This window comes from Corylus avellana, chromosome 11 (genome assembly GCF_965113065.1).
Source record: "Corylus avellana chromosome 11, dhCorAvel1.hap1.2, whole genome shotgun sequence".
NCBI lineage: Eukaryota > Viridiplantae > Streptophyta > Magnoliopsida > Fagales > Betulaceae > Corylus > Corylus avellana.
Genome location: NC_142500.1, coordinates 4,133,868 through 4,204,134, shown reverse-complemented (window position 1 = coordinate 4,204,134; position 70,267 = coordinate 4,133,868). Strand labels below are relative to the sequence as shown.

General features: G+C 36.0%; 8 protein-coding genes across 8 annotated transcripts in view; 2 read left to right on the top strand and 6 right to left on the bottom strand.

Moving 5' to 3' along the window:
- Positions 1-932: 932 nt before the first annotated feature.
- On the bottom strand, positions 933-5,929 carry LOC132166173 (RING/FYVE/PHD zinc finger superfamily protein). The gene is made up of 7 exons (XM_059576950.1): positions 5,847-5,929; positions 5,288-5,517; positions 4,325-4,410; positions 4,060-4,206; positions 3,291-3,414; positions 1,490-1,776; positions 933-1,253 (listed from the first exon to the last, which is right to left on the bottom strand). Exons 2-7 carry the CDS (start codon positions 5,475-5,477, stop codon positions 1,161-1,163), a joined length of 927 nt encoding a protein of 308 aa, XP_059432933.1. The 5' UTR covers positions 5,478-5,517; positions 5,847-5,929; the 3' UTR covers positions 933-1,160.
- Positions 5,930-15,563: 9,634 nt separating this feature from the next.
- On the bottom strand, positions 15,564-17,360 carry LOC132166140 (EG45-like domain containing protein). Its single transcript, XM_059576912.2, has 3 exons — positions 17,090-17,360; positions 16,662-16,968; positions 15,564-15,765 (listed from the first exon to the last, which is right to left on the bottom strand). The coding sequence occupies exons 1-3, from the start codon at positions 17,268-17,270 to the stop codon at positions 15,759-15,761; spliced, it is 495 nt and encodes a 164-aa protein (XP_059432895.1). The 5' UTR covers positions 17,271-17,360; the 3' UTR covers positions 15,564-15,758.
- A 6,490-nt stretch (positions 17,361-23,850) lies between these two features.
- LOC132165754 (26S proteasome regulatory subunit 8 homolog A) lies at positions 23,851-29,230 on the bottom strand. Its single transcript, XM_059576431.2, has 9 exons — positions 28,905-29,230; positions 27,796-27,893; positions 27,009-27,233; positions 26,820-26,882; positions 26,538-26,701; positions 25,940-26,096; positions 25,756-25,854; positions 24,887-24,997; positions 23,851-24,133 (listed from the first exon to the last, which is right to left on the bottom strand). The coding sequence occupies exons 1-9, from the start codon at positions 29,104-29,106 to the stop codon at positions 23,993-23,995; spliced, it is 1,260 nt and encodes a 419-aa protein (XP_059432414.1). The 5' UTR covers positions 29,107-29,230; the 3' UTR covers positions 23,851-23,992.
- Positions 29,231-33,509: 4,279 nt separating this feature from the next.
- On the top strand, positions 33,510-40,681 carry LOC132165376 (uncharacterized). The gene is made up of 7 exons (XM_059575909.2): positions 33,510-34,082; positions 34,612-34,747; positions 35,430-35,511; positions 39,184-39,359; positions 39,451-39,588; positions 39,673-39,812; positions 40,093-40,681. Exons 1-7 carry the CDS (start codon positions 33,965-33,967, stop codon positions 40,353-40,355), a joined length of 1,053 nt encoding a protein of 350 aa, XP_059431892.1. The 5' UTR covers positions 33,510-33,964; the 3' UTR covers positions 40,356-40,681.
- A 1,874-nt stretch (positions 40,682-42,555) lies between these two features.
- On the top strand, positions 42,556-46,229 carry LOC132165378 (putative histone H2A variant 3). The gene is made up of 2 exons (XM_059575911.2): positions 42,556-42,796; positions 45,592-46,229. The coding sequence occupies exons 1-2, from the start codon at positions 42,683-42,685 to the stop codon at positions 45,886-45,888; spliced, it is 411 nt and encodes a 136-aa protein (XP_059431894.1). The 5' UTR covers positions 42,556-42,682; the 3' UTR covers positions 45,889-46,229.
- Positions 46,230-46,905: 676 nt separating this feature from the next.
- Positions 46,906-49,645, bottom strand: LOC132165375 (3-ketoacyl-CoA synthase 11). Its single transcript, XM_059575908.2, has 2 exons — positions 49,292-49,645; positions 46,906-48,670 (listed from the first exon to the last, which is right to left on the bottom strand). The coding sequence occupies exon 2, from the start codon at positions 48,663-48,665 to the stop codon at positions 47,130-47,132; it is 1,536 nt and encodes a 511-aa protein (XP_059431891.2). The 5' UTR covers positions 48,666-48,670; positions 49,292-49,645; the 3' UTR covers positions 46,906-47,129.
- Positions 49,646-53,955: 4,310 nt separating this feature from the next.
- On the bottom strand, positions 53,956-58,572 carry HBP5 (SOUL heme-binding family protein). The gene is made up of 8 exons (XM_059576648.2): positions 58,085-58,572; positions 56,471-56,608; positions 56,314-56,382; positions 56,143-56,214; positions 55,738-55,820; positions 55,525-55,656; positions 55,174-55,387; positions 53,956-54,214 (listed from the first exon to the last, which is right to left on the bottom strand). The coding sequence occupies exons 1-8, from the start codon at positions 58,490-58,492 to the stop codon at positions 54,170-54,172; spliced, it is 1,161 nt and encodes a 386-aa protein (XP_059432631.2). The 5' UTR covers positions 58,493-58,572; the 3' UTR covers positions 53,956-54,169.
- Positions 58,573-69,641: 11,069 nt separating this feature from the next.
- The window catches only part of LOC132166317 (pentatricopeptide repeat-containing protein At1g31430-like), a 2,278-nt gene continuing 1,652 nt past the window's right edge, over positions 69,642-70,267 (bottom strand). The window contains 2 exon segments of the mRNA XM_059577115.2: positions 69,642-70,040; positions 70,043-70,267. The exon segment at positions 70,043-70,267 is cut by the window's right edge and continues 1,652 nt beyond it. Of these exon segments, the coding sequence (XP_059433098.2) occupies positions 69,934-70,040; positions 70,043-70,267 (332 nt within the window). The 3' untranslated portion in view covers positions 69,642-69,933.

Genomic DNA, 70,267 nt, shown 5'->3' with positions numbered 1-70,267 from the left:
CTTAAGTAAGGCATCAATGAAAATACATGCCGTACTAGTGATAGAATCTTCTAAGGTGTTCCAACTGCTTTCCTTCCAATGTCTCTTAAGCGATAAGCTCCTAGCTGTCGGTATTCCACCACTTGATAAGGTTTCTTTGGATGTTGGGTCCTTCAACATAGTCACATAGCACTCCCGAGCAGTTGTCTGATCTCCTGGAACCTTCCATACAACATTTTCCATCAGAAACTTCATTTCAATATGAGAATGGTTCGGCCAGGGATGGCATTGTATGACTGACAAAAAATTTACTACTAGGAAATCAACTATCACCATGACTGTGTTGGGCAAGTCTCCAACTGCAATTGACCCAACTAGGTATACCATCTCTTCAGCAAAGCTCACCAATGGCGACACCTTTTCCCTCTAGAGCTTCATCTGCTAACACTTAGGCAAGAATGTATGCAGAGCTTCCACTGTCTATTAGAATCCTCCTAGTTTTATAGTTGACCACAATCATAGTTAACACTAAGGCGTCATCAATGTAACGCCTTCAAAATTAATTAACTAGTAATCAACCTGGTACATTTCCCTGAACCTATTTACCAAGTAAATAAGACACCTAACAGAGGGCTAATTAGTGAAAGAAAACATCTCTTACATTCACAAGATAACCATACCAAATGAATCATATTACAACAAAAAATACTATCAATGTAGAATTCAAATGCATCAGTTACAAGAATACTACCCTAATTTAGACAACGAACTACTATGAGGACCTGAAGAGGTGTATACTCCAAAAACAGCTCGTTTAGACTTGTTTTTCAGTTTTTAGTTAAACAAACTAGAACGGTCCTTCCAGACTGTAAATGGAGATATTGTGTGGCATATTGCTCAATTCAAAGGTTTAACAATGGCTGACCAACAATGTACATTAAAAGGCATGAAAATTTAGAATAACTGCACAGATGATTATATTAGGGCATTTTCAAATCATTTTTCAGTCAGCTTTGCAAGATCAAGTACGCACCTTGGTGAGCACTTACAACATAAGACCCATTCTCTTTACACTCCACTGTATTAAACAAAGTTGCGGAGCAAATACACATTGTAGCTCTCATATGCTGATTAATTTAAAAACACTTGAAAAAGACATAAATTCACTTCAGCGTCCATTACTATAAAAGCTTAAGCATTTTCAGTCGTGCTTCGTGTTCTGGATCCAGTTTTGGCGGAGTATAACAACCACGAAGATCCTCCACTATGTACTCCTGCAAAATGTTTAAGCTTAATTCTTTTTTTACACTAGAAATGATTTAATAGCTAAAGTTGACAGTAGAAATGATCCAATATCTAAAACATTAAGCCCATTTGTAAGTTCTTAGTCAACTAGTCATGGGTGGGGCAGATGCCAAGAAAGCCAAGTTCTCGGCCAACTAATGAATCTATAGTACAAAGACCTTACTGTGCAAGGCACTTGTGCAGAAAAACTGCGTTCAGAGCTTACCTTAGTGAGCTCCCTCTTGGTAAGGATGTGGTAGTGTCTTTGCCAGATCCTCTGAATGGCCATGGTGGCAGCAAGGAAGCCATAAGCTATTCCAAGAATGGCAAAGATGACGACAAAAACTACAACCAAGGCAAAACATGCCTCCATAGATGCAGGAAAACAATCCAAGATGCCCCATCCATAACAGCAATTGTGGCAGCCAGCCATCCGCGGGTCATTACCATTGAGGGAGGAGCAATGAAGTATAAGCCCGAAAAATCCAAGCAGCACAAAGAAGGCCAGTACCCCTGGTAGTATGTATATATAGAGTCAGAACTTTGAAAACGACGTATCACTGACCAATACCAAGCATTCGGTAGTTCCATAGAAGACAAAATGGGTGATGGAATGAAATCAAGTGAACTTTCTCCATTGATCCTTTATCCTTTTTAAATAAGCACAATAAAAGAAGTATGCGTGTGTTGTGTGTTAGAATTAGAGAGTATCAAAAACATATGAGACCTAAAGCAGATCTATTTCATATTGACAACTTTAAGATATTAGTTATAAGAAAGTAGAACAAATTTCAATTCCAGCTAAGTACGGACTATAGCGAGACCTGCAGAGAAGATACTGCCCACTAACATAGCTAACATTTATGGTCTTTACAAAATGGAGAATGTTCTAACATGTTATTAAGAAGGGACAATTATTCACATGTAACGAGTGAAATTTCTTGTATAGTCAACGCAAAGAACCAAACGATAGTTGTATAAATGCCTTTGAGCACATATTATTTGGAGAACTAAGGCTCTTTCAAGAGTGGTGTTTTTTTGGGCGGACGGTAGCACTAGAAAATATTTTAACTTGGATAACCTGAGGAAAAGGCATGTCATTATGGTGGATTGGTGTTGTATGTATAAGAGAACTGGGGAGACCATAGATCATCTTCGTGTCCACTATGAAGTGGCTAGCGAGTTGTAGGGTTTGATCTTCCAATTCTTTGGCGTAGAGTGGGTCACGCCTAGAAGGGTGGTGGAGTTGTTGTCTAACTGGAAAGGTCAGTAGGTAAGACATTGCATTTTAGAAGTTTGAAGGATAGCTCCTCTGCGTTTAATGTGGTACATTTGGAGAGAGCGGAAGACGAAGAACATTGAAGATTGTGAGAGACTGGTGTTAAAGTTAAAAGCTGACATGTTCAAATTTCTTTATGCTTGGATGGCAACATACAACAGTCCTCGTTTTTTTTAGTTTTACTGAATTTCTGAGCTTCTGTTCTTTTTCTCCCTAATTGGGGTCTCTTCTGCACTTTCTACTGAGATTGATTTACTTATCAAATAAATAAATAAATGTCTTTGAGCACACATCAGTAAACAATACTTTCTTGCAATGATATCAAGCCATAATATATATATATATAACACCGATTTGGTGGTTGCAACTCCATAGGAGAAAATAAGACAAACTGCAATAAGCACAAACATAGCGTTTGTGTTTGGCTTTAGATATAACTACTAACCATGTTTATGAGAATAAAAATTACAAGCAGGATTTTCAATCTCAGCTTGTAATTTTTATTCTCATAAACATGGTTAGTAGTTATATCTAAAGCCAAACACATATATATATATATAACACCGATTTGGTGGTTGCAACTCCATAGGAGAAAATAAGACAAACTGCAATAAGCACAAACATAGCGTTTGTGTTTGGCTTTAGATATAACTACTAACCATGTTTATGAGAATAAAAATTACAAGCAGGATTTTCAATCTCAGCAGGTAAATTAAATAAATATATAACTGCTGAAGCCATCATTTACCTATACAGTAATAAAAAGGTATTGGATGTTTTGATAGAATCCGATCCCAACTGTCACTGAAGGAGTTCCTGAAGGCCCCATCTTTATCCATTACGTATGCAAAGCCACCTATTACAGCAATTACCTGCAAACATGAAAATTTTAAGAGGGAAACTTTTGAGGGTCTTTCTTTGAATGCTTTGAGCCAAACAAATCATCAGCTTTACATAAAAGAAAAAAGAAACTCAATTCCAGATCTCAAAAGCATGTTATATTAAAATCAATACCCTACAGAAGTACTTAGTGAAAGCCAAGAAAATCTATTTAGGACTTCAATTTGTTTTTGACTAATTTCCATGCGTGGTCAATGCTAATTAAAACAGGCCACAATTTATTTGACAATGTACCAGCAATAACTGAACAAGTTGGATACTAAATAAGAGAAGAAATGGAAAAGAAGAGAAGAAAATTTTAAGAAAATAATTTGAGCCGTTTATAAAATATAAGATAGTTGCCAGTAAGCAAATAGCACCAATATGCACTATGTTGCATGCAACAAATAGAAAATCAATTGGCTATTTTGATTTCCACTGAGATCATGCAAAATAAACATCCTCACAGCTTTTAATATTATTCCTTTTCTTTTACACAATTAAAAAACATAATAGTGAAACCAATTAATTAATAAATGAGGACGAGTCCTTTTATAATACAGATGAAATGCTTGATTGGTAAAGAATGGCATCTTTCTGAACCCATTCACTAAAACGTGTGCAAAAAGAATACTCACAGTTTGTACAGCTAAGAATACAAGGAAGACATCCCTTGCCACAAAAAGTCTGAATTTTATCTTACGCCAAGAGTTGTCCTCAAAAACTGTAAGTCGAAGGTGAAACTGAGCTTTGCAAGTGGTGCAATGTGAGAAAGCAAATCCTTCCTGTAAAAAAAAAAAAGGGGGAAAAGTCACTGTAAGACCAATTATTAAAAGACTCCCCGCTTGAAGTAATTGGATTGTAAGTTTTCATATTCATAAGAGCCAAAACAACAGTTTTTACCCTAACTGAACGCCAATGATCAAGACATGAACGATGAACAAACTGCTGAGTGCCTTTGCACATGCATGGAGATATTAATTCATCCTCTACAAAATTGAAAAGCCATTAGACCAAGGGAATGAGATGTACGCCAAAGCAACAAGTACATATTCTGGAGTCTATCTATATATATATTATGTACTATATAAAATGTTTGCCAAGAATATTAATCCAGGACAGACCAACAAAAAGAAGGGAAAAACAAAATTTGTGCTACTTCAATATTCTGAAACTTCAACCAGAATTAGGAATGAGGGATGCCAAAACTCTCTTTTTTTATTGGTAAGTTACACACACACCCAGTTGGACTTGAACCATGACTTCACCCTCCCCTTTGTAGGAGGAAGTACCATTTGAGCTAAAGCAGGGATGCCAAAACTGATTAAAAGCCAAGTGTAAAGGGAGGGCCCTTTTTTTTTTTAATTCTTCTGTCAGTAAAACTGAACTCTAACTGAGCTAATTGTACTTTTTCAATTTCTTCTGATCAATAAATTCATTAGAAATCGTGCCACGAACACTTGCTGTAAAGCTGAGTGTGATTCTTCCTATATTTTCTCAGCTAATTTCTTCAACTTGTACTGAGCTATAGTACCTTTTGATTCATACTTTGAAATTGCAACATCAACTCATGCTCAAAGATCACAACAACAACTCATCCCTCAATGTCAAAACAAAGAATCCCTCAAAATATGCATATCTGTTGTTTTGTGCGCAGTGTGCGTGACAATTTTCGGGATAAAATGGCACTACAAGATAACCATCAATGCGATATCTGCATTTTAGATGTTGCGCACAAGCAATTATAATCAAACTTTGAATAAACCAAGGAGCATAATCAAAGTTTATCCCTGATTCGAATAGAGCTCTAATTTAAATCAAAATTCATTAGAAACAAAATCAAAGTGCTTCACAAAGAATGTTCACCTGGCTCGCCCTCGCTCTCGCTCTCGAGGCAAATGCGACAACACGGAATCGTACCGGCCTCGATATCTTCATCCTTGATCTCACTAGAGCTCCCTGGTGGCGAATCGGCCTGGTTCTCTAGCAGAGGATCGGAGTCACTAGGGTTCCCTCCAGCTGTTCCTGTTGGCTCTAGCTGCACTTCCCCTTTCATCGATGGTAACGTTACGCGACGAATAGAGCCTCCAAAACCCCTAAAATTGAGCTCAATTACCAACACGGGAAGATCATAACACCCTAAATTTGACCAATTGGCAAGCTATAAAAAGCAACTGAGATTCAACCAAAAACCCTATCCCTCCGTTTGATTGATAAGAAAAGGAAGAAACAATCAAAGCACCAAAAGACTTCCTCAAACTTCAAATTTCTCACACAAATTAGAATTGCAATTCCTTTCTCTTTCTCAGGTCTCTCAGCAACCAAATAAAGTCCGGTGAATCTCTCAATAGATTGATTATTTGGTAATTTCCATTAAATTATTTGATGATTAGAATTAAGTGAGGGAAATTTGGGGATTAAATACCTGAATTTGCAAAGAAACTCAAACAAAAAGTCAAAGAACTTTTCGAAGGCACCACACCGATTGGAATGATTGTTAGCGAGGAAGTCCAGACAGCGGAAAATGAATGGGTCTTATTATTCTGCGCGCGGGTGCGTACAGCGCACCTGCATCATCCAGATTACACGCGCAGTGGGACCCGGATCTAAATTTTTGGATAACCCTTTGTTGATTGGGCTGATCTTTGGGCCTACGATTTTGGACCTTTTTGAGTCTTTTGGGCTGGTCTCTCATTTTATACTGGATAAGTAGTGCAGACCCATCTTCTCGCTAGCGTAGATTGGGCCACTATGAATGGCGTAGAGTGCTCTTTCTGTCTCTCGGTATTACGCTGGGCTGGCATTTTGCTTATTAATCGGTTATGGGTCAAGGCTGAAATAAAGAAAGAAGATTAGATGAGGATATCGAGATTGGAGTGTTCAAACTCCAAGCAATGATTGAATTACTAGACAGCTTCGATGTTCATAGATCATTTGTGCATTGTGCTTGTTTTTTGTTTTGATACACTTTCAAATATTCTCATGATGACAAAGTTGGCCGTATGAAATTATTTGGGCATGGAAAAAATATGTGTTTATATTTAATAGGAGAAAGTCTATGTAACCCCCTCAAACTACTACTCAATTGACAATGTTCCCCCCAAACTTTCAATTGTGACAATATTCCTCCTAAATTACCAAAAATTGTCAATGTTCCCTCAATGACGAAATTACCCTCAGTAAAATAAAAAATAAAAACTAAAACTTCTAGAAAGAACCTAAAACTAACCAAAAAAATCCCTCAATGGCCATTTTTTTTTTTTAATCAATTTTATAAGAAAAAAATTAAAAAATTTCAATTTCTTTTTTTTTTAAATTGAAAATTTTAGTTTTTATTTTTTATTTTTTATTTTTTTTATTTTATTTTTTATTTTTGTTTTATAATTTTATTTAAATAAAAAATTTACGTTTTAAAATAAATTTTTTCGTTTAATAAAATGAAATTTTTTGTTTTTTAAAACTAAATAAAAAAATAGTTTTTTTTTTAAATAAAAATTTCCGTTTAAAAAAAAATTAAAAATTTTTATTTAAAAAAATTGTTTTTTTTTTAAATATTATTTTTAAATTAAAATTTTTCGTTTTTTTTAAAAAATCAATTTTTTTTTTTTTGAATTTATAGGGTTTATTCCTTTCCATGAGGCCTTTTAAGAATAAACCAATAATAAAACCGTAAGGGCTTGGGCCAAAGTGAACTATATTATACCACTTGGAGCAGGGGTGTTATATATAGTATTAGAGCCATAGCCCAACATGAGATGGGGGGAGCGTGCACAAGCCCATGAGAGTCGCCAGCGAGGACGCTAGGTATTAAGAGGGGGTGATTGTGACGTCCCACATTGCCTGGGCATGGAAAAGATGATGTGTTTATATAGAATATACTCTCTCTAAATGGTATGAAGCCTTTTGCAGGTAAATCCAATAATAAAACCGTGCGAATTTTTTTCAAAGTGGACAATATCATACCACTTAGAGCAGGGGTATTACACCTTTTGTGAGTGAAGCAACGGCTAAACATGACGGTAGGACATACATACAACAAAAGAAAATATTAAGGCTCTGCTAAAAGGCTTTGTTGAAAGAGAGGGAGGCGTATGATCTCAAGGTCATTTATGTTTTTTTTTCTTTTTTGGCACTCATTTTGTTTCATGCTAACATGGAATTTAAAAAATAAGAAAAAATAATAATATTTAGTTCTTAGGTTTTTTTTTTTTTTTTTTTTTTTTTTTTTTTTTTTAATTTGGATTTAATCTTTGAGCTTCTAATTTCAAGAATAAAGTCCGTTAAGTTTTGCCCATATTTTAAATGTCATTCGATCACTTTATTATCAAAGTTAACAGTTTATCATCTATCATGTATGTTTCATTTAACATGTTAGTGTCAAAGTCAGCAACGCAATGTTAAATGTGGTTTTAAAAGCTATCTATGAGTATGAAAAAATTGTGTAAAAAAATAGGAGTAAGTGTAGCCACCTCCATTTTTTTGGTTTTTCTTTTTTTTTTCTTCCTCCTGATCTTACTCTCCATTAAGCACGCTTAATTGCGGAATTCTAAAAGCTACCTATAAGTATGAAAAAATTGTGTAAAAAAGTAGGAGTTGTTAGTGATGACAGTGCTGCTCCCATGACAAATCACAATCAAAACATTTATGATCCAACAGCTCAGCCAAATACCATCAATCACGCAATTAGTGATTGCACAGCTACCAGAGAAACAGAAAAAGGAAAGAAGACATATAGCAGCAACTCCCATAGCTGCCAGAGAAACAGAGAAAGGAAAGGAGACACCTAGCAACAATCAATCACAACAGAAACAAAGAATCTACTTTACAAGGAAGTTTACATCTTTGACAGGAATTATTTTGTGTAATCTGTGTAATGAGTAATCTCACAATATCAACACTCATGTTAATGTACATACCATATACTCGCACATTCCTTAGACAAATTCACTGTATATAATGCCCATGTCATTACAGCTTTATGCATTGAATAAAATACCAAAAACATTATACACATTTTCATGGTATCAGAGCCTTTCTAGGCCTTCGCCCTCTCTTATCCTGGTTTCCCAAAGAAAAATAAAATCTCTCATTTGATTCAAATGGCTTCCTCTAGCACTCCAACTTCTCTGTTTCAACTGCCTAATTTGGCTCAATCAAATTTTGTCAAACCTGACAATGCCACAACATATCTTTCTTCGCTTTCCACGGTGGTTCCTATCTTGAAAAGCCATGAGCTGCTGGGTATTGTAGATGGTTCAGAGCCATGCCCACCAACCTCGCTCACTGATGAGCAGGGAAAAGAAAATCCCAATCCAGCCTATGTCATTTAGAACAGAAAGGATCAATTTCTACTTGGTTGGATCAACATGTCTCTCTCTAAAGCGGAGCTTTCTACTGTTTATGGATTGCACACTTCCAGGCAAGTCTGGATGGCATTAACCAACAGGTTTGCCTCCCAATCTAGATCCCACATTTCCTAGTTCAAGCGCCAAATTCAAGGACTCCAACAAGGATCCAAATCCTGCACCAAATAACTTAGAAGTGCAATCCTATGATGATCAACTTGCTGCAGTCGGTAAGCCCATTGATGATGAGGATCTTGTTTCCTTCATCATGAGTGGTCTCAATCCCTCACTCAACTCCTTTGTCACTGCCTATACAGTAGCAACACGAGATCATTCACTGATTTTCAAGATGACCTCTTTGAGTCATGAAATGTTGTTGAACCAACAACACATTGCTACTGTTGTGGATACTAGTAGTGCCTTTGCGTTCCACATGCAGCAACACAAATCTGGACCCTCCAGATATCCAAATAGGGCCGGCAATTTGGACACGACCCGCGAATCCGACACGAACACGACACGAAGTTAGCAGGTAATGGGTTTGGGCTTATCGGGTTCGGGTCTTAATCGGGTCTACCCGATTAAGACCCGGATAAATTCGTGTCTGGCGGGTCGACCCGCCAGACACGTTTAAGTTAACGGGTCTAGCGGGTCGGCGGGTCTCGGGTGACCCGCCAGACCCGTTAACTTATTTAATTTTTTTTTTTTTTTTTAAAAAAAAAAAGAAGAAGAAAGGTAAAAAGTAAAAACCCCAACCCAAGGCCCAAGCTGCCAAGCATAAGCCCAACCCGGTTAGAAACTTAGAACTATGAAGTAAGAAGTGAGAACTAAGAATCAGTGATTCAGTGAATAAAAAACTAACAAGTAACAAGTGAAAGTGAAACCCTAAACAGCTAAACACTTCTTCTCCAGTTCTCCCTCTCAGACACTCACGCAGCCGCTCAATCGCTCACCCTCAAGGTCACGACTCACGGCCTCACGAGCCCACTACAGTACTACCTCACCAATCGCCAGCCGCCAGCCGCCACCCCCCCCACCGGCGACGCCTCTCTCTCCCCTCTCCCACTCCCTCTCGGCTCCCCTGCATCACCAGCTCAGAATGCCTAAGGGTCCATGCTTCTTAGTTCTCTATATTTTGCCATTTTGGTCCTTCCTGGTTCTTGCACATTTTTTCCATTTAATTTTCAATTCTATTTAATTCCTTTAAGATCTAAATCATCTAATGCTCAACAAAAGAGAAGAATGTTGAATCGTTGATTGCCCAAATGGCTTTTCAGCCTTTACTACATATTTTTCCATGTCGGTTCGGGTTAGATTACCTGTTTGACGCATGTGTCGGGTCGTGTTTACCCGATTTTACCCGGTAATGTTAAACGGGTCGTGTCGGGTTACCCGGGTATTTTTCGTGTTATAATCGTGTCAGACCCGTTAACCCGATTATTTAAACGGGTCGTGTTCGTGTCTTGGATAATCGGGTCGCTGGTCTTAGCGGGTCTTAATCGGGTCTACCCGATTACCCGAATTGCCACCCCTATATCCAAACCATTTCAACAGAAGATTCAAGCTTACTCAATTTCAGAAATATCGGCCTGGCTTCTCATTTCAGAGGAACACTGCAGGTGGTCCTAATGGTCCCAAGGATTCTGTCCTTCACCTCTGGTAAGCCATCAAATGCCAGGGCCCCTTGTCAAAATCGGTGGCAAGACCAATCATAATGCCCTCGATTGTTTCCATAAGATGGATTACTCCTATCAGGGAAGATATCCTCTTACCCAACTTCCTGCCATGGTGGCTCACACCAACACAACTACTAATGAACAAGAATGATTGGCTGACAGTGGAGCTAATGCCCATGTGACCAATGACCTAAACAACTTGACTCTTCAGCAACCTTTCCAAGGCCGAGATTTAATTGCTGTCGGTAATGGAGTAGGACTTGCAATTGAGAATACTGGCTCTTCCATCTTCCAACCCTCTTAACCTTGTTTTAAGTCTAACTTTCACTTTAATGATATATTGCATTGTCCTAAGGTTTCTACAAATCTCCTATCTATACAGAAATTCTGCCATGATAATCACTGCTACTTTAAACTAACCGCCACTCATTTCTTGTGAAGGACATCAAGACCCGGGCCATCCTTCTGGCAGGCAGGAGTGAGAATGGATTATATCCAATGTGGTTTCAAAGAGCTTCCCGTGCCATAAATAAATGCAGTTTCACTGCTGGTTTAGGATTAAGAACCACTACTTCCACTTGGCATTTTAGATTAGGGCACTCCTCTCATGTAACCGTATCACTTGTACTAAAAAATTATCATTTACTTGTTGCAAATGATCATTCAAATAAAAAGTTCTTTTGTGATTCTTGTCAATTGGGTAAAAGTAAAAGACTACCCTTCAATGCCTCTATCAGAATCAGTTCTCAACCATTAGAACTAATCCACACTGACCTTTGAACATCTCCTATCCCCCACTGTCAGTGGGTGTAAGTATTATGTCATCTTTGTCGATGACTTTTCATGCTACACCTGGTTTTATCGTCTCCATGCTAAGTCAGAAGCATATGCCACCTTTGTCAAGTTTAAGGTATTTGTTGAAAATCAACTCCCCTTTCACATAAAGAAATTACAATCTGATGGGGGAGGGGAATTCACTTCATTCTAATTCCAATCTTTCATTTCTCAGCACGGTATCCTTCACAGAAAATCTTGCCCACACACACTCAACAGAATGGTGTGGCGGAGAGAAAACTTAGACATATTCTTGAAACAGGACTCACCATGCTTGCCCACTCGAATATAGGTCCAAACCATGTGTTTTCATAGGTTATAGCCATGCAGGTTACTAATGCATAGAGCCTTATTCTGGCAGAGTGTTCCTATCCCGACATGTGGTCTTTGATGAAAGCTCTTTCCCAACAAAAGATGATGCCATCTCAAGTCTGCCTTCCAGAATCAATGCCTCGGCTGATGTCCCATTTCTCATTCCAGTAAGTCTACCTATTCCCCTTCTTGTTGATAATACTACTGCTGCACATGAATCACTTTCTACTGCTGCACTTGAAATCACTTTCTACTGCTGCACATGAATCATTGCTTATTGCTACCTCATTTGAAACTGAACCTAACTCACCCATACCAACAAGGTTTCCTCTTTCATCTATTGTTGCTACTCCTCCTACACCTGCCTCACCCCATTTCTCTGAATCTTCACCTACAACCTCTTCACCTGGTACTTCCACCATCCATTCCACGGTTTTGCCCCCAACTATTGCAATTTCAGCACCTATATCTCCCACCTTTACTGCCCCACTTCAGAAACCTTACAAAGCATACAACCTCCTATTGCATCTCATCCCATGTCCACACGATCCCGCACTGGATCTCTACACCCCAAACAATTCCCTGAGTTTCACTTATATTACACTTTCAAACACCCTCCCTCCTCACTACCCACTTCCCTCATTGTGCAAGAACCATCCAGCTACACTAAGGCAACAACTGACCTTCGGTAACAAGATGCTATGGCTCAAGAAGTTTCAACTCTCATCACCAATAGAACTTGGACTTTATGTCCCAGACCAGCATGCCATAATATTATTCATAATAAGTGGATTTACAAAATCAAAAGGAAAGCAGATGGCTCTATTGATAGATTCAAGGCAAGGTTAATAGCTAAGGGCTTTGAGCAATAATGCGGTATTGATTATACTGATACATTCTGCCCTGTCATAAAACACTTTACCATTAGAATTGTCATTGCATTGGCAATACATTACCACTGGCGACTTAAGCAATTGGATGTATCCAATGCTTTTCTTCATGAGTCATTAATAGAACTGGTCTATATGGAGCAACCTCAGGGTTTTTGTGATACAGCATATCCAAACTATGTATGCAAGCTACATAAAGCCATTTATGGCCTTAAACAAGCTCCTCAAGCTTGGTTTCAATGCCTCTCAACTTCCTTGCTGGAATTAGGCTTTATTGCCTCCTTGGTGGACACCTCCCTCTTTATTTACCAACATGAGGGTGTTAACATATTCCTTCTTATTTATGTCGACGACATTATCATGACAGGTTCGCATCTTTCAGTCATCAATTCACTCATCCACAAACTGCAGCAGCAATTTCCACTCAAAGACCTCAGGTACCTTAGTTACTTTTTGGGCATACAAGCATATCGATCCTCTGCTAGCCTTCATCTCAGCCAAACAAAGTACATCACTAATCTCCTTCATCAAGTGCGCATGTTAGGAGCCAAGCCAGCCACATCTCCATGTCCTTCAAGTACTAAACTATCCAACCTTGATGGGGATCCTCTCCCTGATCCAAGAGAATATAAAAGTGTGGTGGGTGCTCTGTTGTATTATATCTTGACAAGGCCTAAGATTTCATTCTCAGTGAATCAATTGTGTCAACACATGCATGCTCCTACTACTACCCACTGGACAACAGCCAAACAAGTTCTTCGATATCTTAAAGGCACACTTGATCACGTTTTAACCTACCATGTTGGTCATGTGGCATTCTTACATCTCCAAGCCTTTTGTGACTCAAATTGGGCAAGCCGCCCTGATGATCGTCGATCCACATTAGTTTTTGGCATCTACTTTGGAAACTACTTGGTTTTGTGGAGTGCCAAGAAGTAAGTCGTGGTCTCAAGATCATCCACTGAATCCGAATATCGAGCCATGGCCATTACCACAACAAAACTTTTATGGTCGAGAATGTTGATCAAAGAATTGGGTGTTGTCCTCAAATGTGCTCCAGTACTCTGGTGTGACAACATCCGTGCTCTAGCACTCGCATCCAACCCTGCTTTTCATGCAAGAACTAATCACATTGAAGTTGACTACCATCTTGTGAAAGAAAAAGTGCTTAATGGTGACATCGTGATTAAGTTCATCTCCACCAACGACTAGATTGCAGACATATTTACCAAAGGATTATCCACAACTCAGTTTCACCTACTCAAGTCCAAGCTAATGGTCAAGCCCTCTCCCATTAGCTTGCGGGAGGGTGTTAGTGATGACAGTGCTACTCCCATGACAAATCACAATCAAAACATTTATGATCCAACAGCTCAGCCAAATACCATCAATCACGCAATTAGTGATTGCACAACTGCCAAAGAAATAGAAAAAGGAAAGAAGACATATAGCAGCAATTCCTATAGCTGCCAGAGAAACAAAGAAAGGAAAGGAGACACCTAGCAGCAATCAATCACAGCAGAAACAGAGAATCTGCTCTACAAGGAAGTTTACATCTTTGACATGAATTATTTTGTGTAATGAGTAATCCCACAATATCAACACTCATATTAATGTACATACCATATACTCGCACATTCCTTAGACAAATTCATTGTATGCATTACAGCTTTATGCATTGAATAACATACCAAAAGCATTATATACATTTTTAGGAGTAAGTGTAGCCACCTTCATTTTTTTGGTTTTTTTTTTTTTTTTTCCTGATATTACTCTCCATTAAGCATGCTTAACTGCGGAATTCTAAAAGCCACCTATGAGTATGAAAAAATTGTGTAAAAAAATAGGAGTAAGTGTAGCCATCTCCATTTTTTTTTTGTTTTTCTTTTCCCTCTTAATTTTACTCTCCAGTAAGCACGCTTAAATGCGAAATTTTAATAGGTTCATAACCATCAGGGTTTTAAACCACATTATTGTCAAGAATGATGTGAGTATACATATAAGCACATCTTCATCCTTATACCCAGTAATGTGGGACGCCACAGGCCATGAACTCCTCCCAGTCCTGTTAAGAGGCAAATTCTAGAAATGTATTTTTATCCCTAAAAAAACTTGTGAATGCAATGAAATTTGTTAAGATGTCAAACCCTACCTAATACCTAATACCTAATGACTAACCAGCTATAAGTTTTTTCAAATGGTTGACTACAAGTGCATGTCTTGCTACTTTTCTTTCTTCCATTTGTTTGCCATTGGAAAAGTAATGTAAATGCTAGAAGATGACTACCTTTCTTTAAGTCTTTGAAACATTTCTCCTTGGTTCTGTTGGATATAATCAAGACTAACTGTTCATTCTTTGATTCTGTTAGCACTTTTAGATAATAAAAAAATAATAATAAAAGGTAGACGGATACTATCAGATCAACAACTATGGCATGTTTGAGTGTGCGTTTGATGACCTCAAAAGTACGTTTAACACCTCAAAAACTCGTTTGAAAAAAAAAAAAATCCCGTTTAGTAAAAAAAATTTAGAGTGCTTTTGAATGTCAAAAAACCTAAAAATGGCCAAAAACAAACTTTTGGCAAAAGTTTTTAAATGAAACTTTTACCAAAAAAAAAATTTTTTGACTTAAAAATTATATTTCTCAAATACAATTCCAAACATACTCTTAATAGAATGAAGGTCAAATAAAAAGTATAGCGTGTAACATTACTCTGTATTAGTATATTTGTCATTAAAATAAAAAATAAAAAACAAAAACAAAATTTTAACATACCCATTATTCTAAACTTTAACAAACATGACCATTATTATTTTTTAAAAAAAAAAAAGAAAAAAAAATTAAGGAAACCACCTCATTCCTATAAAATTTAATAATAATTTTAAAAGTTAAGAGAACATCAGCATGAGTGATTGCGCCGTCTGCGTAAAGGTTTGGCAAGATCCAAGGAGCAGCTAGCTAGTTGATACACAGAAGTTTCCAACACCAAAGAGCACGCAAGAAACTTCCGCGACAACGAAAGATTCTCCTTTGATTTATTTTTTAAAAACTGACGTACAAGGATGGAAAATTGACAAAGGAGATATTTATATACGCGTTATTGAAATAAATAAATAAAAATTCCTTATAAATAATAAGCCACCAATCAATCAGTCACTGACCAATCAAAATTACACAAGTCACATGCATGTACATGTAGATATATTTCTTCTTCCTCATTCTTTGTCTGCCTTGTTCTTCTAGTTGAGGCAGGATTCAAGCCAATGCCACTTCCCAACTCATACCCTACAACGGAATACATAATATCTTTCAAAATGAATTCAAAATAAATAAATAAATAAAGCCCTCCTCTCTGATAATACTAGTAAAAATAAAGCTCAAACATTATATTAAAAAAAAAAATAGAAAACTTCACTTTAAACCAAATAACTATTACGCATTTTGAAAATATCTCTCAAATTTTAAAAACTCTCAATTTAATCCCTAAAATTTCAATTTGATTTAATTAACCCTCCTCTATCAGATTCTGCCTTTAACTTTTAACAGAAATTACTTAAAAGACCAAATTGCCCTTTGATTTTCGAATTGAGGGTAAATTTAAAATTTATAAAAAAGTTAGTGGTATAAACTTTTACCATTTAAAATTTGATAAAGAGGTACATTACATCAAATCAAATTAAGAGTTTTTAAAATTTAAGAGAGTTATTTCAAAATGCGTGATAGTTCAAGAATTTTACGAAAAATTTAAAAAAATAAAAAATAAAAAAAATCACAAACGAGATTCTTTATATATTAATATTGCCTTAGAACTAAACACAAGAATACAAAAATCTATCTAGTCAACTTGGAGGTTATATATATAAAGAACATAAAAAATTCACAAATTCCTATAATAATTAGAGAATAGATAGAAACTGTCTTTCAATTATTTTGAATCTTATTTCAATGATACTCTAAAAAATGGTAACTCATTAATTAGCAGGATCCTGTTTGAACTTCCAATTAATTATAGTGGAGAAGTATTTTTGTCCCCTCAAAAAGTGAAAAGATAAAAATATCATCTACTATGTTCATTTGAACCGGAGGATCAGGTGGCATTAGAATAAACTTGATAAAATTCAATGCATGTGAGGCGTAGATTAGCGAGCAAGGTGAAGATGAAGATTGAAGAAGAAACTTACAGTAGGAATTCTATATTGATGAATTGATCCGCAATGGCTGGATTTGCTATGGTCTCGTAAGCAGTCTTGGACAAAACCATGGTGGTGTCATTAGCCGTCGGCAAAGAAGGCGCTGAGCCGACATAATCAATAATCTTAATCTGGATTGTCTGGTCTCTTATACAAGCGCCCTGTTTTGAAGCGCTGATGCACCTCACCAAGTACTGTCTCCCACACGACGCGCCATTGTCCCATATCCCGTCGCCGGCCACCCCGAACAAATTGCTCGACGGGAACGGAGATGGGTCGCTTCCGTAACATGCCGTGGCTATACACATATATATATAAAAAAAAAAAATTGATGATCAGAAAGAATTGTTATAGCCTTATAGGTGAAATAATTGAGCTAGCTAGCTGCGCAACATTTCGTAGCTGTTGAGGGTACTTACGTAAATACGGGGGAGAATACTGGGCCGCCGTGCCGACATCACCGAGGGAAGTATGAAACAAGTGTGAAACCAAGGTGAGGGATAATAATTGAAGTAGCAGCAGCCAAGTCCCGGACATTTTTGCGAAGTGCGAGAACTTGAAGGAAAAAAATAGGCTCTCCCTCCCCCCTTGTATTCCCATTCTTTCCGTTTCCCTCTAATTAAATAATGGTGTATTCAAAGAAATGCTACGGAGCAGCGACGTTTCAGGGTGGATTCCGGAAGCCAAGTATTCCAGGTTGACCAAGTAAACGAGACAACAACGTACAACAATATAGGAAGGTTCAAATGTCAATTTTCTTTTTCTTTTTTTTTTTTTTGGTAAGTCAATTTTCTAAATTATTGGTGAGTGATAATTAACTTAAAAGAGACGTGATGAAGTTGAGTGTGTCGTACGTCGATGGCAAAATCCAAACATTTTTTGGAGTTTGTCAGCCTGTCAAGATCGATTGAGAGATCGAGTAGTGTAAATTTCTGCAGATTGACAGAGTAAACATAACATATCGGCGGCTGTCAGTTAGTTTTTCTGACAACTTTTCCACGTCCATGGTTCGTCCTGCTGAATTTTTAACTGTTCAGTGGAAAAAATATGCATCCTCCTAAACTGCTGTGTTGAGGCTCGGTTTTGTAGTTTGCTCCTGTGGTTGTGTTTGGTTTCGTTGTTGTTGTACAATCTCATCCCGGGTAGACTCCGTGGAGGATGTTTGTTAAGGGATTTTGGTTTGATATTGTAGTAAAAATTGATTTATGTGAAAAAAAAAAAAAAAAAAAAAGAAGTAAGAATGTTTGATATGGGAAAATGAAAAAAAAAAATTGCTTTGTATTGATTTTTATTTTATTTTATTGTAATAGTAATAAAAAGTAATTAATGTGATGTAAAAAATAAAAAAATGTTAGAAAAATAAAAAAGTGAAATGAATAATATCGACTCAAAATGGTTTAGCAAATGGACCCATTATTTGACAGAAAAAAAAGGGTATGTTCTAGAAGTTCGACTTAAACATGAGACCAACTAAAAGACAACACTTGGCTTACAATATAATCCACAAATCTAAAACAAAATGTGTTCTGTCTTTTATTTTGGGAGATATGCTATACATCCTTTCAAGTGTCCATTCTTAAGGAAAATTATCATTAGATGTTGCATCTACTTTATATGTTATTTGTCTAAGTAATTTTTACTAACACATTAGAAAGCAAGCACTTAAGAGTGAATATTTGTAAGTATGTGTAATACTCCTCTTTATTTTGGGTAACTAAATTGTGGGTCGACTCAAGAAGAAACTATGTAGATTTGAACCAATAACCTTCTGATTGACTCTGCCACATTTTTATCTCATAATGTTGATACGTCCGGGACTCTCAACCAACTTTTAGATTTTTTTTTCCTTAACAATAACCTATATGAATGTTAATTGAGATTATCACGTCAACATTATATAATAATTGTGAGATAAAACATATAAAATATGTTTGATAATCTTTTTCATGAGGTGTTTTTTTTTTTTTGGGGGGGGTCGGAAAAGTATTTTAATGTGACGTAGAGATAAAAGATGTTTCGAGTTTTTTAATGGGTTTTTCTATTGAAAATTGTTCGTTAATGTTTTAAGGGAAAAATGTAGTTTACCCCCCTGAAGTTTCAGGAGTTTTTCGATTTTAACCTCAAAGTTCAAAAATTGGCAATCTACCCCCTTGAAATTTCAAAAATTAGCAATTTAAACCTTCCGTTTAATTTTTCCGTTAAATTTGACGGAAATTTTTTTATAAAAAAAAAAAAAAAAAAAAAAAAAAAAACTGAGTGTAGTGATGTAATTTCATAGATTTCTGTCCATTTTGGCGGAAAAATTAAACGGAAGATTTAAATTGCTAATTTTTTAAATTTCAAGGGGGTAAATTGCCAATTTTTGAACTTTAAAGCTAAAATTAAAAAACTCCTGAAACTTCAGGGGGTAAACTGCATTTTCCCCATGTTTTAATTTTTTTGATTATTTTTTGATTATATATATATATGATACAATCCTAATAATTGATGTAAACCAACTAGTTCAAAACATAGGAAATTGATAGATAGGCTCGTTCGAGGGAGCCGTGATTTTCAATGGCTAATTTGAGTGAGCCGAGCACTCTCAAAATGCAAAAATTGTATTATAATACCAATATTCAACTTACTTTATTAATAAACCCTACGACTTTAAATACTAATACAGAGGTCCTGTGTAAGTAGACTTCCACTCCCGTTAACCTACTCACGCATCTTTGTCACTCATCTTATCTTGTAAACAAGATAGACTCGACTCTTAAATATTGAATGCTACTCTTATCTACTATTATTTAGCTATCTCTAATTATTAGGATCGTGTATATATATATATAAAGAAAGAGAGAGAGTAGATTAGTAAGTACACCCGTAATTTCTAACAATAGCGTACTCTTATGTTTTTTATTTTTTTTTTAGAAGTTACTGTTATGTGTTATTCTATCCAAAAATAAATTTTGTTTTTGGAAGACCTCATCAAATGGAGAGGATAAGTACTGCTTCCTACTCCGAACAACTTTTTTTGATAATAATTGAGATTCTCTGCCGAGCTATAATAACTAGAATCTAACTCTCGTTGACTTAGCCCCTCTATGATTATGATTTTTAAACAAGTCCCTCCTAACATTTAATGCATTGGGGGTGGTTGTTTATCAATCATGTTGAATATTGACCCACCTACATCCATTAAGATGCACCATCTCCCACCTAAAAACTAGAAAGTAAGAGTGAAAATGCTGGATTATAATAACTGTTTGCATTCGCTACACAGTCTCTACTTGTTATCCATACATGCAGATAATAATAGTAATTTTATAAATTGCATTAGCATTTTTTAAAAATATAATATACTTTTAAGCTTCAAATTCAATGATTGAATCATTTGTTTTTTTTGCTTAGTGGTTTGTCAGTAACAAAAGTTATTATTTTATCATATTTTACTTATAATTCAATTGTCATTATATTTTACACTTAATTTATTCATGTTATGTACTTGTAGTGGTGCTGTTTTGGATTATGGTGTATTATAGATTCCTTACCATCAACATCCACTAATGAATGGGTTACATTTAGACTTAATTTATGTTTTTCATGCTTTGAATTTCATATATATATATATATATATATATATATATATGTTTGTTGGATTTGTAATTTATGACAAAATGATTAGCAAATACGATATAAATAATAGTGTTCAACTAAAGATAATGCATATTTGTATTTACTAGAAGCCGGATTACGACTTAAAGACCTAAAACGCGTATTACCTCATATGCGGATAGGAGATAATAATTGCAATAATTGGTTATATGCTAATAGTAATTACATGATGCAGATGCAGATACCTAAAAGTGATAATCGCATTATACGGATATTGTCAATAACTACATTTGCATCCGTATTTTAAAATGCTCATTTCAATACTTGTTAAGGTAATTTTTTATATTTTAGCAAAAAAAAAAAAAAAAAGAGTTAAAAAATAATTCAAAACACAAATTACTTTCAAACCTACCTCACATTATAATTAATAAATCAAAAAACATCCTCTAAAGAATGTTAGCAAACCAATAAGAAGAATTTTTTTACTAGTTTTCAAAGTTGGCGAGGAAGAGTGCAAATTACCATGCATGCATGTCATTGAGAGTTGTGTTGCGTGTTGGCTTAAACGCCGACCCTTTACGTCTTTGATTCTAACTAGTTTTCAAATCTCCAATTAACAATTTGATTATAATAATCTTTTCCATTGCAATAATCAGAATTAAAGTAACCGCGATTATATTCAGTCAAAGAATCGTAATATTTAGAAAAACAAATCGTAATATACTAATATTAATGAACATGCTTGCCTTTTAAGTTATTCAGAAAACATGTTGGAAGTTGTAACTGTGAAGAAATTGACAGCCGGATTTTTAGTTTTTTTAATCTATTAATATAGATTGGTGCAAGGATTTATCTCCCACGGTCAAATTTTTAGGTTTTTTTTTTTTTTTTGGCTACCGATGTCTTAAATCTAGTCTGAAGCATATATATTCTTTAACTGTAATTATATATGAATTAGCGGAAGCTTAAAATTATAGATATGTACTTGATTGTAAGATTTTTATGATTGTATTTATAACTTTGTAACCCCGTATTAGTATTTGACTATGATTTTTCAGAGCTGTATGCTCTTGATATTTCATCAATAAAATTTACAGATTTTTGTTCAAAAAAAAAAAACTGTGAAGAAATTGACCACCAAATTTATTTAAAAAATTTTACATGCACTCTCACGCTCACACTTTTAAGTGTACATTTTTTGATATATTAGTAAAAATTATCATTAAAATTTAGATAAATTATTAATAATTATTTAAATTGTATACTAATTTTTATTATTATTTCATAAAATATATACTTTAAATATAAAAATAAGAATATGTGTAACAATTCTTAATTTAAAAAGTCAAAGCGTAAAACCTCCCTTGGTCAACAATGGCTGTTCACTCCCTCGAAAAAAGAAAAAGAAAAAAGCAATGGGCTGCTCACGCGTATGTGGGCCGCAGATATAGGGGGGGACCAAGGCCCACTCAAGAGTATTCTTTCATTACCCACAAGTTACTATCGTTGACCACTTGGGCGGTGGGCCTACGCCGTACTTAGATTTTTATTTTCTTGGATAAGTTGTAGTTTACATATTTGAATACATTGAAACACAAGGCCGATTTTAGACAAAGATGTCTCACCAGAAAATATATAATAATAATAAAATAAAGAGGGAAACCCACTTAACCTTTCAAATTTATACTTACTTTTTTATGAAATGGTTTTAGCGTTGACTAATCAGTGTCCAAACTATTTTGATTAGTCAAGTATATTTAGAATTTTTCATTTAATTCAAATTTGTGTTCTCAATTTGAACTAAGAATTTCTTACTAGTTTAAGCTAGCTTGTGAAAGAAGCAAATTTGAATTAGGCTGCCATTCCATGCTTCATCTTAAGTCGGTTCAAACTGACAATGTTTTTAGAGGTACTAATGCTTGTTGTCTTAAGTTCTGTCCTAAGTTAGTTCAATTTGAAGAATTAAAAGTGTGGCAGAACTTAGAGTTTTGAATATCATTCAATTTTAATTCAAACTGAGCACTTACAGAATGTTTGTTCCAAGTTGTGTTCCATTTAAGTTCAAATTGAGGACTTCTATAATGTGGTGTTCCAAGTACAATTCGAATGTGCAACTTTAGAAATCCTTGGTTTTTCACAAAAAACTCACATAAACCCTAATGCGGTTGGAACTGAGCCGTAACCAGTTTGAACTACAGCTGAAATCTGCAATATTTTAGAAACTGACTTTCATATTTGAGAGCTACTTTTCGAAGTCTATTTAAGGGCTTTTGGTGCACAATATTTTAAGAGACTTGAGGCATCATTCACAATTTTTAAAGAGATTTTTACTGTAATAATTATTCCTAGACTGCATGTTTCATTCCATGACTTACCTTATGAAAATGATGATTATATAAATAATAAAACAAGATGTTATTTTGATAATATGACATGACCACCATATTCTGTACACATTAAACTATTATATTGGGTATGATGTGGTTTTACTTGATTGACATTGTAATGTCCATCTGTTCTTAATATTTTTCTTTTAAATATTGGTTGATTTAAGGTCTGATAAACACTATCACATTAACTCAATAAGATGAGGGTGGAGTGAAGATGTGGTTTTAGTTAACGGAAGAACGTATTTGTAATGTTTGTCAAACTAAATGACCTAATTGTTAAAATTAGGTCAGCTCATGCTTTGTCCATTTCCCAATCCAAAACCTCAGCATTATTTTTCGTCAAATTGATAACGAAATTTATTTGAAATTACAATTGTGCGAATAAAAGATTTCATATTTTAAAGATGTTTCAAAAAAACAAAAGGGGCTTCTTCTTCTTTTTGCCAGTAAAGATGCCGTGGGAGTGGGTTAAGCTTCCAATAGGCAATAAGTGTATTTTTATGCTAGAATTCAAATACACAAAAACAAATTTTAAAGCAGGGCTTAAAACAGAACAAACACTGAGATTAATAGTATAAAGTTTTAAAACGCCATGTATAGTGCAAATAAACAGCAAACGTGAGATGATTTTCTCTTTTTCATTGGGTTCAATCAAAGCAGAAAACCCCATGTTCTCTGCAAAATGGTTTGTGTTTTCTTTAAGGCGTAAAATGCATTTCATCCGCAGCTCATCTTTTCAAACCTCCCACAACACTATGGCACACCGCAGACACCACTTCTCTTCCACCAACAACCCTTAGAAATGTTTTCAAACCTAAAACATTTAACGCCTAAACAAACAAAACCTTAATTATCCACCTAATCTCGTTATATGGAATTTTTTTTGCCCCAATAGGCTATATAAGAGCAAATGGCCACGTCTAGGACTCGTCCAAGAGGGGCATATATCCTTCCTGGAATTTCACAATGCCATGCTTTAGGGAACTTATAAATTTATCAGTTTCTATTGTGTTCCATAGTACCTGATAATCCTCCTGAAGGGGCCTTGTAATTAGACAATTATCTTGAAATACAAGGCCGAGATTACACAAAGACGTCTCACCTAAAAATATATAATTAAATTAAAAAAAAAAAAAAAAAAAAAAAAAAAAAAAAAAACCAAGATGCCGGTGGGATTAACCTTCAACAACAAATTGTAGGCAACATCATCCTGTTTTCATATTGATGTAGGCTCAAAGAACAATACACAACATACAAGAACATAAACTGTTTGCTTTGTGTGAATGAAAAGGCCACGGGTCATTGGTTCAAAGGGGAAAGTAATACATGGAACACCTACTTCCACAGCTTCCGCAACGACATGTTTTTCTCGGTCTCCTTCTTCATTACCTTCGCCACTGCCATCTCAAAATCTTCCTGTGTTACATGGACCCTCCTCTCCCTCAGAGCAAACATGCCAGCTTCTGTGCACACAGCCTGCAGACAGAAAAGAATGTAAAGAATATGATATGCACTAGCATAATTGCTCTTTACTGTTGGGAGAACAGCAGTAGAAGAATATCTATTACTTCACATTCTGTCCAAATCCATTGAGCACTATTTGTGCTAATAGAATAAAAGAAAGGCAATCCTTTACCGACATAACATTGCATCAAATAACCTATGGTTGGTAGGCTGATACCCTTCCCTATGTACCTTGGTTGGTAGGCTGATACCCTTCCCTATGTACCAAGAATGCAGCCTATTTTTTTATTATATGCCTATTTCTTACAATAAAAGATGAATTTGTCTAAAAAATTCTTCTAGGTTTTTAACCAGGTTTTGTTTTTCCCAAACCACAATGAACTGGGCTCAAGTTCAGATCATTTGCCACATATATAAACAAAGACTCCCTCAAGTTAATTATGGATATGGATACAAGATTTGGTAAGTTCAATTCAAATATTTTTAAGCTCTCAGTAATTAAGATTCTCAGTAGATGGCTTAAGAACTGGCCGAAAGGAAAAGAAAAAAGAAAAAAAGTTCTGGCACTGTGTCTATGCCACCATAAACTACTGATCAAATGAGTTTGAACAAATCCAAGTGAGTTTAAAGTTCAACCAATGAATAAAAAATCACCAAAATAACATCCGTTTGCCCTAAGAACCAGCTATGGATAAATGAGAGAGAAGTAGATAACATCTAAAGCCCAGAAAACATAAAAATGCAATCATCCAGCATGAAACATACCTTGAGCTCTGCACCAGATGCACCATTCATCTTCTCTGCTATTTTCTTCAAATCAATCCCGCGCATTAAATTCATTCTTCTTGAATGTATTTTTAAAATATCAAAACGAGACTGCATTCATCAACAACACAAATGAGTATATGCAACTTATGCTAATAACAAACTATTACATGCAACAAGGACTATTAGTTGAGACAAAGTATGTTATAGGACCAAACTTATATTCATAAATTGACTCCTTAATATCATATTGGCCATTAAAATATTCATATATTTGCTCATATATCTATTAGAAGAATATATAACTAAGGGGCTAGGAAATGCAGATGCACAAGAAAACATAATGCTAAAAAGAAATCAAAATTTTAGTAAAACTAATATCGTAAACTAAATATGATATTGCTTTAGCATTAACAGAACAAGACTACATAGTACGTACACGAAATTAAAAGAAAGGAAGAAAGAAAGAACAAGAAAAGACAAGTCACATATTCCATCTGATTGCAAGTCAATTACAGGATTAGGAAAACAACATTTCAGTATATTCAAAATTAACCATCAGCCCTGACTAATTTCCAAGCACAATAGAAACTAAAATTTTAAATGCAAATTACAGAGTAGAATTATAAAGGCATCCTAAGAATTAAAAAAAAAAAAAAAAAAAAAAAAAAATCACAAAATTGTCAAATTAATATTAAACTTCAGAAACTGAAATAGAAACACTAGAACAAACTAAAAATAAATTACAAAACAAAAATAGCAAAAGCACTTATTGTGTAGTGTAAGTGAAAATGTTGGCATATGAAAATATCTATACAAACACACATACTAGAATACATTCATTTTGTTAGAGTCGCTGTGACATATACCTCCTCATTAGGATTAGGAAATTCAATCTTCCTGTCAATTCGCCCTGGCCTAAGAAGAGCTTGATCCAGAATATCAATTCGATTGGTGGCCATCAAAACCTGTCAATGATGCAAGTTATGGTAGGTGGACGTCCCAATAAAGAATAGACCCGAAAACTTAATTATCTGAAAACAAAGTCAATACCTTGATCTTGTTTGATGCTTCAAATCCATCCAGCTGGTTAAGAAGCTCCAGCATAGTCCGCTGAACTTCACTGTCACCATTGCCACTACCAGATTCCATCCGAGCAGATCCAATACTGTCTATTTCATCCATAAATATGATGGATGGAGCATGCTCCCTGCCAAAGAAATGGGATAAATTCACATACAAAAAAGACCAGAAAAGTAGACATGAATTATTACAGGTAGTTTCACAATTGAAATATATCACCAAAAGAGATATCATGTTATCACAATTTCAATGATACTACAAAGTGGTTCCTTTACATGTTCAGGGATGCCACTTGCTGAGACATATAGACTGGATATATATGTATATATGAACCACATTTATTTCAAGGATGAAAAGGCTTCAGTACTACATGGCCCAGCGTTAGACAGATATACCTTTTTCCTAATCTAGTTTTCCATAAACAATACAAAGCCTCACCCGCTACAAAGAGAGCATAAAAGCAAATGCAAAGGCATGGGGGAATATTTCCAAAAACAAAAAACAAACAACTAATACATCAACACTTGAAAAAATCAAGTATGTGATGTATAAAGAAGATCATACAAACCTGGCCATGACAAAAAGTTCTCTAACCATTCTGGAACCTTCTCCAATGTACTTCTGAACTAATTCAGAACCAGAAACCCTGATGAAAGTACAATCGGTATGATGAGCCACTGCCCTAGCCAACAGTGTTTTCCCTGTACCAGGTGGCCCATATAGCAGAACACCCTATTATATGAGAGAGAGAGAGAGAGAGAGAGAGTTAAGAGTTGGGGGAAATTGTAAGCATCAATCTCAATTAAGTAAAAACAACAAACAACACAACAACTTGGCAACATTATATTACCTTAGGTTGAGCTATTCCAAGACTCTCAAATAATTCAGGATGTTTGATTGGAAGCTCAATCACCTGGTAAGATAATTACATATCATGAATAACCATTAATCACTCAACCACCTAAGATGACTTCCTAACCGGAGCCATAGTAAACATTGAAGCCTAAATGCAGAAAGTAAGAAAGGGCAAGAGAGAAACCTCCTTTATCTCTTTAATTTGCTGGTCAAGACCACCAATCATATCATATGTAGAATCAGGAACTTTTTCAACTTTCATCAGGTTGACCAAAGGATCAACTTTGCTCGGCAAGATTAAATGAAGAACATAGCTGTCATTACGGAGAGCAACTCTTGTTGATGGAGTGATCTTTGTGATATCAATATTTTTATCAATGTCCACAACATATTTCCCTTCAGGATGAACCTAGAAATAAAAAATGAAACATTAGGTTAAAATGTATCAAAAACGTTTATGTACACTGATACCAAACCACTTTTTATCAATTCCTCGTTGCATAGGACCAACAAAATTTGCCTCACCTATCCAATTGAACTTACCTCCATCATGAAAAATACAGAAGACCTCTCTATCTAAATCAATATTTTATACCCCTAGGGTCAAAATAGGTCACATATACATGTACCAGAGTGATCTTTAAAGTCTAAAAGCATAGTTTCACAACCGTTCATTATGACTGCTAACATTATGATAAATCATTAACAAAAACACCACATTTATTGAAATACATATTATAACAAAGTCGAATAGAATAAATTGGTCCCAAGCACATGGCAGCAAAATAAAAGCAGACTTTAATCTTCATGCAGATGTTGAATGCAAAAAAATTATTGACGTGCAGCTGCAACATTACAGTTGAGTGCATTTGAGAAGGGAGGGGTGGGCAACTTTGGTTGAAAATCTGAACTCCAAAAAGAATATAGTCATTTTACTTATTTTATGGAAATAATAATGAGGACCAACTTACTTTGACTAAAACCTTATTCTTCCCCATTACTTTGACAACTTCACCAACATATGATCCAGGTTCCTGGAGCAGCTGTAGTTCTTCCCTAAGCATCCTCACTGTAATTATTCATAGTTAAGTAATGCCATTGACCAATAGAGCAATTCCAACAAAACTTTAAAGAAAAAGAAAACTAAAAGAAACAGAGAACAACAAAAATAAAAGTGATACAAGTGATTAGAATCGAGACTTGTGTTATCATGCCATCATGTTCAAATGAATCCTTCAATCTTAACGACCAACCACCCATCAGAAATTAAGAGAATTTTTTTTTTTAAAGAATTAGTGTTGGAGCAACCCATGACAACGAAAATCCACTCGTTACAACATCGACTATATGACAGCATGATAATAAAATAAAAAAGGAGCATCAAACTTTCTATTAAGTACTTAACTTCCTGATAGAGGGATTTTGCATCAACCCAAAGTAAAACCACGATGGGACAAATTTAATGATTAAGCCTGAGATGATGAAAATTGTGAACTCAAACCGACTCATGATGTGCATGGCTCTCAACGAATGGGAGTGTAAGCATTTTTTTATATATATAGACTTTAAGAAACACCCACATTCATGTTATCTCCATCAACATTTGCAAATTATAGCTTGCATCTTCTTTGCTTATTCGACACTTTTACTTGATAAATGGAAAAAAGATTTTCTCGACAATAAACAATGGTTATCATCTTCGTTGCTCATGAATTTGAGAAGAATTCTTATTGCTTTTGATCCTTTTCTCGGTTATTTTCCCTTAAATTTGATTCATGAACCGTTCTTAACAATCACTGGTATCGTCCTATTATCGGAACCGCCAAAAATTCCACTCTTAAACAGTTAAACTCACCTTTTCTACATGAATCCATCCATTCCGGTTCAAATCCAACCATCACTTTTTCACAGAGTCGAGAAGCTTTATCACAATTCCAACAATTGACAATCCGAAACCCTAACCCTATAATATAATTGAAAAACTACCAAAACCACATCTAAACCTAACCAGTTTCAAAATAAAAGTAGAACCCCAATCAATCCCAAAAGAAGCAGTTATTAGGGTTAGGGTCAAGAATACCTCTAGAATTGAGCTCGTTACGCTGGGCCTCGAGGCGGTTGAGATTGTGGGTCTTCTGGCGGACCTGGAGCTGGAGCTCATGGATGTGTTGTAGGTAGTACTGCCTCAGCCCCTCTCCTTGCTTGGACGCCTTGGCCGAGCACGTCTCCTCCGCCACCGCCGCCGCCTCTGCCTGCTTTCTTTCCACTTCTACCGTCGCCATATCGTCAACACCAAGTATCGAAGGGTTTTGGATTCCGGATCTGAACGTAAATCGCTATTCGTAGTTCAGGTTCGGCAGCTGTGCGCAAACCTTTTGTGATTGGGAAAATATTATTGTACTGGGACTTCATTGATCCTTTTCGTAAGTAAAAAGAAAGCTGCTCGCGTGTGGGCTTGGGCCTTAGAGTCCGCACCACAATAGGAAGAGAACTTGGGGTCCGTTTGGTAATGAGCTTGGTGATTTTTATTTTTATTTTTATTTTTTATGTGATATAAAGTAGATAGAAGTTTATATTGTTTTGTATGAATATATATATATATATATATTGTAATGAATTTTTATTTGAATAATAATAAGAAGTGATTGATGTGATATGAAATGCTAAGCTTACAAAATATTTTACAAAAAAAACTTTACAAAGTGATGTGATACAAAATGATTGAGAATAAGATGAATTTAAATTTTAAGAAATTTAATCATATTATGCCACATTACTTTGTAAGAGTTTTTTTTTTTTTTTGTAAAATATTTTATAAACCTATCATTTCTCAAAGAAAAAAAAAATGCAAAATCGGTCATTGTGGTTATACTGACTTGCAGTAATTTTTTTGTGCTATAAAAATGTTCTAAGTACTCATTGTAGTATGCAAAAATAACAAATATGTCTATGTATCCAACTTCCGTATAATCTTTTTGGCAAAAACTGTTAGATAACAAATACATCTCATGGGTGACACATGTCATAATCCGATTAGTGCTAATGTAGCATTTGATAGTTTTGGTCAAAAAATTAGACAGAAATTAGATGCATAAACTTATTAGTTATTTGTGCATATTACATGGAGCTCTTAGAATATTTTTATATCACATGAAGCTTATTGCAAATCAAGATCCAACTTCAAACTTTTGCCCTTGAACGCTTGAGATCCAAATTCGAACGTTCACCCAAGTAGAAAATCCACAAAGTCCAAAATTCTACCCCCCCTAACACTTAGAATCAATCTCAACACTCACTTGTACAAATTAAAGCATACTTAATCTGAATTAAAGGTTGGGATATTATAGACACATGCCCCTCTTTTAAAAATGGTTTCTCTCTTATCTTTTTGAAAGTTGGTTCTCAAAGTCAAAACGTATATACTCTAAAGTTCATTTGGTCATCATCTATTGTTCATATCGTAAAATGTTTAAGCTTCACAAACCTAATATGCAGTTTATCCTTGTTTGTAATAAATTATGATTTTTGTCTAAATTTGTTTTTCTAGATTGATCGTCTTATAGATTATTATTTTACCTTTTAATTAGTCAAATTAGAAGTTTTTAGAGCATCTCCAAGAGACCATGTAAACTAACTTTTTAGTTAAAATAGCATTTTTTTCTTCCTCCAACAGTGCTATAAAATAGCATTTTTGTTTAAAGATGCTACAGTGAACTTTCATATCTGAAAGTTCACTGTAGCATATGTAACTATTATTTAATTATATTTTATCTTTCTTTCAATTTGTTTAATCTTTTCTCTCTCTTCTCTCTTTCTCCCCTTCTCCCTCACGCTCCCTTCTCCTCCCTCAGTGCCTCCTCATCTATTTTCTCTCCTTGTCCCTTCTCTCTCAGTGTCTCATCTCTCTCTCTATCCTTGTAGGGCTGCCACCCAACGGCCAAACGACCACGGAGCAGCGGCCGAGAGCCTTTCTAGGTTTCAATCTATCCGATTAGAACAACTAGCGGAAAAGACCGGTGCACAACCGGCGGCCAGAACTCGGTCACCCACGGAGTTTCGTCCGCCGTACACCACCTTGATGGGTTTCAGGTGGTTTGATTTCTCCAAAATTGTGGTTTTAGGTGATTTAAGACAGTTTGTAGTGAGGGAGAGAGAGAGAGGAGTGGAAAAAATAATAAAAAAATAGATTAAAAACAATATTTAAATAAAGTAGACATTATAAAATAGAGAGTCTTTTGGAGTTCATTGCAAAAAAGTAGTAGGTAACCTAAAAAAGTAGTATTTTGAGTAGTTAAACTACAAATTTTTTTTGAAAGAAAAACATTTCAATTTCATTGATAATAATCACGAGCATAAAGCTCTTACATTGCAGGAGCACAAAGCCCTGAAAATGCAAATTATAGCCGAAGCTACAAAGATGCAATCATTAACTAAAACCTCCGCTAACCTATGACTAGTTTTCATTTGAGATAACAGATCTGCATAAGACAAACACAATCCAATGCATAGGTAGCTCAAATTCCTTCTCGACCCAAAAGCCAGGATAAAGTTCACGTCCACAACTCAAAGGCTTGGGCCAAAAATCACATCCACGACCCAAAGGTCTGGACCAAAGTTCAATTCACATCCAAGCAGACAGATCGAGGGGCCAAGCCTTATTACAAATAGAAGCAAGAAAATCGAAATAAAACGTGGACGAACCAAAGAGGCAAAGCCTTATTACAAGCAAATAACATGAATGAAATGCATACAGGGAAAAACATGAACAAAGACAATACAAGGAAAGTAAAACAAAACGGGAACAGGCACACGCAGCATGGATGCCGATAGTGTACTCGCCGGAGACCAACAACAGAAGGGAACGTTGGATGCTCGACGTGGCAGGGACGCGGAAAAAGGCCCAAAACAGTGGATGAAGGGGGGCGAAGCCGATCGCCAGTTGGCCGAAAAACCATTGCAGCAGGGGGCGTTGAGGCTCTTTGCTGGAGCGGCGCGAGGAAAAACCCAACAACGGACAGTGGGCGGCAGAGCGGGCAGAGGAGATCGGCGGTGAACACAAAACAAAAGAAGGGAGAGTTTGAAAGAAACCCCAAAATCAGCACCCACGCTGAGTGGCACACAGGCAAAGCTACAAGAACAACATACCAAAAACACAGCAAAGAAACAAAAGGGAAAGGAACAGAAAACAACCATAGAGCCCCGCCAGAGACAAAAGCGGAACAAAGAGGAAGGGGCGGCGAAGAAGGGGTAGGGAGGAGGCAACCCGGGCCAGGGACATCAAGTAAACTACTGGCATCCGAAGCAAGGGCAGGCGAAGGGGAGGAGGGAGGCAACAAACGGCCATCCCTCCTCCCCTCACCATGGGGGAGGGGGCTTACCTTAGGCTGCGGCACTAGAGAAAAAGCGAGAAAACCCTAGCCTACAAAAAAAAAAATTTAACTACAATTCATTGTTGGAGATGCTCTAAGACGCTTTAATTTGATTTTATTGCATTTAAAACGGATCAAATAGATCATATGATCCTAATGAAGTGGACATCATCATTCACGCGTTTGTCATTTTAAACTTTATCATACTAATACAATATCAGATAGTTCCTATTCAATGTTAGTTTAATTTTATTTAAGAGCCAAGACTAGGAGTGACGCCATTAAATCAATTTAGTCGTTGGCTTAATCACTTTAATATTGTTGACATATTTTAATCTCTTTATGTGCTATTCAAAATTGCCTTTGATGTTTTAAAATAATATTTTTAATTTTAAATGTTTTAGATGCATGGGCAATTTTTTTAGGTGGATTTAATTTTGCGCCAACTCTTAGACTTCCGTAAAAATTAAAGAAACTCAAAGGCATTCATGTGCATCCGCTTGTTTGCTATTTTCGAGTATTTTGTCTATATTTATATAAAAAAATTAATTTTAATTTTTTTTTTAAAATAAAATAAAAATGTTTTCGGTGTTTAGCTCATACGAAAAAATGAGAGATAGGAAAAATGACCGACAAATTACGGCAACATCCAGCGAACACCGTGGCGAATTCCAGCAATCTTTGGTGGTGGCGACCGGTGGTCCAGTGGAGGCACTGCAGGGTCTGCATGAACTCCAATAATTTAAGAAGGAAAAGTTCAAACTCGAAAAATTGTTTATGGTATTAAAAAGGAGAAAAACATTTTACAAAAAATTAAAAAAGGTTATTTTGGTCAATCGAAAATATATTTAGTTTGACTATGATTTTTAATCATACCAAAAAATAATTGTTTCAAAAGAAATGAAGTTTAATCAATATCTTTTATTATGTCATATGAAATAACTTGACCTATCACATTTTTTTATTGTACAAATTTAACCATCAAAATCCTGTAAAATTATTACACAAATAAAATAATCAATTTAGGGTACACGAGAAGAGATTTTTCTCATTTTCTATAAAAATGCAAAAGAATATGAGAAGTGGATTTCCACCTCTCTAGCAATTGACAGTCGAGAGAAAATTCACACTCTTGAATATTTAAATGCAACAAAACCAGAAAATTATTTAAGATTTTTCCGTCCAAATGCCCCCCCTATCTGTTTGGTTGAACGGGCCTGTAAGGGCTAAATTAGTAATTTCAGAAAAGCAAACCTGAGATGTGCCAAAAATCAAGAAGTCCCCGCCCTATATAAAGAGCCAGATACAGTGCCGTTTCTTCTTGCGCCTAGCCCTTGCCACACTGCTCTGCTCTCTAACATATATAGATTTTCATTTTTGTTTTTTGTTTTTTATTTTCTGTAATTTTGCTATAGCTTCGATTCACTCAGAGCCATTGTAGAGGGTTAGGAGGTGCGGATTCACGCATAGCTCGCCATTTTCATTTCCGAGGATTCCAAGAACCAGCGTTTCCCACCTGTGTCAAATACCGCCATTTCTCCCATTAATCCCGCAAAATTTTACTTCTTAAGCTCTTGATCTTCATTTCGCAGACCTTGCTTCAGTAATCACTAATCAATTTCCGGTTTCGATTTCGTGTAAATTTGTTAGGGTTAGGGTTTTTTTTATTTGGGTTCAATTCCTTAATTACAGATCACATCAGAAAAGAACAGAAAAGAAAAGAAAATAATTTGTTAATTAGGTTATTGGATTTTGTTGGTGTTTGTAAGTGATGGATAAGAAAAGGGTAGCTGTTCCGCTGGTGTGCCACGGCCATTCCCGGCCAGTAGTGGATCTGTTTTACAGCCCGGTTACTCCCGATGGGTTCTTCCTCATCAGCGCGAGCAAAGGTTCGCATTTGTGTCGATTGGTTTTCGTGCATTCTTCTCGAATTTCTTTATCTAAATTTTGAATTTACTGAGTAGAAACTTGTTCTGTTTGTTCATTTTCATAGGATATGGGTTGTTTTTTTTGTGTTCACATTGGATTGCTATTGCTGCTATTTGTGTCTAGATTTGATAAGAAAACTGTTATTTGTTAGTGATCGGATTGTTCTGAATAACCAATTTATCCGGTTAGGCAAGAATTGGTTTTATTGACTTAATTCTTAATCAAATTTTGAACAGGTAGCTCATCAAGAATTCAATTGTATAACTAGATATACAACTCGGGTTCAGTGAACAATTGAAATTAATTGTATGCATTAATACCTAGATAGTTATAATGGTGGTGAGTTCTAATATTTTTATATCAACAAGATAGTCCATGGAACTGTGGCACTAGGATACATGTAAATATAGGTGAATGTTCCCTGCAATGTAATGGATTTATTAAATGTAATGGAGGTGATATCTGAGTTTTTCTACCTTTGTGGTTCAGATTCTAATCCAATGCTCAGAAATGGAGAGACTGGGGATTGGATTGGGACATTTGAGGGACATAAGGGTGCGGTGTGGAGTTGCTGCTTGGATACTAATGCTTTACGCGCTGCTACTGGTTCTGCGGACTTCACTGCGTATGAATTAATTATTTCCCTTGTTTACTCGATGCATTTATCAATGCTGTATGCTTTGCATGGTGTGAAATCATTTGGAAAATTATTTTTGTTAAAGAAATGTCTTTGGCACTACTGTGAAGCATGAGAACACCCTTCATGTTTAACTTAGCCAGGAAACTTTTCTGAATTGTTTATTGTAATCTGATGTTAACATTTTCTGAATTATTTTTGTTAAAGAAATGTCTTTGGCACTACTGTGAAGCATGGGAACACTCTCTATGTTTAACTTAGCCAGGAAACTTTTCTGAATTGTTTATTGTAATCTGATGTTAGCATTTTCTATGTCTGTCTTTGTTTCGATTTAGGCTTCTTGTCAGTTTTGGCATTATTAGGTATCCCACTTATTTTCCCTTATACTCCGTGTTATGTTGGCCATGCATTCCTAGTCTGTATATACTCATCTAAAAGTTGGAACCATGATAAGTTTGTTGTTCTTCTTGATGGAGTATTTTATATGGTGTAAAATACAGAGTTACAAGTAGTTGAGTGGGGTTTTAGTTAAGCATTTATATTCAGCAGTATAGTGCCATTACAACGTCTTTGTTAATCTAAGAAAAACTGGAATGAATGTTGCAAGTCTCATTTAGTGTTGTGTACTGAATAAAAGTTGACATGTTATGTGGCTTGATCTCATTTGCAGGAAAATTTGGGATGCATTAACAGGTGATGAGTTGCACTCATTTGAACACAAGCACATTGTTCGAGCCTCTGCTTTTTCAGAGGTAGTTTTAGCTTTTTTGTTTATGTGTTTTTGAATACACACATACAAGCATATGCATGCATGTCAATTTACACACAGACACAATAGCAAAACATGGTGGGTGGGGGGCGGATTGAGGAAACTTAATAGTAATACAGTTAGCTGTTGAGAGCAACTTATGAAAATACTTATTACCATTTGTTGGAGTCTTACCTAGGGGTGTAAATGAGCCGAGTTTGGGCGAGCTTTGGCTGTCCAGGCTCGGCTCGTTTATTTTTGGGTCAGGCTCGAGCTCGAGTCGAGCCCGACTTTGCTGCTCGAGCTCGGCTCGACAGGATTAGAACCCTGTTCGAGCTCGAGCTCGAGCTTGTCTATTTTGCTCGGGCTCGAGCCTGGGCTCGAGCTCGAGCTCGACTTTTTTTCTTTTTTTTTTTTGACTTTGTAATTTAAGTGTATTAGATTATTACAAAAATCATCCAATTGGTACAGATCTGAAGAAAAAGCTAATTGACTGCAGATTTTTGATAAGTAATTGATTGTAGAAACGTCACAATAAACCATTTTCAATTGGTACAGATCTAAAACTAAGACCATAGTTATTAGAATTGGATGACAATAAAGAAGGGAAACTGCAAATAAAACTCAAAACTGCTGAATTAACACAGCTTCTGCAGCTATAATACAACAAAACTTCATGAACTATGCCAATTTTGAATATGGACATCTTTGTTCAAGTCCAAGCCCTTATCTTTGTTCAACAATCACAACCTAAACCATCAGTAAACAACAAGGTCTTCATATTTCACGACAAGAGCTGATATTACCAAGATTACAACTAAGAATACCAGAAAGTTGGCAAGCAGAAAAGCCATTCATCTAGTCATCCAAAAAAGAAAAATCATTGTTCATCTAAAACTAGCCAGGGCCCAGGATGTCGTCCATTTTTGACAAATAATTATTCCTTTGGGAGGTACTTTCATTCTCCTTGGATTATCAAAAACATTCTTAAAATCATACCATTATCATGCTCCTTTTAATGATAAAAAATTAAACCTGAACTTCCATTGTGGTTTTTATTTTTTATTTTAAAAAAACCACTCGTGTAGCAAAACCCCAAACCACCCACCACCCAAGAAGAAACGGAGAAAAAATAACCCAAAAAGAAAAGAAAAACCCACAAATCTTATCACCTCCTCCGCCTCCGATCCGCGGCGTACTGCGAGTCTGCGAGAGTGAAACGACCTCCGAGAGCGGCGTGGACAGCGGGGTTGGCAGCGGCAAGTTCCTGGAAACCGAGCACGAGCCGTTTAGCTTCAGCCAGGCGTCAAGGTGTGTGGTTGCTGCGGTGGTGGTGGTGGTTGCTGTTGGGGGCACTGGGGGAGTGGTAGGAGCGGGCCGAGCGGCAACAGAGATAGGAGGCGAGGAGGATGGTGGAGACAGTGAGAGGAGAGTCGAGAGAATGGAGAGAATAGAGATCAGAGATGATAGATTTAGGTTAAATTTGGGTTCTCTAATTTGCAACCGTTGGATTTGGAAAAATAATTAAATTTTAAATATTAACGGTTGGATTCGTTTTACCAAAAGCTTATCCCATGTGGCTGTCCCTACTTAGATCTGATGTGCTTGTTTAATATGATCCATTGATTATATATACGTTTTCAACATTTAATATTACTCGTCAGATTAGATCAAACAAGGCAAGCTTACGGTGTCTCTGTTACACCATATACATTCTTCTTAGTAAATGCTTGATAGCTGTCATCCATTAATATCATCCAACGGCTATTAGATCATCATAACATTTTGGACGGCTACGATTACACTTATATACCATAGATCAAATTTAAATTCAATTAAATTATTAAATTCAATAAAAAATTCAAAATTCAAAATTTAGGAATTATGAATAAATATTGTGTTATGTAGTATTATTTAGGATCAGTTTGATATTTCAATTTTAATAATTAATATTTTAAAAATTGTGCTTTTTTCAATCTCATATTTTTTTTTTCTTCTTATTTTAGATTAAGTATTTTTTAAATCACAACGTAAAATGCTTTATGTCACACACTCACACACACTAATCACTATTATCATATTACATATAGTATTATTTAGTTAATATGTTAAAATGTTAATGCTTAATATGGGTCAAGTATATAATGTCAATATTAATATATATTGTATCTTATATATAAACATTTATATACTTATATGGTTATATGATTGTATCATTATCTGATTTATATGGGTAATGGGTCAATGTTAATTGTTATAACTTATATACTTATATTATATGTTCTCATTATCACGATTCATGATATATGATTTAAATTCAAATTGTTAAGTTTTTATTTACCATAAATTGTGATTATAAATTTATAATGTGTAAATTATAAGAAACACATTAGTTACTTAATTATTAATCATTTAATCTAATAGTAATACTCAAACTCTAAGTAATAAATTCATATGATGTAATGGTCATACACTCATACTTAAATTTTATGATCATATTATCTCACAATTAATATTAATATTATCTTAGATCTAAGATCATGTGATACATCATATATGTTTTATAAGAATAAAGTATATAATTATAATGTATTGATTAAATAACACAATAACTTATGCAGATATACCATATAATTATATAATGATTAATGATTATGTGATATATACGATTCCAATTTCCAAAGTATAAACTATCTAATTATAATATTTGTATTAAATGACACAATAACTTGTGCGGTTGTACACTTGTACTATATAATTATATCATATGATAAAATGATTAATGATATTATATATATATATAATATATATACACACATATACATAAATAACTAAAAAAAAACAAAGGTATATAATATATTTGTTATTATTGAGTGAATGAGTAATATTGATTATATATTGTTATTTGTTACTTAATAAAAAATATATGAGCCGAGCTTAATAAGCGAGGCGAGCCTTATACGAGCCAAGCTCACGAGTTAGCCGAGTCGAGCCGAGCTTGCTTCGTTTAATATTCGAGCTAGGATTTGTGTTCACGAAGTGCTTCACTTAATATTCGAGTCGAGCACGAGCCGGGCTTATGCGAGCCGAGCCCGAGCTTGCTCGCGAGACGCTTCGCTCACTTAACAGCCCTAGGTCACTCTTACCTGTCTAAGCTACACGAAACACTACTGAATGTGTTAAAGAAAATAATTTTGTAATTAACCTCAATGTTCATACTTTTATAAACACATGTGATTGTAGTTTAAGAAAATGGTTCTACAAACTGTTATCTTTTTCCAGGGAGTTATTTTTGTTTGGATTTAGTTGTAATTTATTCTCGTTTTGTTGAATGGAGGGGATGCATGGGGGTTGGCTTTAATACTTTTTAGCAAGTGTGTGTCAGCTCTATATGCTGACTTGTTGCGATCAACACTTCCTTCTGGATGTTTTACCCAACACAATCAGTTTTAAGGTATCTACAATTATGATTTTTTCATTCTAGTTGTCCTCTAATTTTAGTTAGTGCCCGTATGGTTAAATATATTTGCACTATGCCAGAATCAGTGCATTTTGGTTGTCTATTGTTGAAACAATGTGTAGGTTTCTGTTACTCTTAAAATTAATGAGTGCATTTTTCTTCCCCATTATCTGTTTCTGCATATCTCTCACTTGCTGTTTTTTAATCTGAAAATAGGACACACACCTTTTACTTACTGGGGGAATAGAAAAAATTCTTCGTATGTATGATTTAAATCGCCCAGATGCACCTCCAACGGAAGTGGATAAGTCTCCTGGGTCAGTCAGAACTGTTGCATGGCTCCATAGTGATCAGACAATATTAAGTTCTTGTACTGATATGGGGGGTGTAAGGTATAAATGAAGCTACTGTCTTTTTTGTATTACTTGTTGAAGCTTGGATTGTTTGCCAAATATACTTAAGTTTTTAGTGAATGCACAACAGATTATGGGACATAAGAAGTGGTAAAATTGTCCAAACACTTGAGACCAAGTCATCTGTGACTAGTGCCGAAGTGAGTCAAGATGGTCGTTATATCACAACTGCCGATGGGTCTACTGTTAAATTCTGGGATGCAAACTAGTAAGTTTCAAGCCAGGTTTCTATTTCTTCTGCTACAATTCCAGCTTGTGTGGCTTATGATATTTTTTTTTTTCTGTTTTCCAGCTTTGGGTTAGTGAAGAGTTACAACATGCCATGCACAGTAGAGTCGGCTTCCTTGGAACCAAAGTATGGGAATAAGTTTATTGCTGGAGGAGAAGATATGTGGATTCGGGTATTTGATTTTCATACTGGTGAAGAGATTGGTATGTACTCCAGCTTGAATTATTTGGTTGAAAAAATCCCAGTGTTATATACATTTAGTGCTGGATTTCGATAACATTAAATGGGTTTTCTCTTACTACTTCCTAATCATAGTTTACATTGATTTTCCACGTGATTATTCATTTGAAAGTATTAGTTGTAATATGTTTTCATTTATACAGCATTTAGATTAGACAGCCTGTCTGATGCTGTAAAGATATGTAGATCTTTTGTTGCGTTTCTGATTCTATGCCGTAGTGATATGTCTGTATATGGATGCAGCATGCAATAAAGGTCACCATGGCCCTGTACACTGTGTGCGTTTCTCACCAGGAGGGGAATCATATGCCTCTGGATCTGAGGATGGAACCATTAGAATATGGCAGACTGGCCCCTTGACCCAAGATGACGCCGAGGCACTCACAGCAAATGGATCAGCTGGAAAGGTGAAGGTAACCGCAGAAGAGGTTTCACGCAAGATTGAAGGATTTCAGATTGAAGATGAGGGAAACCCCAGAGAGAAGGAAGAGGCGGGGAACGAGTGACATGGAGTGACATGGCCGACTACTATATTGCCCATTGCTGGCCATATTGCTTTGCTGTTCTAGATGTTACTTCATGCTATGGGATATGGACTGAAGTCGCTGAAGTGAACCTTTTTTTTGTACAATTTAGTTAATGCTGCATTGCATAGAGATATGGATCAGACCAAATCAACAGCTATCTCACCAGATCTCCGCCCTATTCTTATTTATATTATGGTAGGTTGTATAATGGAAGACCGCTGATCAGGTGGTGTCGAGTCCTGTCTCCATCCGGACAGCCTTATCCTGGACATTTGTTGAAATCCATAGAAAACGTGATTTATTTTTTTTTGTTTTAGTTTGTCATCTTTTGTTTCATGTTTTGTATCTCATTGATGTACCATCATGTTTTCCAGATGAAATGCTTGTACACCTTGCACCTACAAACCATCAAAATGTTCCTAGTTGCCCTTGGGTCAAATTTGACTGATAGTTTGGATGGAAAATGCCGCACGTGAGTGGCACACCTCAATCATTTTGAAGTTATTAATGTACCATTAGTGTGAAATTGCATTGTTTTAGGAAAAAAAGAGTTAATGCTGGTAGATAGGAGTCATAGGACCTTTGTTGTGGGAGGGTTGGTCGCAATCAGCTTATATTATTATAGGTAGGGGTGGGAGTCGGATAATTCGGTTACAAAAATTGGATTTTCGCATTTTGCACCACCATTGTTGGTAACGTCGAAATTTTTACCGACTTATTTTGCAAACATTTTGTTCCGTTACCGAATGACGGTCGGTAACGTTGGTTCGGTAATATCGGTCGGAAATGGTGGTTAGTAATGTAGGTAAGCAAAGAAATAGAAAATTGGTTGGCAAAGTCTGTTGATGTCGATTAGTACAGTTGGTTCGGTTAGAAAATGTTATTTCACCTACCGAATTGAGTTTGTTAGAAATAGAAAAAGCCTATCGGCTATCAGTTAAACGGTGTCTGTAAGCGGTTAATTTGCCCACTCCTAAATTGATAGGGTGGCCACCCCTATCATTAATTTACCCACCCCTCACCCCTAATGATAGGGCCACACCCCTAATGATAGGGGTGGCCACGACGAATACCGTCTGTTGTGGGCCACAACAAATTGGTTGAAAGCTTGATACTTCTCATTAAACACTCTGCCCTTGGAATATGAGGAATATAAGTACAAACTTGGAAATAATATTGGGTGGAATCAAGTAGAAAATGCAGTGTGAACAAGTGTTGAGAATTGAACACATTGGATTACGACTGCAATCTAATGCAAACTACTACGCCTTTATTGAACAAAATTAGGTTTGCTTAATTGAACTAAGTTCTTAATTTGCATCAGAAGCCTCTTAAAACGTAAAACGTGAAGGAAGAATTCATTTTTCTTAGTCCACATTTCATTTAAAGGCGAGCTATATCACACAAACTGAATTCTTCCTTTGGCGAGCCACTCATGCAAATGACGAATATGCAAAATTATGATAGATTAAGGAATTATTCCTTACATCACACCGAAGGACAAAGGTTTGAGCTATTGGGATTTTTTTTTTTTGGTAAGTCATCTATCGTAAAGAATAGATACGCAAAGTCATAGCAAAGTCATAGTCAATCATGACGAATTATAGATATGTGAAAGTTACGTGAATGATTTCTTAAGGGGTTATTACAAGTGGCAAAGTTAGGGTTTTTGATAAACCCTAGGCCATAAACAAAAGCTTATTGCATGGTCATTGTTATTCAATTGAGTATATGTTAAAGTAGACACCCGTGATGCATGACAAACTAAATTCAAATCATAAGACCATATTATTGGTCAATTGATCTATTTTGAACTTGAGTAAAAACTATAAGACCATATTATTGAAATTAAAAATCTAAGAACTAAATTCAAATTATATTAAAATATAGGGGCTAAATATATTATTTAAAAACAAAAATCCGTAAGAAAAGGAAAGAGAAGCCTAGAAGGAATAATTTAATCAGAAAACTTAAAAAAGAAAGGGGGCGGTGTTTGTAAAGTGCAGTATCTGTTAACGATTCTTACGATTCACGAAGTTCAAGTGGGTCAGCTTGTTGTTTCCCAATAAAAAACATTGAAAAAAGAAAGGAAGATTTAAAACACCAGTATCGTAAATTGATAGAAATAGGAGGGATAGTTTCGTCAAAGTGCGCCAAATAAATAACCCATCCGAGGATAGCTCTACCCGATCAGTTGCTTGCGAGAGAGTTGCGACCTTTCTCTCCCCCTTCAGAGCTGAAGTGCGAGAGCGCGTGTGAGCGAGTGTTTCCCTCTCTCCAATTTTTCCAAAATCTCACTCCAAAAGATGTCGGGAAAGGGCGCGAAGGGTTTGATCATGGGCAAGGCCTCGGCGGCCGCCAACAAGGACAAGGACAGCAAGAAGAAGCCCATCTCTCGCTCCTCTCGCGCGGGCCTTCAGGTCCAGATCTCTCTCTCCGCTTTTCCCCTCCTACCTTTCGCTTTCCTCCATCTCATTCTCTTTCAATTTCACTCTTTGCCTTGGACTTTTCTTTCGCGAATTTTGGTTGTCAAACCTCTGGGTTTTTTTCTCGCTTGTTAAGCACGGTTTTGGTTGGTGAGCTTAAATTGTTTGACAATTATAAGAAAATGTTTCTAATTATTGAGTTTAAACGCTTTTTTTGGCCCCCTTTTTTTTCGTAGCAACCAAACAGGGTTTGGTGTGGGGCTTTTAACTATTTGAAAAAGAAAAATGTTTTTCAAGGCACATTTAACTTACCCTTTTGAATATTTTAATTAGACTGTGAGAGACCTTGTAGTTTTTAGACATCATTGGAGATGTGTATGCATCTAACTTGTTTAGGCTTGATTAATCTTTATTTTTTTGGTTGGATAAGTGCTTTTCGTCATTGTGCTCTTTGTTTAATTCAATGTTGTTTGACTAAATTGTCCAGTAGGTTATGTCAAATAAGTGAAGAGTCAAGTATGCTAGTGCGATATCTACGATTAAAGGGGAAAAAAAGAGCCATACGGACTGTTGTGGTTTAGTTTTATTATCCAAAGTATCAACTTGTAGGAGAGTGCTTGAGCGGAGACTAAGGTTTTGTAATTATTAGGAAATTAGTGTGTCTAGGTTCTGCTGAGATTGCTCTGTTTTTTTTTTTTTTTTTGGGTGGTCTTCGAGCTCTTGTTTTGTTTTAGGCAGTTCAAACTTGTGGTTTTGCTGTCCATAACTATTTAGGTTTTAAGAGCTGAGTACTCATCTCTGCAAGCTGACGCTTGTGTGTTGAGGTAGTTATCATCTTTGATATTCTAGTCATAATCTCTGTGGATTCCCAAACATGATCTGCATTTTGGTGGCAGCCAGAGGCTTGATTTTTCCGAAATTAGCAGGCAACATGCGGTGCACCATTATCTCTGTTATATATGCAATTGTTATAAATAATGGAGATAGACAGGAAGGGGAAGACAAGTTGTGGTGGGTTCCCTTAAAAAGAGGGTTGGATGGTAATTTTTCTACAATGTCATAGATTGTCATGATGGTTTTCGTTTCCCTTGGAAGGGTGTTTGATGGGCTAAGGTTCCTTTGAGGGTGGCCTTTTTTGTGTGGTCAGTGGCATTAGGAAAGATCCTTACCATGGACAATCTCTGGAAAGAGCGTGTCATTGCAGTTGATAGGTGTTGTATGTGCAAAAAGAATGGGGAGTTTGTGGACCATCTTTTTCATTGTACGGTAGCTTGTGCCATTTGAAATGTTTTCCTTAGTTGATTTGGGTTGTCTTGGGTTCTGCCTAGATGAGTAGTCGATTTGTATACTTATTGGTAGATTGCCGGCAGTACTCGGAGTGCTGCTGTGTGGGAGATGGTATTTTCGTGCCTTTTGTGGTGTATGTGGAGGAAAATGAATGATAGAAGTTTTGAGGACCGCAAAAGGACTTTAGAGGAGATTAATTCTTTAATTTTTTAGCACTTTGTATCTTTGGACAATTGCTTATGTTTTTCTTTTGGTAATTAGTTATCATGATTCTCTTGTTCTTTTGACCCTACTAGTTAGGTGGTTTTTCTTGTATACTTTTTGTGTACATGGGGGTGCTTTATGCTTTTCATGATCTTTATTACTTATATATAAAAAAGGTTATAAATAGTGGACATCTACCTATAAAAATAAAATAAAATGGTAGACATCTAAGGCCCACGACCTTTGTATTTTTGTGCTTGAGGATTGTTAAAGTGAAGAATAACATTTCCAAGGGATTTGGCTCTTTAGTACATCTAGTTGAGAAATATGGTGCTGTCTGTCATTCATGGTGATTATTATCAGGTTGGTTTCTGTGGCAGTTGAGTATGCTTGACATGGATCACATCAAGTGTCGATGAATGAGTTTTACACATAACTAAGTGATTTCCAACAGAAACCTAGACAACATATGTGCTCGAATAAGATGAAGATGTTAAATCTGATCAAAATTGCACCAGTTTTTTTCTTACTCTGACTTAAGTTGCGCTTGGGAATCCATTTATGTTGTTAGAGGTGGCGTTCATTAATCTTGTGTATGATTCATATGTTTGTACTCATGTTTTGAAATGTATAAATGTTGCTCTATTAGGGATTTATTTTCGAACCCATTTTTGTTTAAAAAGAACTCTTTTTTGCCTCCTGCCCCCAGTGGAGGCTGAGGATTATGCATATTTAAACCCTTCATGTGGATTGCGTTTTATATAATAGGTGACTTCACTGTGCCTCTTGCAGCTTTGTTACTGAACTTTTTGTATTAGTTGTTTGTTATAGTTTGCACTGCTTCCCCTCCATATAGGGGAGGTGATTGGTGGTAAGTTTTTCCTTTCTCAAGGAGCCAATGGAAAAGCTGAAGACAAATTACATTATTTAGCGGTTAGGTTTGCACATATGTAATGAAGGTAGTCATCCTTTCTAGAGTTGTTTAAATCAAATGCTTGCCTCTCCTCTTCCTTTCTTCTGTTCCATGTTTGTCTTGTATAGATATAGTTGTTCTGATCTGTGACGGACCAAATTTTTTTCCCCATTTTATGTATCTTGATATGACTTCTAAGATGTTGCAAGCGGAAACTTAAGCAGGGGGCCCCTACTTCTTTAGCCAATTAATTTGAAGTTTATTATTTTTTATGGATGAATCAGTTTGTATTGATGTTTTTTTCTTGGTTCAGCATTGCTGTTAGGTATTGTGATTCTATTAAAAGAGTAGTCTGAAAGATTTGTTCTGGAATGTATAATTGCAGTTTCCAGTGGGTCGGATCCACCGTCTACTGAAGTCAAGGACCACATCAAGTGGGAGAGTTGGAGCAACAGCTGCAGTCTACTCTGCGGCAATCTTAGAGTATTTGACTGCAGAGGTGTTGGAGCTGGCTGGCAATGCAAGCAAGGATCTCAAGGTCAAACGTATCACTCCCAGGCATTTGCAGCTTGCGATCCGAGGTGACGAAGAACTTGATACTCTTATCAAAGGAACCATTGCTGGTGGAGGTGTGATCCCTCACATCCACAAGTCACTTATCAACAAGTCGTCCAAGGACTAGATTATGAACAGATTAGGGCCGGCATACATTTGCCGACTTTCGATGCAGAATGGATGCTTCTCCATGTTACTAAAATCATGGATTTGTGTTCTCTTCTGCCATGAAAGTAGAGGGGTCTGCAATTGTGTGTTTAAATTGTGGTTGGTCATACTTGTTCTCTTGCTTTCGAACTTGTTATGTTTCTGATTATATCTGTTGTGGATAATGTCCTTGTGTGACATTTTTTCTTTAAATCTTAGGCTCACTTTTAGACATTTGGTTATTGTGTAGTATCAACGTCTGTCTTGAATTAGAAGTCTTGGGGACATTTGGATGAAATGTATTTGTTCCGTTGTAGTTAACCGATTTCACTCAGTAGCTGTATCTCGCACAAGTCAGTCATCTGGAGTTGGCTCGTGCCAAATGGTAGCTGTAGTCTCTCCGATAATGGTAATTAATTGAAATCGTGTAATTCTATGAAATATTTATGCTATACCATCAGCTGTAGCCATGGCTTCTATATTATCACTTTTTTATTGTTGGTATGTACCTACGAATGCCATGCAAGAGAAATTGGAGGTCAATTTCTTCCAGCAAAGGTCAATTGGCGAAAGGGTATGTGGTGGCTTGCTAGATGTGAAACTCAGCTCAAACAGCATCTTCGAAGCATGGGTTATTGAGATGGAGCATGAAGATCAAGATAGTTTCGCTCGTTTCTTTCTTGCTGCCTCAACAATATCGAATAACCCAAATGTTTTGATTGGGGAAAAATTCATGGGAACCTTGAGACGTAATAAGATCCGTTGCCAAGTTTTATGAAGTTTAAGAGAGGCAATCAAATATCATTGTGAAAATCTCTCTACCTCAGGCCATATAACTTGAGACATAAAAAAAAGGTTCTAAATATAAAGTTTTACGGGTGAGAATTGAGATTTTGCCTATTCTGATCAACAGATTCTTTTTACTGCCATTCTGTAAAAAAAAAAAAAAAAAAGGCGCAACCTCTTCTAATCTGGTTATCATGTAATAATTAGAGAATAATCAAAACATAAATTCCCTTCTGACCAGCCATGAATATAGTTTTACAACATGCCAAAACCAAAGCCGCATCCCATGAATATAGGATCCTCTCAAACCAGACCTAGCTACCACTCAGCCGTACAAGCACAATCAAGTCCTAAACCTTCCACCAATCACAAAAGAAGTAAAAATTCCACCATTCAGCCAGAAAATAGCTTTGGTACATCTAAGGTTTCTTGAAATTAGATGGTCGATACCTTTGGAACATCTACTGGGAAGCTATGGATTTCATCCATCCAAGGGTTCTTCTCCTTGGCCGGGTTTATAGTCCTGAGAGCCTTCCACATTGCACTGTTACACTTAAACCCTGAACCAAATGCTATTTGCCATGTTCTATCTCCCTTCTTCATTCTCCCCTTTGCTTCTGTATAGGCCAGTTCATACCAAAGAGAACTGCTTGAGGTGTTGCCAAATCGATAAAGTGTCATCCTTGACGGCTCCATATGCCAATCTGACAGCTGCAAGTTCTTCTCCAGTTCATCCAAAACAGCTCTTCCTCCAGCATGAATGCAGAAATGCTCAAAAGCTAGTTTAAAATCTGGAATATAAGGCTTCACCTTCATCTTGAAAAGTTTTTTCCCAACTAGTGTAGCAAAGAATAGCAGCTGTTCGGACATTGGCAAAACAAGAGGCCCCAGAGTGGTGATGTTTGTCTTTAAAGCGTCACCAGCAACTGCCATAAGATCCTTCGACAAAGTAACGCCAACCTTCCCCGTCGAGTCCTCTTCTTGAGTGACGCACCCAAAGCACTTGTCATCTGCACCCTTGTGAGTCCGAACCGTATGCACCAATTGGTATTTGGATCTTCTTCTGTCAGAGCTTTTGTTAGAAAGCAATATCGCCGCTCCTCCCATTCGGAATAAGCAATTGGAAACAAGCTTTGATCGATCATTTCCGAAATACCAATTCAGTGTGATGTTCTCCATGCTGATAACCAATGCATAGGAGTTTGGATAAACCTGAAGAAGTTCTTTAGCAAGAGAAATTGAGATCAGACCGGCACTGCAACCCATCCCACCTAGATTATAGCTAACTATGTTTCCACGAAGCTTGTAGTGGTTGACAACCATGGCAGAAAGAGATGGGGTTGGATTGAACAAGCTGCAATTCACAATCAAAATTCCAATGTCTTTGGGTTTTACTGCGGTCTTGGCAAAAAGCTCGTCAATGGCACCATACATCACAGCCTCAGCTTCATTTCTAGCTTCTTTCATTGATGGGTTTGGAGGAAGATTGAGAACAGCCTCTGGAAGGTAAGTAGACTCACCAAGGCCAGACCTCTCAAGGATTTTACGCTGGAACTGAAGATTATCCTCTGAAAACGTACCAGTCATCTGAGATTGATCCATGAAGATCTTTTTGGTGCACTTTCTCGACTCGTCAGGCTTGTAGCAGGAGAAGTTGACAAGGTACACAGGGCGAGGCCGGGTGAGAAAGTAGACGGTGGATAAGAAAACGAGGAGAGTTGAGCAGATGATCACTGAAAGTAGATTGTACTGTAAATGCTCCCAGAGATCATAAAGATCATGGAGAGAAAATGTTGAGACCTGTACGGCCATTACAACCACAAGAGGGGTGAGGAAAAGGAACATTCCATGAGTGATGAGGTGATGGTAACCCAGCTTCACATATTTTAGTTTAATGGATTTCTTGAAATCAGGGAGGTTACGCGACGATGAGGGTGGGATCAAGGGGGTATCAGGTTTTGGCTCTGTCATTTTCCCTGTTAGATATCCAACAAATCGGGTGAGATAAAATACCAGAGGATTCAAAAAAAAAAAAAACAAACCATAATCAATGTCAATTCTAGGCACACATCATGAACATCCCAGAAGCAAATAAGAACGATGGAAAGGGTTTCTAAGATAACTAGAATCAATCGGTATAGTCTTCAGTAGTAAATTCGATTCGATCAGAAATGGCGGTACAAAATTTCTTATTTGGTTTGAAATTTCTGAGATTCCATATGAAGATTCTAAAATGCGAGTTCTCTATGAGAAACGTATATCAACAAAATTAAAGTACATACATTATGACGATATCTTTCGTTCTCATTTTTCTCACTATAAAATCCCTCGATTTATCCTTTATAAATCAAAATTATGCAATCAGCAACCCCAGATCAGAATTCCACCTTATAGAAACCCATAGCAGAAAGAACGACAAAAGAAAGAAACCCAGATCAAAATTTGCATAAGGGACGAGATTTTTCAACAATCTAAAGACGTTGATAGCAGAAAAAACTAGAAAAAAAGAGCAAAACTCAAAAGAATTAAACGAAAATTCCATCCATAAAAATATTCCACTTGCATAATTAACCAAAACCCAGATCCCAAAAACTCACCTTGAATGCCGAATCCCACCAGAGATCGCCAAAATAAAAAATAAAAAAAATCGCCGGAGCAGCCGAAGAGAGAACCAGAGAAAGATAGAAATATATTATATACGAGGTCTCGGAGAGAGATAGAGAATAAAATTAATCGGTTATAAATAAATAAAATTGGAAAAATAACAAATATTTCAAAAACTTAGAAATTGAGGAGGAATGTGGGGCGAGATGGGAATAGATTTATAGAAACGGAGGAGAAGATAATGCGAAAGCCCTGGAAGCCGTAGATGAAACCGGAGAGGAGTACGCGTCTTTAAGGCGGCGCTTCTCGAATTTGATTTTTTTTCTTTTGACCTTTTTGACTTTTCCGACACTGGCCGGTCCTTGTCGGGGTAATCTCACGGTTGTGATGTGCCACTTGCCACAATCTCTGCTTCTTCTAGTCTTCCCAACAAATAATAATAATAATAATAATAAAAAATTGGTAAAGGATTACTGCATGTCAAGTTTATAATTATGTTTATATTTTGGGTTAAATACTAAATTAGTCCCTAGGGTTTCACAACTTTATTTTTTCCCCCCTGGGTTTTCATTTTTATCACAGGAGGTCCCTGTGGTTTTGATAAGTGACCAAATTAGTCCATCCGTTAGTTGACCGTTAGTTGACCGTTAAACTGGACACGTGGACCAATCAGACGTCGACACGTGGCACATATATTAATTTTTTTTTTTAATTTTTTTTTAATTAAAAAAAATGTTTTTTTTAAAAAAAAAAAATTAAAAAAAAAAAAAAAAAAAAAAAGAAAAATCGGAAAAAACTGGGGGTGGCCGAGCCACCCCCTTGGCAATTTGGGGGTGGCTCGGCCACCCCCTTTGGCCATGGGGGTGGCCAGGCCACCCCCATCTGGCCGGATGGGGGTGGCCGAGCCACCCCCTGGGCACCAGGGGGTGGCTCGGCCACCCCCTTGGGGCCAAGGGGGTGGCCGAAACCACCCCCGGTTCCCACTGGGGGTGGCTCGGCCACCCCCATGGAGCCTTGGGGGTGGCCGAAACCACCACCAATGGTGGTTTCGGCCACCCCCAAGGCTCCATGGGGGTGGCCGAGCCACCCCCAGTGGGAACCGGGGGTGGTTTCGGCCACCCCCTTGGCCCCAAGGGGGTGGCCGAGCCACCCCCTGGTGCCCAGGGGGTGGCTCGGCCACCCCCATCCGGCCAGATGGGGGTGGCCTGGCCACCCCCATGGCCAAAGGGGGTGGCCGAGCCACCCCCAAATTGCCAAGGGGGTGGCTCGGCCACCCCCAGTTTTTTCCGATTTTTCTTTTTTTTTTTTTTTTTTTTTTAATATATTTTTTTTTTTTAAAAAAAAAAAAAACATTTTTTTTAATTAAAAAAAAATTAAAAAAAAAATTAATATATGTGCCACGTGTCGACGTCTGATTGGTCCACGTGTCCAGTTTAACGGTCAACTAACGGTCAACTAACGGATGGACTAATTTGGTCACTTATCAAAACCACAGGGACCTCCTGTGATAAAAATGAAAACCCAGGGGGGAAAAAATAAAGTTGTGAAACCCTAGGGACTAATTTAGTATTTAACCCTTATATTTTATCAAACATGTCAAAGTTGTTGGCCTTTTTTGACCATGCGTTTTTTTGGAGGAGTGTTTTTTGGCCTTTTAGCAAAAAAAAAAAAAGAAAAAAAAAAGGGGGTAAAAGTAATAAAAACTACACTAAACAAAACACTTAAAAAATACTTAAATATTAATTATTTTACATCACATTTCCAAACCCCCCCCCCCCCCAAAAAAAAAAACCAAAAAAGTTTAATCAAACTAACCGTTATATAACTTATATTCCATTTAGGTCGGGTCGGTTTTTGAACATATTTCTTAAACTTAAGGAACATGCTCCTGATAATGATTTTAACCGATTACAGCCCACTGCACTTAAAAATAGTTTTTTTAATCATTACTTTTAATTGTAACTTTTTTTTTTTGTTTGGTCAAATTGTAGAATTATCTTAACTTCACAATTTCTTTATCTTCACTCGATCTCTTTTTTAAGGAAAAATCCTATTTAGATAGAAAGGTCGACTAGAGTCTAGAGAGTTCTTTTCATCCATTCTTTTTATGGTAGGCGTGAATTATTTGAACCGAACATTCTCGCAAGCTAAGAAAAGAAAGTGATATTTATCAAAGGTAACTTAATCATCTAAAGACTATGGATTAAAATTTGTGTTTTTTTATCTTAAAACAAAAATATTAACAAATTTAAATTAAAATTTGTCAATGGTAGCTCAATCGGCTGGAGACCACAGCTCATAAAGCGGAGCTTACTAGTTCGAATTTCCTCTCCTCACTTTCGTGTGAACATGTTAAAAAAAAAATTGAAATTTTTTATAACAAATTGAAATTTCCACTAAATTATATGTTTCTTTTTGTTAATAAAATAAACCCTTTAAAATAATTTTTTATTACATTCTAGAAAGTCAAGTTTTGCTTCCTATACATAAAAATCTAGTAATAACTTACGGGTGTGAGAGGCTACATACATTACATGAGGTTCAAGTCAAGTTTTGGGAAGACGAAAGCACAATTATTTATTTATTTATTAATTAAATTTGGTCCACTTGCAAAAATTGCTTCTTATTCGGAGAGCATGAGGTGTGACCGGTAATGCTGGTCACGTGAAGCATGAACATCTGTTGTTTCTCTCATATAGCTGTAAGATTCCTCCAAGAGGCCAGCCTCCATGTGCAAAACTCTGCTTTAGCTCCATTATATATATATATATATATGCGTGAGAGTGACAGGATTTTAAAAGTCTCAAGGAATTTTTGGGATTCCCTTGTATAGAAAAAAGTTTTTTTTTTTTTTTTTTTAAAAAAAAAAAATCATTTTCAAGCTTTTATGAAATACTGTTTTTAATTTTTTTTTTTTATTAAACGGATTCATTTTTATATATTAAAAACATTTTTTAAACTCTTTCAACGTAACGGAATATGATGTTTGAAATTGAGAGTATTTATTTTATGATGAAGATTTAAAGTTGGTATATTTAATTATGTATATAAAGTTAATATTCATGACATATTTTATTTAAAATATAGAAAAAATTTGTCCATTCCAACCACTCAAAGCCATTAAAAAAAAAGAAGAAAAAAAGATGCATAAACAATATAAATTATTTCTTCCACATTTCAAAGCAATTTCTTCCCAATTACAAAAGAATCTATTTGGATGAAGAAAAGATATAACGGTAGCACGGGAAGCTGTGAAAAAGGGTTGGAAAGCGAATATCCACCTACGCGTGAGTTGTCAAACTTGAAAGTTCAATTGCAGAGGGAGAGAGAGAGAGAGAGAGAAATTGCCACGCATTGGGATTGGGTTGATTTTGAAAATGAGGCAGCCAACCGTGCCAGATCGATACCGATACGTGCACTGCTGTTAAAACCACCGTAGCCACATAAAACGACTGCTCAATTTGGAAAATAAATAATCGGTTTTTTTAGTTTTATTTAAGGGCTAAATACTTAGCACCATGAGGTTTGATAACTTCTTTTTTTTTTTTTTTGGGGTTTGGTTCTTATTACATGAGGTCCTTATGATTTTGATAAATGATAAAGTTGGTCCCTAGTTGACTTAATGGAATTTCATGTGAACCAATCAGATGTTGACACGTGGCACATACTTAATTTTTTTTTTAAAATTAAAAAAAAAATGTTTTTTTTTGAGAAAAAAATTGGGGGTGGCCGAAACCACCCCCAGTGGGTGCTGGGGTGGCTCGGCCACCCCCATGGAGCCTAGAGGGTGGCCGAAACCACCCCCAATGGTGGTTGGGGGTGGTTTTGGCCACCCCCATGGCCAAAAGGGGTGGCTCCAAATGGCCAAGAGCCAATTTTTTTAAAAATACATTTTTTTTTTTTAATTTTAAAAAAATTAAGTAGGTACCAAGTGTCAATATTTGATTGATCCACGTGGAATTCTGTTAGGTCAACTAATGGTCAACTGATGGAGGGACTAACTTGATCATTTATCAAAACTACAATGACTTTCTGTGATGAAAACCAAACCCCAGGAAAAAAAAAATAAAGTTATCAAACCCCATGGGTATTTAGTATTTAACCATGTATTTAACCATTTATTTAATTTATAATATTCGTATTTAATTTTATATTTTACTAGTTAATATTATTTTGTAATACAATAATTTTATATTTTCTAGCTATTAGCCCGTGTGAGATGGATTATGATCTCTTACCCCCCCCCCCCCCCCAATCCATTTTTTTAATATCAAACGGCTTAAAAATGCCACATATTAAAAATGTGATATCTTATCATTGAAAATCGAGTATATTTTTATTAGGTTTTTGCTCTTTATATTGTACAAAAGCTTTGAGTAAAAAATTGTCTTCTAATTATGAAGAAGAAGCCTTATGGGATAAAAATTGTTGTTAATTTATTTTTTACTATGTGGCATTTTTTCAAGCCCTTTAAAATGACTTAACTTTCCTAATTTGAAAATTGAAAAAATTGCAGAAAATCCTTTTCTAAGTGGGATTTGAATCCCTAGGGATTCCAACAACAAATTGCTGCAAATCAGGATTCCTTGTGTGGTAAAAGGAAATCTGGGATCATAATGAACCCCAAAATAAGAGGAAAAAAGCAAAATTGCTGAACTTCTGACAAAATTTTGTAAATAAGCAGGAAAAACCTCTGTGTTGTCTTAGAAGGAGAAACAAGAAGTAATTACATTTCTTTACAACTCTGCATCCCAAGTGATCAACATCTGGTAGCCATTATGTTGAGCTAAGCCTATATTGTTTCTTCATTACAATTAATCAAGGAAAGTGCTTGTCAAAGGCAAGGATTGTCAACTCTGTACTTGGATGGACTAATCCAATGTGAACTCCTCAAGCCATAGTAGCACTTCATTTCTCTTCAATGCAACCAACCACCACAAGATACAGAGAATGATGTCAGTAATTAGTATAACAAATACAGAAAAATGAAATATAATAAATTTTGTAGGTCTAAGCAAGGGGTATTTGATAGTAAGGCAAATTTATAGCTCCTATCAAGTTAACAGAGTAAAGGTGGAAAAACAAAACTAACTTCTCTCCATTTTAGTATCTATTTTACTATCAGGATTTAAAATTGGTGTATCTAACGGTTTATATGATGTCAATAAAGCATATATCTGAAGTTTATATTGAAAAGAATAAGATCAAGCCCACTAAACTCAAAAAAGATGAAGCAAAATAATCGTACCAATGAACAACACTAGCATAGAAGATTCACAAATCCAATATAAAAGATATTGAGTAGTGGATTTTTTTCCCCTCATTCTTGAAAAAATGGCACCGAAGTTGAGATAAAACATGAATTCCTCTATAGTTCTCTTCATTCTATGCTTACATTTTCCCCCTCAATAATTGAGTTGAGTATAATAGAATAGGGAAATGCTTCTATTAGTAAATATATGGGCTAGAACCAATATCCAGATTTCTTAGTTCGAGCTAATATTTCATTCAAGTAGTTGATGGGGGCTTACTCCATCTTTACTAACTTGCATAGACGGATGGCTTCTAAGAAGCTTCATTCATGGAAGACATGTGAGCTTCAACTAGACAGACATTTTCTTCCACAAGAACTCAAGCTCAAAATGATTATTTAGATACTATTAGGATTTCCTTGCTCTCTGTTTGGTTGCCAAAAAGACAGGAGGAAATGGAAAGAAAATTTTGAATCCCACTACTGTCGTTTGAGCAAAAGTAACCAAATAAAAATTGCAAATTACAAACACCTTACATAATAATAAAACCATAAATCAGATTATCTAAATGGTATAACTCAGATTTAAAGAGTATTCGAGGGTAAAAGGATACCACATCATACCATTACAAAGCTCCATGTTCGGCCTGGATCATTATATCGTGCGAGCAAACAACCCGTCTTAGGTTTGAGGCCATCATTTATAAGAGAAGAGCGAAGTGCTTTCTCTTTCTCTTGGACAGTATCTTCAGTAGCTCTTCCAGAGAACTTCAAAACTGCAGCAATGCCTCCTTCCACCTTTCTCAAGCTAATTGTTTCTTGATTAGGATCTGGCAAACTGGGAAAAGATACTAGCTTATTCAATTTTCTGATTAATTGGATGCATCCAGTTGCATTTTTGGACATAAACTCCTATATCAACATTCAATCTTTAACGTTAATCTTTTACAGCCGAAAAAATATGATGAGCCTCACCTGCTTATATCTTTCTCTAAAGGAAGAACTATTTGGATGGATACTTTGGACAGTTCAGCATCACATGCCTGTGTGAAGACAGGAGTAGTCATTGGTATCTTCTCTGACTTGGAATTCTTTCCAAAAATGTACCTAGACAGATGAATTATCATCCATATTACTCAAGAGAACAGCAAAACAACATAACTGAATTGGATTGTGAAAGACACTCACCCAGTAACATCATTAAAGCCAGTCGACCCAGCTAATTTGTCTCCCTTTGCTTCTACCACTAAAAACGGTGAATACTTCCTCACCTGTATAATCATTTGAAAATCTAGGGGACTTAGATAATTACAGGACATTCCTGCATATATGATAAACTAAATATATGGTAGGATCATGAATATCATTGGAAACACTGAGATCATGGATCATTTCCCAGTAATTACAAGAGCCATCTTTAAGAGAGCATAAATGTGAAGGCAATAGGAATAGATACTAGTATATTACATAATGCATAGGTATCATATTACACGTTTTATATCTTTGAATTATCAACACGATTAACCAACTTTATACAATGACACCATTTTTTCATAAATGCCCAACAATTTCTTCAAGAAAAGACGGACAAACCTCGTAGTTAGCTGTTCTTTTCAATATCTGGTACTTAGGAGTTTCCAAGTCTGGAGTCTTGTATATCCGCAGCTGAAAAAGGTTACAATCTACACATAAGAAGGGACGCTCAATTACTGAAACACAAATATGACCATCTCATGTCATTTTAAGCAAAGAAGGTGCCAGTACCTGCTTTAGCACATCCCCCAGACCTTCTAGAGAAAAGTATTCATTGTTCTCTATTGAATCCCAAAAATCCTACAATTTACAAGAACATAATTATCAACATTTATGATGTGTCATACACATTGTCCTTCTTGCATATGGTAAGAGGAGTGAACATTACCAAATGACTGCAAAATTTTCCAGTCTCTGGGTTGATCCCCATGACAGAGGTTCCAGTAAAGACCAGTTCTGGTTTCCATGGCAGAATGATAAACCTCATGATCATAGTCCACCTTGTAGTAATTTCATAAGGTCCTGTCTATAGCAACTCAATCAGTCAAAGAAGTGATTCCATACAAACTCATTGTCTTGTACAAAAAGGCAATGAGTGAAAGGAATTTAACTTTAAGTTAAAATTTCTAGAATTTAAGTGCTTGAAAATGAATGTGATATCCAATTGGAATTTAGGGTCACCATACAATATTACACTGAATGTAACCCATTGAAGATTCAAGGAAAGGTTATACCTAAGCAGAGTAATTGTCTATGTTAGGTTTTATGTTGTTGGTAAATTTATTGCAAATTTTTTGTGTGTTGTGAGTCTAGGTTTAGGGTTGAAGTTGGTCTTAAAATGAAATTTAAGAACTTGGTTCAAGTTGAAAAACAAAATAGCTCGTTCGCAACATTGATCATATAGTGTTTTAATGAGACAGTTTTCAAAGATCAATATGCAAGGCAAAATGTCTCGATCGTAAGAATGTTCGAAGGGCATTCCAAAAAGGCTTGATTGCAAGGCTGGTCAAATCCAGTTCGACGAGGCTGAATTAGAAGACTCACAGAATGTCCTGATAGCAATGGCAATCGCAATCATCGCACATCATTTGATAGAGATGGTCATCAAGTCAAATCCAAGACACTCGATCGCAACCTTGATCGCACAGTGTTTGAACACTGCTATGCGAAAACTGTGAAACCCTAGCTCGCATTCGAACGAGAAATGGTACTGTACGAGTGAGACTTTGGCAAACTGTTTTAAACCTTAGCCTAAAAATTTCAGTTCTCCCCCATCTATATAAGTGTCATAAGTCACGACTTTCATAATCTAGGATACTATTTTTCATTGTTCTTGGAGGATAATCTAGGAGACTATTTTTCAAAAAGTTTCTACTTAGTAACCAAATCTCATTCATTTATTCTGCCTATCTTGATTGTGGTGACTGAAACAGTGGCAATTGGTTTGATAAATATTTTCTTTAGTGATCTGTTTAATAACAACTTAGGTCCAAAACGTAGACGATCTGCTTGGAACTGATCAGGAGGAGCTTAGATCGCTGGAACCACAAGTTTTCCCCAAGACCAAATGAGCTATAGTTTGACTTAGCCTCACCAAGAAATCAGCGGTTCCCAAGCCCGCTAATACTAATTAGGCTTGTGTAAGTGATTTTTTATTATGGAGAGTCAACCCACGCCCTAATAGGTGCCCAACCTTCTTTGAGACCATTGAACCACCACCCCGGTGGTTAAAAAGTTTCATTTGATTACATGGTGTTAGTGAGGAAAACAAGACTTCTTTCAATGTCAAATTGATCAATTAGTGAGTAGTGACCATTACCGAAAGGTACTCCCTCCCTTCAATAATCATTTGCACCAAATAAGTGCAAAAAACAGCAAATAAATATCAAAAGGTAATGACAAACATTAGAAGATTTCTCAGAAATCATGCATAATGCCAAAACGGAGGCATAAAGAAAGAAAGAGTAAATTAAAAATGAATAGAAATTGTAGTAAAGCAAACCTGTTTGACTCTGTGCAACTGGAACTCAGGCCTGAAGAGCACCTTCAAGAGAGTTATGTTAAACAGGTACCCACTTACGGTGTCATGCTTGGTGATTGGGTCCCTGAATTTCACACGCTCATCGTACGCCGTCCGATCAATCCCCTGATCGTCGAAGAGGTGCGGCAGATCATCGTACAAAAAACCCACAAGCCGTTCCACGTTGGCCGTTGATTTTGGCGGGCTTTGGTCCACAAGGCTTAGCGCAATGGCCCACTTGGAGTTTTGGCGAGCTTTAAGAGCTAAGCTTTTGTTTTTGAAATTTTGGAGGGGAAGTCTGGTGGGTTTGGTAGGACTCAGTCGGTGGCCGCTGAGACGCACGGAGGGGATTGGGCGGAAAACGTGGTGGGAGAGTTGGGTGTTGGCCATTTGTGTGGGTTCAAATGTGTGGCATTGGTTTGTGGGTAATTGCTTTTCTGAGTTTAGCCGGAAGAAATGATTGGCTTGTGTTGGTTGAAACTGGTGGAGATGGATGGGGCAAGTGTTCACGGTAGATGGGCTTTTGAGGCAGAGAAAAAGGAGATGCCATCTGGTCCGCTTGTTGGGCTATTTGGGCTGTAGAAGGTGAATTTATTCCACCCGAAATCTTAAAGTCCCAAGAGATCGCCAACCCTTTGCATGTCTGTTTCCTGCATTTTTTTTTATTTTTTATTTTTTCAAAAAATCTTTCATATTCATTCATTGAAAAAAAAAATCAAGAGCATAAAGTTCTGATATGAGGTTACAACATGACAAATGTAAAAATCTTACAATTAAGTCTTATTTATGACTTTAACATTCGCTAACACATGTTCAAACTTATAGTTATAGAACAGATCTGTTCCAGGCAGACTCAACCTAATACATAAGTAGCCCATATTCTCAACTTTTATTTTTTCCGCCACGGGAGTAAAACCCTCACACCAAAACTAATCCTCATCGACCCAAGGTCAAGATAAAAACCTTTTTCCCCAAAGATCACTCATGAAAGTAGATATAAGGAGAAATCATATACTTATTAAAAAAAAACAAAAAAAAACCAAAAAAAAAAACACAATAAAAAAAAATTAGCAAACAGCAACAAAAGCCGGGTTGAGGGAGGCGAAGCGCAATGGCCGGCACGTGGTGGACAAGATGATCCATTTGCTCCGATAAACAGATGAGGAGCTGGGTAGCACAGTGGGCCAGCGCGTGGCTGAGTGAAACAGTTGAAGAGACTATATCTAGATTTGAAAAATTAAATCTAAAGCCCAACCGATTACGGGGAGGCAAAGAGCGGTGGAGGGCGGACGGAGACAACGCAGTATAAGTAAAGGGATAATCGGAGCAACTGAACTATTCGGAAAAACCAAAAAAAGAAACCGATAAAAAGAAAGAAAGAAAGAAAGAAAGAAACAAGAAGGGGGGAGGGGAAAGGAGGCTTGCTCCTCCCCACATGTTCTTTCTCTCTAGGTTTTCTCCTAGGGCCCGGCTACCAAAGACTAGTGGTCTTTTGCGACTTTGTTTCATGCATTTCTAATATGAATGGAATGCTAGATATTATATTTTTGTTTATAAGTATCAAATAATATTTTGGTGATGATTTCAACAAATATTTGGATGAATTATTATTTTATTTTTTTAAAAAAATAGTATTAATTAAGATGTCACATTAATATTGTAAAATTTACCATCAAATCGAACTGAATGCATTTCCCACTTATTTTTTGGACGGAAATGCATTTTCCACTTTATTTTTTCCGAGAAATACACAGGAAAGGAATTAAAGATGAGGAAACAACTAGGAAAAAGAAAGAAAGAAGAGGACAGCTACAAGGCAAAAGACCAAAAATACAGTGAGTGGCAGCCCACCATACGAGAATAAAGATGACAAGTAGCTTTCATGGGGCAAATCGAAGATGCATATCTCGCATAGAATCAATATGTTTGTAACAGGTGTTTCAAATCGCCTGCCAACTAGGCTTCCACCTGGAATTTCTGGCACGTTTCTTCCACGTATCTCAGGCATTATGGCACACCTCGCCACGTGGCTAACGTGCACCAAAGCAAGCCCTACAATCTTCTCTCGCTCTATATATAACACTCAGCCCTAGCCTGTCTTTCTGTGTCCCAAGCAACAATCTTGACTCATTCCTCTGACTACTTTTTTCTTCAGTTCTTCTTCCACCAGTCAAGAAGAAGAAAAAAAAAATGTTTCAGATTTCCATGATGTTTGGGTCGAAGTTCATCCCGCTGCAGGCTACTTTGCCTGACGATGATGATGATCTTCATAATTATGATAATGGGTGTGCATATTATATCCCCATGGAAGGTGATGGGGATGATGATGATGATGATGATGGAGACTACGACTATGCTCCTGCTGCATCCATGGAAGGTGATGGCGATGACGACGACGACGATGCGGATTACGATTATGCCCCAGCCGCTTGAGCCCTTGAAGCCCCAATATTATCCATATCTAGTGATCAAAACCCTAGTCCTTGTTAACCCTAAAATGCAGTGATCAGAAAATCTCTCTTTTGATGTGCTTTTTCTCAGCTTTCAATAATCTCAGAGACAGTACTACTCGTTGTAATAGCTCCTTTTCTTTTAATGGTCAGTACTTCTGTTAGAATATTATAATAATAAATTAATTTGCTTATGAGGTGCATCATAATATTATATATAATTAACTTTACATACATGCATTAATATTTATAATTAAGAAGTTGACAAGCCGTTATCTTGGGATATTTGGTGTTTCTAAGACCAACTATTATGCATACAGAAAGTCCTCAAGAGGTAGCTCAATCAGCTGGAATTACGCTTAATAAAGCGGAGATCACTAATTTAAATTTTCTTCCACTTCTTATGCGGACATGTAAAAATATATATATATAGAAAATGAATTAATTAATATTAAGACTATTGCTATACAATATACTAATTATGATGTTGAAATAGCAAATAAACAACTTATATATGTTTTTGTACCATAAATTATTGGTCAAGTATGATCCATCCAGAGAGTACTAAGGATATAGTACTGTTCATAGTTAAAGAAAAAAGAAAGAAAATTCATTAATGCATTTTTCACTAGCTCACTACAAATTAACTTTCAAACTCCAATATTAAAGAAGCAGAATTTATATGTTCATGACTATTGCACCTGCTGCTTCAATTCTTTAATAAATGTGTAAGATTGTTTAATTAATTACCGATAAATTAATGGCAATCTATCATGCATCAACGATGAGTACTAAATATCTTTCATTAGTATTGTTTGTAACTAAACGGTAATGCCCGCAAATTAATTGAGGCTAAACTAAATCATCTTTGCATTGTCCTGAGAAGTTTAATTTATGCATCATAAAGTAAAAGGCTCTTATACAAGCATATAACTAATTAATTAGGAATAGGGTTCCCAATTAACTCTATCATATAATAATTTATTGGTCCTCTTTTGAGAATCCTTACGAAATTAGTGAAAATTAGAACAAGAAGTTACTAAATATCAATCAGGGTAGCATGCTTGAGATTGCGTTTAAAAAATAGATATTTCAAGTCAAAAAACGTCTTTTGAAGCTTTTGTCAATGCGTTTTGGCTATTTTGAGAGTAAAAATAAAAAAATAAAAAAAAGTATTTTTTAAATTTTTTATCAAACATGCCAATTTTTCTTTAGCACAACTTTTTAGGTATTAAAAGTACTTTTTAAACTTTTCAATGCATCCCAAACATGTCCTAAATAAGACAAGGAATTAAGCAAATGCATGCAAGCTAGTGATGATCGAGCAATATAGTACTATCTAGATTAATGCTTGCCTAGCTAGTGTCATAACAACTGTAATATTACAAGTTTCAGCTATGTTTCTGGTTAAAAATCACTCTAGTCTAATAGTATGACCAATTGTTAAATTATGGCCTGATTTCTTTTTCCTTACTTGATAAATTATGGCCAATTGTTTCAAAAACTTAACTTGATAAGAAGTTATGAATTTAATAATTTAATCAATATTTTAATGCTCTCTCTAAACTACTTATTCTAATACTATAATAAATTATCAATTGTCCTAATTAAAAATTTAAGTTGATGAGATTTCACCATTATAATAAATTTGATCACTTAATCAAAATTTGAACAAGAACACCCAAGTGTTCATTATATACGCACTTGATCATTGTTGCAGTCCAGGCTTTGGCTACTCAGGTACATATATATATATATACAAGGAAGAGAAGCCAAGAGTTATTTAATTCTCTCCATATTATTATTGAGCAATGGATCGCAGTCACAGTAAATAATATAAAAAAAGTATACACGAGAAGATAATTGAAGATTTATTTGGTTTCTTTAATATGAGTTAAATCAAGAAGAAATTTAAAAGATGGAGGCCAGAGTACAAAAATAATAATAGCTTAGAGATAAAATTCACTCAAAATTCAATCATAATTATACACCCAAATGTTGGGGTTATCCCACATCGGTTGTAGAAGAGGCTAATGGTTACTTTATAAGTGTGAGGAAAAGCCACAGCTATTGAGCTAGCTTTTGGGGTGAGAAAGGCCCAAGACCATCCAACACTGATATCAGAGCCCAGGTTCAACCAACAAGTCTCAGCCCAACAGTTCACGGGAGAAACGGATTGTCGCTGCTCCGACTCAGGATCCGATGTGTGAGGGGGAGATATTGAGTGATCTTAGTCCTTTCTTACCCCAAAAGTTAGCTCAAGAGATGAGGATTTTTCTCACACTTTCACACTTATAAAGTAACCACCAGCCCCTTCCACAATCGATCATTCCACAATTGATATGGGATATAATCCACTAGCCCTTTCCACAACCAATCCTTCCACAACCGATGTGGAATAATCTTAATAGGTACCTGAAATTGGGTAGTGACATGAGATATTGATAATGAACTCCAATTAGGGCTGGAGACAAACCACAAGTGAATCCATTTGGGACTGGATACAAACCATAAAGGCATACGTCTAAATCATTCTCTACTTTCTTCATTAATAAAATGGTCTATAAATAGACTACAATTGACAACATGATAACATATCAAATATTCAAATAAAGGTAATCCTAAATAATTGAAATCCTATTTTCACTCAACTATTAATCGAATCTAATATAATCCTAACATTCTAGCTAATTCTAACGAGTTGGAATTACATTCCAACTCTACCTTATCTTATCCCTATCAAATCCCAACACCAAAGTCTTACACTATGATAAAAAAGAATCTTAATTTTCTCAAAGCAGAAAAATTTCCTCTTTGTTCTCTTTTCTTTTTTTTTGATGCAGCACTCTCAAGTTTTCTTCAATCTTACTGAGTAGCGCTAGCGTACGTCCAATAATCTATGAGTAAATGATTAGAGAAAAACTTTCTGAGGCATTTTGAAACTTTGTGCCACCCCAAATCCTTTTCTTTTTCTCTTGTTAAGGATTCTTCATTCTCCTCAAACAAAAGAGCTGAATATATATATAGATCGACAAGTTATCCAATAAGCAGCAGCATCACTGAAAATCAAGATCAATTATCATGAGACATTAATTATGAGTACTTAGCCCATCTTGATTTGAGCTCCACTCATATACTGAAAAATTAGTAATATTTCAAGATATTAATTTTTATAATTTAGATGAGATTTGGCTTCTTTGATTTGATTTTTGTCCAAACATATCAAAGTAAAACATGCATGTGCCATTTCTTAATGTTATAATAGTTTTTCGTGGAATTGCTGTCTGCATGATGAGCTGAAAGACAAGAAGAATCATGTGACGTATGCATCCTTAATCCCATCAATTAAGTGATAAGCGTAAGACAAAACTTGGACATGACTCTTTGCTGGTTGTAAAAGCCTTTTGGTCCGACTAATAATCGAATGAAAAAATGTTCGGTTCATTCTCTTAATTGCTAGAAGCACTCAAATTAAAAGCCCGTAATTTCAGTGCAATGTCGGAGGAATTAAATACCTAATAGGCTGATTATTCACAGTAGCCTCCTTCCAAATGATTTCCATTACTATTGATGTAATCTTTAATATTCCTCAAATTCAAATCCAAAAAGAAACGAGGGAATCTGCTACAACTTTGTACTATTTCCATCCCCACCAACATGGCCTAAAAAATCTTTTAAGCTTTAATTGTATGACCCCCCGACCATGCATGCACCCACTGTCCAAAGATGCTCGATCGATCCAACGTGTTTGCTGAGCTGTCAACTAGGGCTGCCAAGTGTATGAATCAGATTGCAGCACCTGTCATTGGCATTGGGTGATGCACACTCTTCAAGCATCAATCCACACTCCCCACGCGGATGACTTATGCCAAGACGACTCCAATAACTTTTTAGGCTTCTCTTCCCTCTATTTGAGACGACTCCATTTCTTTTTCTATGTACTTCCCATTTCTTTCTTAATTTGTTATACGTAAGTGAGAAAATGTTGTTCATGAATTCCAAGGCCTTTGCCCCTGCATGGTGCAAGAAGCATGGAGATGGAGATGATGGTGATGATGGATATGATTATGCCCCGCCGCGGCATGCATTAAAAGGGAAGGAGATGATGATGATGATGGAGATTATGACTATTCTCATCACCTGGAATTTCTGGCACGTTTCTTCCACGTATCTCAAGCATTATGGCACACCTCGCCACGTGGCTAACGTGCACCAAAGCAAGCCCTACAATCTTCTCTCGCTCTATTTATAACACTCAGCCCTAGCCTGTCTTTCTGTGTCCCAAGCAACAATCTTGACTCATTCCTCTGACTACTTTTTTCTTCAGTTCTTCTTCCACCAGTCAAGAAGAAGAAAAAAAAAATGTTTCAGATTTCCATGATGTTTGGGTCGAAGTTTATCACGCTGCAGGCTACTTTGCCTGACGATGATGATGATCTTCATAATTATGATATTGGGTGTGCTTATTATAACCCCATGGAAGGTGATGGGGATCGGTGGCGAAGCCAGCTATTTTATATTGGGGGTGCCGCTAAAATTTTTTTTTGCGTTCTAAAAATTTTCTTCACCTTAAAAATTTGGTAATTCACACAATATATGAATCACAACAAATATCTATAAAAGTTCATACATATATGCTGAAATTGATATATTAAAAATATAACATGTCGACATTATATCAAAAAGATAGAAATACAAAAAAAAAATGTCTAGAACTGCACTTTATGGTTTCTGGCCATTATCACTCCAAGAAAAACAAGGAAAATTTGACCAACTACACATCATTGAGATATTACATGAAACATGTGATGTGTGTTAAGTTTGAGGGTGCCGTGGGTTTAATAAAAAAAAAAAAATTTAAATCCTTGGGGTTGTCGTGGCACCCCCAAGGTACCACGTGGCGCCACTGATGGGGATGATGATGATGATGATGGAGACTACGACTATGCTCCTGCTGCATCCATGGAAGGTGATGGGGATGACAACAACGATGTGGATTACGATTATACCCAAATCGCTTGAGCCCTTGAAGCTCCATTAATATTGTCCATATCTAGTGATCAAAACCCTAGTCCTTTTTTTTTTCTAATACCCTAGTCCTTGTTAACCCTAAAATGCAGTGATCAGAAAATCTCTCTTTTGATGTGCTTTTTCTCAGCTTTCTATAATCTCAGAGACAGTACCACTCGTTGTAATAGCTCTTTTTCTTTTAATGGTCAGTACTTCTGTTAGAATATTTATAATAATGAATTAATTTGCTTATGAGGTGCATCATAATATTATAATTAACTTTACATATGTACATGCATTAATATTCATAAGAAGTTGAGTAGCCGTTATCTTGGGATATTTGGTCTTTCTAAGACCAACCATATATTATGCATGCAGAAAATGAATTAATTAAGGGAAAAATATAAAAAAGCCCCCAAAACTATCAGCCGTTTTCGATTTCGCCCTATAATGTTTCAAAAGTGATAAAGTAGCTCCCAAAATTACCAAACTATTGTATTTTGGCCACTTCGTTAGTCAAAACCGTCAGTTTGGACGGAAATTGCAAAACGACGCCATTTTGTTGGGGGGCTACTTTATCACTTTTTGAACATTAGGGGGTTAAAATGAAAATGACTTGTAGTTTGGAGGGCTTTTTTATATTTTTCCCAAAAAAAAAATTTCTTCATAAAAAAGCATTGTAGTAACTTACCCATAACAAAACGATGTCGTTTTGCAGTTTCTGTCCAAACTGACGGTTTTGACTAACGGAATGGCGAAAATGCAATAGTTTGGTAGTTTGGGGGGCTACTTTGTCACTTTTGGAACATTAGGGGGCTAAATCGAAAACGACTGGTAGTTTTGAGGGCTTTTTTATATTTTCCCCATTAATTAATGTTAAGACTATTGCTATATATAAATAATACATATTCAACCACTGCAGTTTTGAATATGTATTTCAAAGTACTCCAACAAAGAAGCAGAATTTTTATGTTTTCATCACTATTAATGCACCTGCTGCTTCAATTCTTTAATAAATGTGCAAGATATATATATAGTGTCATAACAACTGCAATATTACAAGTTTCAGAGAGTAATTAATTAACCTAGCCATGATTCTGGTTAAAAATCACTCTAGTCTAGTAGTATGTGATTTCTTTTTCCCTACTTGATAAATTATGGCCAATTGTTTCTAAAACTTGATGAAAAATTGTGAATTTAATAATTTAATCAATATTTTAATGCTCTCTCCAAACTACTTATTCTAATACCATAATAAATTATCAATTGTCCTAATTAAAAATTTAAGTTGATAAGATTTCACCATTTATAATAAATTTGATCACTTAATCAAAATTTGAACAAGAACACCCAAGTGTTCTTTATATACGCACTTGAACATTAAGTCCAGGCTTTGGCTACTCAGGTACATATATACAAGGAAGAGAAGCCAAGAGCTTTTTAATTCTCTCCATATTATTATTGAACAATGGATCGCAGTCACAGTAAATATTATAAAAAAACTATACACGAGAAGATAATTAATTAAAGATTTATTTGGTTTCTTAAATATGAGTTAAATCAAGAAGAATTTTAAAAGATGGAGGCCGGAGTACACAAAAATAATAATAGCTAGAGATAAAAATCACTCAAAATTCAATCATAATTATACACCCAAATGTTGGGGTTATCTTACATCGGTTATGGAAGGGACTGATGGTTACTTTATAAATGTGAGGAAAAGCCTCACCTCTTGATCAACTAGCTTTTGGGGTGAGAAAGGCCCAAGACCACCCAACACTAATATTAGAGCCCAGGTTCAATTAACAAGTCTCGGCCCAACAGTCCACAGGGGAAATAGGTTGTCGTTGCTTCGACCCAGGGTCCGATGTGTGAGGGAGAGATGTTGGGTGGTCTTGGATTTTTCTTACCCAAAAAGCTAGCTCAAGAAGTGAGACTTTCCCTCATACTTTCACACTTATAAAGTAATCATTAGCCCCTTCCACAACTGATGTAGGATAATCCCAACACCAAAGTCTTACACTATGATAAAAAAGAATCTTAATTTTCTCAAAGCAGAAAAATTTCCTCTTTGTTCTCTTTTTTTTTGATGCAGCACTCTGAAGTTTTCTTCAATCTTGCTGCGTAGCGCTAGCGTCCGTCAAATAATCTATGAGTAAATGATTAGAGAAAAACTTTCTGAGGCATTTTGAAACTTTGTGCCACCCCAAATCTTTTTCTTTTTCTCTTGTTAAGGATTATTCGTTCTCCTCAAACAAAAGAGCTGAATATATATATAGACAAGTTATCCAATAAGCAGCAGCATCAATGAAAATCAAGATCAATTATCATGAGACATTAATTATGAGTACTTAGCCCATCTTGATTTGAGATCAGCTCATATACTGAAAAATTAGTAATATTTCAAGAGATAAATATTTATAATTTAGATGAGATTTGGCTTCTTTGATTTGATTTTTGTCCAAACATATCAAAGTAAAACATGCATGTGCCATTTCTTAATGTTATAATAGTTTTCGTGGAATTGCTGTCTGCATGGTGAGCTGAAAGACAAAAAAGATTCGTGTGACGTATGCATCCTTAATCCCATCAATTAAGTGATAAGCTTAAGACAAAACTTGGACATGACTCTTTGGTGGTTGTAAAAGCCTTTTGGTCCGACTAGCAATCGAATGAAAAAATGTTTGGTTCATTCTCTTAATTGCTAGAAGCACTCAAATTAAAAGCCCGTAATTTCAGTGCAATGTCGGAGGAATTAAACACCTAATAGGCTGATTATTCACACCCTCCTTCCAAATGATTTTCATTAATATTGATGTAATCTTTAATATTCCTCAAATTCAAATCCAAAAAGAAACGAGGGAATCTGCTACAACTTTGTACTATTTCCATCCCCACCAACATGGCCTAAAAAAATCTTTTAAGCTTTAATTGTATGACCCCCCGACCATGCATGCACCTAGTGTCCAAAGATGCTCGATCGATCCAACGTGTTTGCTGAGCTGTCAACTAGGGCTGCCAAGTGTATGAATCAGATTGCAACACCTGTTATTGGCATTGGGTGATGCACACTCTTCAAGCATCACTCCACACTCCCCACGCGGATGACTTATGCCAAGACGACTCCAGGAACATTTTAGGCTTCTCTTCCCTCTATTTAAGACGACTCCATTTCTTTTTCTATGTACTTCCCATTTCTTTCTTAATTTGTTATACGTAAGTGAGAAAGTGTTGTTCATGAATTCCAAGGCCTTTGCCCCTGCATGGTGTAAGAAGCATGGAGATGGAGATGATGATGGTGATGATGGATATGATTATGCCCCCGCCGCGGCATGCATTAAAAGGGATGGAGACGATGATAATGATGATGGATATTATGACTATGCTCCAGCAGCATCCATGGATGGTGATGATGATGATGATGATGATGGTGGTTATGATTATGCTCCAGCCGCATGAATATATGTTTTAATAGTCCCAATGGAAGGAGAGCTGCAAATCCTATTTGTTGGGTTCCTAGCTAATTAGAGCCCCCAAAGTTTTGTTGATTATGATGATAAACTAAAAGCTTTATGCATTAGTGGCCTAGTGTTCTTAATGCATGCAAGTGACTTAATGTTTTTCATGTCAATCTTGCTAATATGGTGAATGATCATTATTAAATATTAGCATTTGAGACCTCTTATTTGTGTATCTCCCGTCTTCTTTCATACATATTTTTTTTTTTCAAATTAACTATATATATGCATGGAGATGGACAGAAGATGCACCGAAGATGTAAAAAAACAAGTGTTTCTTTTAGCAATTGCTTGATTAGAATTTGTTAGTTAACTTTTTAGAACTTGATTCTTGCGGCTTATGTGTTAAGTAGAAAAGATTCACCTTTGTTCTTATATATGCAAAATGCCGTTTTCTGAGGAGAATGTTGTTAGCCTTTTAATTTCCTTTTCTTTTATGTGTAAGAATTTTGGATTTTACGATAACGTGCAATTTGAAAAATTAATTTTCTATGCATGGGACCCAAAATATATAATCTAAACACACTTTATTTATGTATAGAGTTATTCTGCAAACAAATATCTCAAAAAGAGTTAATATTAATTGTATAGGGGGAACCACATGGTCCACATCCCTCTAATAGTACCTACACCTTAGGAAAAACCAATGTTTTAAGACAATTAAAGCAGAACGGGTCGCCTCTTTAGCTTCTCCAGAAACTGGGTCTTTGACTAGCTACTTCACCCCTCTCTCACCTGAGAAAAGTGATCATGGAAGTCTGGCTGCACAATATATAATCTGCATGCAAATTGTCATAACTTTTCTCAGCGTACAATTGTGATTGGAAACATTCCCGAAATGCAGCTTGGTTCATCACCAATAAGTTGGAAGCAGAATTTCTCTTTCCATTTCCCTTTCTTCTGAGCCCAACAAGGGTCTTGCCACTCTATCCAACATGGAATATATTTCTCTCATTTCTGGACAATTCCATTAACCTCAATTGAACTACACCCAGGAACCTTTTTGACTCCAAGATCTTTCATTTTCCTTCTCACTTTCATTACATCTTCCCATCTGTCTGAAGAGGCATAGATATTGGCAAGAAGTGTATGACTACTAGAATCACTTGACTCAATTTTTTCTAGCCATTCAGCCACCCTTTCACCCATCTCAACGTTGCCATGGACTCTGCAAGCACTAAGCAAAG

What these genes read in the sequence shown, in the direction of transcription:
- LOC132166173 (XM_059576950.1), bottom strand. Translation starts at nt 5,477, where the DNA reads ATGAAAGGGGAAGTGCAGCTAGAGCCAACAGGAACAGCTGGAGGGAAC. An exon ending in TATTCTTAGCTGTACAAACT is followed by an intron (nt 3,415 to 4,059) that starts GTGAGTATTCTT and finishes TCATGTTTGCAG; the next exon opens with GTAATTGCTGTAATAGGTGG. An exon ending in CCAAGAGGGAGCTCACTAAG is followed by an intron (nt 1,254 to 1,489) that starts GTAAGCTCTGAA and finishes AACATTTTGCAG; the next exon opens with GAGTACATAGTGGAGGATCT.
- LOC132166140 (XM_059576912.2), bottom strand. Translation starts at nt 17,270, where the DNA reads ATGGGAATACAAGGGGGGAGGGAGAGCCTATTTTTTTCCTTCAAGTTC. An exon ending in GTATTCTCCCCCGTATTTAC is followed by an intron (nt 16,969 to 17,089) that starts GTAAGTACCCTC and finishes ATATGTGTATAG; the next exon opens with CCACGGCATGTTACGGAAGC.
- LOC132165754 (XM_059576431.2), bottom strand. Translation starts at nt 29,106, where the DNA reads ATGGCGACGGTAGAAGTGGAAAGAAAGCAGGCAGAGGCGGCGGCGGTG. An exon ending in AGAATAAGGTTTTAGTCAAA is followed by an intron (nt 27,234 to 27,795) that starts GTAAGTTGGTCC and finishes TTTTATTTCTAG; the next exon opens with GTTCATCCTGAAGGGAAATA. An exon ending in AAGCATCAAACAAGATCAAG is followed by an intron (nt 25,855 to 25,939) that starts GTATTGACTTTG and finishes CATCATTGACAG; the next exon opens with GTTTTGATGGCCACCAATCG.
- LOC132165376 (XM_059575909.2), top strand. Translation starts at nt 33,965, where the DNA reads ATGGATAAGAAAAGGGTAGCTGTTCCGCTGGTGTGCCACGGCCATTCC. An exon ending in GGTTCTGCGGACTTCACTGC is followed by an intron (nt 34,748 to 35,429) that starts GTATGAATTAAT and finishes TCTCATTTGCAG; the next exon opens with GAAAATTTGGGATGCATTAA. An exon ending in TCATACTGGTGAAGAGATTG is followed by an intron (nt 39,813 to 40,092) that starts GTATGTACTCCA and finishes ATATGGATGCAG; the next exon opens with CATGCAATAAAGGTCACCAT.
- LOC132165378 (XM_059575911.2), top strand. Translation starts at nt 42,683, where the DNA reads ATGTCGGGAAAGGGCGCGAAGGGTTTGATCATGGGCAAGGCCTCGGCG. An exon ending in CCTCTCGCGCGGGCCTTCAG is followed by an intron (nt 42,797 to 45,591) that starts GTCCAGATCTCT and finishes GTATAATTGCAG; the next exon opens with TTTCCAGTGGGTCGGATCCA.
- LOC132165375 (XM_059575908.2), bottom strand. Translation starts at nt 48,665, where the DNA reads ATGACAGAGCCAAAACCTGATACCCCCTTGATCCCACCCTCATCGTCG.
- HBP5 (XM_059576648.2), bottom strand. Translation starts at nt 58,492, where the DNA reads ATGGCCAACACCCAACTCTCCCACCACGTTTTCCGCCCAATCCCCTCC. An exon ending in AAAGAACAGCTAACTACGAG is followed by an intron (nt 55,821 to 56,142) that starts GTTTGTCCGTCT and finishes ATGATTATACAG; the next exon opens with GTGAGGAAGTATTCACCGTT. An exon ending in GGCTTTAATGATGTTACTGG is followed by an intron (nt 55,657 to 55,737) that starts GTGAGTGTCTTT and finishes TCATCTGTCTAG; the next exon opens with GTACATTTTTGGAAAGAATT.